This window comes from Bos taurus, chromosome 18 (assembly GCF_002263795.3).
Source record: "Bos taurus isolate L1 Dominette 01449 registration number 42190680 breed Hereford chromosome 18, ARS-UCD2.0, whole genome shotgun sequence".
Classification (NCBI taxonomy): domain Eukaryota; kingdom Metazoa; phylum Chordata; class Mammalia; order Artiodactyla; family Bovidae; genus Bos; species Bos taurus.
This window is the reverse complement of record NC_037345.1, coordinates 46577055-46645771: the sequence shown is the minus strand read 5'-3', so window position 1 is coordinate 46645771 and position 68717 is coordinate 46577055. Positions and strand designations below refer to the sequence as shown.

The 68717-nt window shown below is 49.5% G+C and overlaps 4 protein-coding genes and 1 non-coding gene across 12 annotated transcripts; 2 read left to right on the top strand and 3 right to left on the bottom strand.

The window, feature by feature from the left end:
- Nucleotides 1-8632: 8632 nt before the first annotated feature.
- On the bottom strand, nt 8633-16242 carry LRFN3 (leucine rich repeat and fibronectin type III domain containing 3). Of its 4 annotated transcripts, none has more exons than XM_005219031.5 (4): nt 15100-16242; nt 14886-14987; nt 12191-13630; nt 8633-9266 (listed from the first exon to the last, which is right to left on the bottom strand). In XM_005219031.5, exons 2-4 carry the CDS (start codon nt 14978-14980, stop codon nt 8801-8803), a joined length of 2001 nt encoding a protein of 666 aa, XP_005219088.1. In that variant the 5' UTR covers nt 14981-14987; nt 15100-16242; the 3' UTR covers nt 8633-8800.
- A 16861-nt stretch (nt 16243-33103) lies between these two features.
- On the bottom strand, nt 33104-50366 carry LOC100296458 (ubiquinol-cytochrome-c reductase complex assembly factor 2). The gene is made up of 2 exons (XR_003030513.2): nt 50345-50366; nt 33104-33582 (listed from the first exon to the last, which is right to left on the bottom strand). It is a non-coding gene; the product is annotated as a ubiquinol-cytochrome-c reductase complex assembly factor 2 (transcript).
- Nucleotides 50367-51461: 1095 nt separating this feature from the next.
- On the top strand, nt 51462-54443 carry TYROBP (transmembrane immune signaling adaptor TYROBP). 2 transcript variants are annotated; one of them, XM_005218906.5, is made up of 5 exons: nt 51462-51678; nt 52058-52084; nt 52246-52380; nt 52538-52581; nt 54208-54443. In XM_005218906.5, the coding sequence occupies exons 1-5, from the start codon at nt 51474-51476 to the stop codon at nt 54271-54273; spliced, it is 477 nt and encodes a 158-aa protein (XP_005218963.2). In that variant the 5' UTR covers nt 51462-51473; the 3' UTR covers nt 54274-54443.
- A 118-nt stretch (nt 54444-54561) lies between these two features.
- Nucleotides 54562-57269, bottom strand: HCST (hematopoietic cell signal transducer). 2 transcript variants are annotated; one of them, XM_059876995.1, is made up of 5 exons: nt 57051-57269; nt 55899-55994; nt 55485-55508; nt 54939-55070; nt 54562-54711 (listed from the first exon to the last, which is right to left on the bottom strand). In XM_059876995.1, the coding sequence occupies exons 2-5, from the start codon at nt 55939-55941 to the stop codon at nt 54671-54673; spliced, it is 240 nt and encodes a 79-aa protein (XP_059732978.1). In that variant the 5' UTR covers nt 55942-55994; nt 57051-57269; the 3' UTR covers nt 54562-54670.
- An 84-nt stretch (nt 57270-57353) lies between these two features.
- Nucleotides 57354-65658, top strand: NFKBID (NFKB inhibitor delta). Of its 3 annotated transcripts, NM_001193019.2 has the most exons (12): nt 57367-57458; nt 58857-58957; nt 59137-59197; nt 59566-59783; nt 60036-60226; nt 60308-60413; nt 60532-60678; nt 60793-60844; nt 60937-61085; nt 63720-63836; nt 64129-64293; nt 65005-65656. In NM_001193019.2, the coding sequence occupies exons 4-12, from the start codon at nt 59778-59780 to the stop codon at nt 65056-65058; spliced, it is 987 nt and encodes a 328-aa protein (NP_001179948.1). In that variant the 5' UTR covers nt 57367-57458; nt 58857-58957; nt 59137-59197; nt 59566-59777; the 3' UTR covers nt 65059-65656. The 3 variants fall into 3 exon arrangements, with proteins under 3 accessions (XP_024834246.1, XP_059732872.1, NP_001179948.1); XM_024978478.2 differs by lacking the exon at nt 59566-59783 and having other exon boundaries at nt 57354-57458; nt 65005-65658; XM_059876889.1 differs by lacking the exon at nt 59566-59783 and having other exon boundaries at nt 57354-57458; nt 58857-59197; nt 65005-65658.
- The last annotated feature ends 3059 nt before the right edge of the window (nt 65659-68717 follow it).

Below are 68717 nucleotides of genomic sequence, written 5' to 3'. Positions count from 1 at the left end.
GCAATAGAGCCAGCGCCGGATCCAGGGAGGCGTGCCCACCCGGGGTCACCACTGTCACTCCCATTGGCCTGGACGGCTCTAGGTGCACCTCGCCACCCACTGCCCTCCGAGGGCCCCGCAGCTACACAGCGCAGCACAGGGGCGCCCACAGTGTCCACCCCCTGCGCCCTCACCAGCACTGTGGTCAGGGGCCCCTTGGCCGGTGGCGACAGGTACAGCCGGTAAATTGGACTTCTCAGCAACAGTCCTCCAAGAAATCCTGATGTAGTTACATCCCCGGAAACCCACACATGCAGTCACAGGGCCGGAGGGATCTGGGAGGGGACAGGAAGGAGTCGGTATAATCTGGTGGATTTCGAGGCCAAGTACATAATGTTCTAATCCTGTCGCCATCTAATCCCTGGCCATGTGAGGGTGGGCAAGGTATTTCACTTCTTTGGGTCTCAGCTGCCTCATATGTAAGAGACGGTGTTAGCCCAGGGGTAGGGAAGATTACATGAGATAATGTAAGTAAAGGGCACAGAACAATGTCTGGTACATAAACATTAACTTAGAATAAAGTTGCTTCCCCTAGGCAGTCATCCCAGAAAGGCCCGACTGGTCCCCTTCTCACAAGCAGTTTGGCCAAATCCCTTGCTACAAACCCTGCCCAAACAGTCCTTCGCCCCAGTTGGCCACAGCCCTGCCCCAAGAAACTCCACTGTGGCCAATCCTCTGTCACAGAACTTGCCAGGCAGCCCAGGAGCTGGCACTGCCAGTCTCCTCCTGCTGATCCAGACTAACTCACCCGCCTTCTGTGTCTCCTATGGGTCACTCACCCCACAGGAAGCTCAGGGCGCCACAGCACAGTGGGGCAGGTGAGAGGGTGCCCGTGGCTGGAGAGGGAGTGGGTGGATCTCAGTTAGTCAGTGCAGTCTCTCTGCCAGTCTGCCCTCCAGGCCTCCTATTGCAGGAGCAGAGGGGACGCAAGAGGGATCCTAGAGAAGAATGCAGGCCTCAGAACCCAGGGAATAAGGTAAGATGGGGGCTTACCTGCAAGGAGCTGGAATGAGGCCAGGCACATTATGGGGGCATTTATGGTTCCAAATGCCTGGGCTTCCCTGGTGACTCAGATGGTAAAGAATCTGCCTGCAGTGCAGGAGACTCAGGTTCAGTCCCTGGATTGGGAAGATCCCCTGGAGGAGGAAATGGCAACCTGCTCCAGTATTCTTGCCTGGAGAATTCCATGGACAGAGGAACTTGTGGGCTATGGTCCATGGGGTCTCAAAGAGTCAGACACGACCGAGCAACTAACACACACATGCTTGGGCCTGGCCCTCAGCACTCTCCCTGGGTCAGCACACTGAGGTCCCCATTAGCACTGGCTCCAGCCTGACCTGTTGCCATTGATAGTAATGAGGCCTCATTATGTGGGCAGGGTCAAGGAAAAGGGGCAGATGGAGAGAGGGGAGGGGAAAGGACAGGGAGGGGAGAGGGGGGAGACAGAGCTGAGCAGAGACACTGAAAGAGGGAGAGGAAAACATGCAAGAAAATTGCAGTGAGATGGAGACATGGGTGTGGGGAGAGAGACAAGCAGAGTCAGAGAGGTAGAGAGAGCTGAGTGGTGGAGAGATATGAAGACCCAAAGAGAGACAAGAAAGATATTCCTTCAGAGGGCCCTCAAGTGTTTGGAGGGGTGAAGTCTCCAAGTTTAAGACAGAAAATTAGAAATCAGGGGATCGAAGTGGGTAAGACTGGAATACCATGGTTGGGCCTTCCTTGGTGGTCCAGTGGTTAAGACTCTGTGCTTACACTGCAGGGGGCGTGGGTTCAACCCCTGGTCATGGGACTAGCATGCAGTGTGGCCAAAGAAAAAAGAGAGAGAGAGAGAGAATATCATGGTTCCTAAGAAAACAGGGTCAGGTCTCCTGAGCCTGCTGAGGAGTGAGGAAGGAGAGGCTTCAGGCTTGAACTTTTGGGATCCTGGAAGGAGGGCGCTGGACACCTGGATTCTGCAGAAGAAGGGGCATGGAGACTGGATTTCCTGAGTCTGAGGGAGGAGGACCGGGGACCTGAACCCCTGGGGAAGGTGGAGGCTGGGCTCCAGGTCGTGGAAGTGACTGGAACAGGGGGGAGAGGGCAACACATGCCCCATGGAGAGGTCTGCAGGATCTGATGGTCGAGCACCCAAGGGAAGACAATGGCTTCCAGTCGCTCCCATCCTCCTAGAACGTCCTGAACCAGAGAATAGTGGAGCATCACCATCCATGGAGGGTCTGGGAGGAAGTACAAGGCTGGGGCTCTAGACAGGGAGAAGCAAGGGACCTTGGATATAGTTTCCAGCCCCTCTGTTCTCCCAGGTCCCAGGAATGTGCACCCCTAGCCTCTTTCCGCCCAGAACCCTTGCTTTGGGTGGGAGGAGGAGGAGGAGAATTCAAGAAGGAACTGACTTTCAGTAGCTTCATTTCTCACCTGCTTAAGATCCTCTTCATCACAAGCAGAGGAGGTGAGGGGGGCTCCACCAAGGGCCCAGGGAACAAAGTGAGGAGGAGAGGTGTGGGAGTGTAAAGGTGAGAGTCTTCCAGGGAGCAGTGACTTCCTTCCAGACTGAGGTGGGGAACGTACATGCTAGAGATGGAGCTGGACCTGGGAACAGGGGAGGGGGCAAGGCCTGTGTTGCCAGGCTGTGGAACTGGGACTCTGTCCTGGGGCCCCTGGAGAGCCATGGAAGGTTCTATGCAGAGGAGGGTGCATGGGTGCTCAGTTGCTCAGTCGTGTCTGACTCTTTGCGACCACATGGACTGTAGCCCACCAGGCTCCTCTGTCCGTGGGGATTCTCCAGGCCAGAATACTGGAGAGGGACTGGAGTGGGTTGCCATTTCCTCCTCCAGGGGAATCTTCCTTATCCAGGGATCGAACCAGTGTCTCCTACATTGGCAGGTGGATTCTTTACCACTGAGCCACTTGGGAAGCCCAGAGGAGGGTCGGGTTTGGCTTTAGGAAGATTCCCTGGAGCAGAGGGTGAGACTGAGGCCAGAAGCCCAGGGGGAGGAGGTGCAGGGACCCACGTGGGTGAGGCCAGAGTTAGAACAGAATGGGGCCAGAGAACGGAGGAAGGCGGGGGGCGCTGCTGAGGAGGCTGCATGGGGGGGTTGCCCTGAGACAGGACTCAGGAAGAGGGGCAGCTTTGGGAAGAAGCTGAGGCCAGGGTGGGACCCAGTGGGTGTGAGGGGCCCCGGGGCGATGTTCAGGAAGCCAAGGAAAGCCAGGCCCAGGGTTCAGGGGAGGGGCCAGGGCCGGGACAGAGGTGTGGAGGTCCTCAGCGGAGAAGGAAAACGGAAGCTTTGGGGTGTGCTGGGGGTGATGCCCCAGAAAGAGGTGAGTGGAGAAGCAGGAGGGTGGTGAGAACCACAGCATTCAGGGCTGTGGATGAAGAGGAAGTTCCCAAAGAACTGATGTTTTATCCAGAGTCAAGTGTACCCCAGGGATTCTATAGAGAGTTGAAGCCAGAATATACCCAGAATAAAGTCCTCTGAAGTGTCACGTTTTATACTCTAAAATCCATCAATTTTGCATTCACCTCCATCAGTCTACCCATGTGAGTTCTCATATAAAAAGATTTTCAAATACTTACCAGGAACACCCTTGAACCTACCCTTGTGTACTCCCCTCCCACCCTCAACAGTGAAAATGGGTTCAGCTTCTCTGGGTTCAGCTGTGGAATCTCCCTGATCAGTCTCCCAGTACACTGGAGTGTCAGTCACCCATGCATTAAGGCTCTTCATAAGCCTGCCCACAGCGGTCAGACAGTCCCAAGCCCTCCTAAGGCAAATGAGCTCCCGATCCCGACCTTGTTCTTTGCTCTGTGCCCCCAGCCACCCTCCTTACCATGGATCTTTCTAAAGTCCATACCAGCCCTGCCCCTCCCATGGCTCCAGTGCCTCTGGTGTGCAGTCAGACTCCCTCAGCCTGGCAGCAGGCATCCACCCACTTCTTAAGTTTCCCTATCACCCTCCCCCTTCTCCCACTCTGTGCTCCAGCTACAGGGAACTTTGGCCAGCTTTCCAAGTGCCCATCCTCTTTCTTTCCTGCTTCTCTTTTGCATACAGTGTTCTTCCTTCTTGGGAGACCTCTCTTCTCCCAGCTTTCTCTGTATATCCTTCAAGTGTGTGGGGTGGGGGTGGGGTCCCAGTGCAAAACGAAAATGTGGAGTCCTTTGTTCAAAAGTCATTAAGAATTTCACGATTGTGACAGTGGGGCATCAGCCAGCATGGGGTTCTTTTAAACAAGGGGCACTGGGCATCCATGCAGATCACACTACCATGAAGCTGGCTCTGCCTTTGGGGAATCTTGGAATCTCCCCACCTCCCATCCCAGGCTCAGTTAGGAGCCCCTTCTGGGCTCCCAGAGTCCCTTTGGCTTAAACAGGTCCTAATCATTCTTGCCTGTGCTTCTCCCATCCCAGCCTTGACTCCCATTGTTTGGTGAGTATTTATTTGCTCCACTGGACTTGAACTCTATGAGGGAAGGGTCTGGGGCTGTTGGTTACCACTCTGTTCCCAGTATCACTGTGCATGAAAAAATGAAAGTGTTAGTCGCCCAGTCATGTCTGACTCTTTGTCACACCATGGACTGTAGCCTGCCAGGCTCCTCTGTCCATAGAATTTTCCAGGCAAGAATACTGGAGTGGGTAGCCATTCCCTAATCCAGGGGAAATCTTCCTGACCCAGGGATTGAACCTGGGTCTCCTGCACTGCAGGCAGATTCTTTACCATCTGAGCCACCAGGGAGGCCCTTATCATTCTGCACAGGTCAGAGCAACACTGAGCATTGATACCTATCCTTGCTTTTGTGAGGTGTGATCAGGGAGGAACCATGCCCAAGTTCAGTCTAGGAAAGAAACATCCCCTTTTGGAGGACCCTTCATCCGATTCTCCCACATACGTGTCCAGATAGTGTTGTGAAGTCTTGGCATTAGCTGAAGCCTCTCATGGGATCACAATTATTCCAGACACTCAGGAATCCTGGGTTAGCTACACCCAGGATCTGGCAGGAGGCAGACAGGGGACAGAGTCCTGGTATCAGAACTACAGTGTCTTCAGGGAAATCCTCCAGAAGCCTGGAGATTGGTGCCAGGAAAGCTGGTCTCAAAAATGTGCAGGGGATCCTCCAAGCCAGATGGGGGATGGACAGTGGAAAGAGTAGCACTTCCTGAGCTCAGGAAACTGGTGGACTCAGCTAGGCAAGTTGGACAAGCTAAATTTTAACTTTCAGCTACAGACACATATGAGCATTTGTCCAGAGTTGGATTGTTTCTGCATGGGGTTGGGGGATGGTCCACGTATCTTGTTGGGGAGGCAGGAGGTGACCACGCTAGAGGAACCAGCCTGCCCCCGTGTGCCTCCTCCCACCTCTCTACTTCTGCCTCTGTGGGTGTGCATCTGTCTCTGGGACTGAATTTCCTGGGTCCACGTCCCCCTCTCCCCTGCCCCACAAGCCACAGCCTCAGTCTTAGCACTTGAACCTCGAAGAGGTCCTTAATTCCTGTAGAGAAGTCACCTTCCTCATCTAAGGGATGGATCCCAGGTATCAGAGACCGAGGCCCCACAACTCTCCTTCCCCAGTCACTGCAATCTTGCCTGAGAACGGGGCAGCTGGACAGTGGTCCCCACTTCTGTGTAGGGGATGGAGGCCTTGGGTGAGGTATTTCAGATCTCTCAATCCACTCATTTCAGCTCCCAACCTCGTCCGGCCACTTTTTCTGCCTGCACCATTGCGGTAGCCTCCTCCTTAGTCTCCGAGTCACCTTTGTCGTGAACATGCAAACAGAATCCCCACTGGAGCTTCCTAGACATCAGGGAGGACTCTTCTCACGGCTCAAAACCCTCCAATGACTTCTCATGCCACTGAGAATAAAATCCAGGATCCTCCCAGTTGCCCACAGGGTCCTTCGTCATCTGCCCCCTTTTGGCTCTTCAGCCTAAACACAGGATCACTTTCTTTTTCCTCCTCTCCAACCCACGCCAGCCCTGCAGCCTCCCGCAGCGCTGTTTCATCTGTATGGAATACCCTTTCCACCCACTGGGTAGTTAGCTTGAGCATCTCAGCAGGTGTTACTTCCTCCAGGAAGCCTCCCTGAACTCTCTTCCTGGGTCAAGTCCCCTGGTTATAGGCTCTCATAGTTCCAAGGGTCTCTCCTGTGTGACCCACCTTGTCACCAGACACGCTCTCCACTTGCTTATTTGATGCTTGTTTCCCTCACCAAATGGTGAGATATGGGAGGGCAGGACGGGCCTATATTTGTTCAGTATCGAATCCCTTTTTGTTGCTGTTGTTTAGTTGCTAAGTCATGCCCGACTCTTTGTGACCCCATGGACTGTAGCCCTACCAGGCTCCTCTGTCCATGGGTTCTCCAGGCAAGACTATTGGAGTGGGTTGCCATTTCCTCCTCTAGAGGATCTTCTGGACCTAAGTATCGAACCTGTGTCTCCTGCATTGGCAGGGGGATTCTTTACTGCTGAGCCACCAGGGAAGCCCTAGTACTTTGCATTCAGGGGGCACTCATTAATTGTTCAGTTTTAAAAGGAAGGTTGCAGGAGGGCACACTCTGGCTCCCCCTTATGGCAGCGAGTGGTATTCTGTAGCAGGCACTAGGTATCCGTCCCATCCTCCCACTCTCTAGGTCCCTTTCCCCAAACACCTCACTCTCCCTGATGGCTTCACCTGACCTCAGCCACTGAGGGTAACAAACAACAAGAGGAAGGACCTCGTGATGGTGCTGGAGGACTTGGGGGATCGGGTCAGGTCCTCGGGACTCAGGCTGTTCCCTTGGTCAATGGAGGATCATTTCCAAGACCTACGCCCAACCAAGAAAGGTGTGCCAGGATCTAGGATGTTATTCCATGAGGACAAGTCATGTGCACCAGGTCATGAGCATGGCCAATCCAGTCTTGGGCTCTCTTCATCAAATCCCTCACACAGCAGGGAAGAAAGACAGGACCCGAGTTCCCTCCATATCTTGCCTCAGGAGGTGGTACCAGCGGTGATCTGAGGTCAGGGAGAGCTGGTCCTCCTACTGCTGATTCATTCCTGGGTCTCCAGAGACACTTCCAAGACCCGGGGTTTGGTCCTGCAAACCTCCAGGCCTGGTATCCAAGGGGAGGCCTAGGGCAGATCTAGACTGAATGAGGACAAACCCTGGAGAGACATAGGGGCAGAAAGGCCCCAGTCAACCTGAACTGGGCTCAAGGCCCACAGGATCACAGGGTCTACACTCCATGTCTATAGTTTCTTACCTCCTACTGTCAAATCAGCTGGCTTTGGCAGCTGCCCAGCGAGTCCCCAAACACGGCTCTCGCCGAGGTCACCACAGCCTTGAGATAATTAAACACAAGAGTCCTTGGCTCTGATTTGGCTGGTTTGCTTCAGTCTGTCCCTCCACCTACTGCTGTTCAGGCTTTGTTTTTCAGTCCAGGTATTTGTTTTCCTGTCCCTTAAATATGGAGAGTCTGATGACCTCAGAGTCTGATGACCCATCCCCGCTGACAGAGCCCCCATTTCTGTCCCTAGCTCTGGTCTCAGACTAGGGGTCTGGCAGCCTCCTGGCTGCCACCCCTTGATGGCATGCCCACATCCTGGGCCCCCCACCCCCATATTTAACAAGTCCCAGTGGCATCGGTGGGATAGTGGTGAGCGTGGCTGCCTTCCATATCCACCAAGTCCCACACTGGCCTCAGTATCCTCCTCAAACCTGCCCCTCCTCCCTGGTCCTGTATCAGGGCAATCCACTGTCCCTCCCCCGGTCAGAGCCCTGGGCCTTCTCCTGGACACTTCTGTCCCCCACAGCCCTTCAGCTCCATAACCAATCTACTCAGCTTCCTGTTGTTCTCACCCACGCTCTGCTGCTTTCCCCCAGGCTGCCCCGGTCCAGCTTTGTCCTCACCCACCCATGTTCCTGCCCTGGTTTTCCCCAGGCTCCCAGCCTCAGTCTTCATTTCTGATCCACCGTCCTGACAGCTAGAAGGATCTTCCTAAAACCCAAACCTGACCCTCTCCCTCCCTTGCATAGACTCCTCCATGACTCCCCAATACTATCGGGCCAGAGTCTGAGCTCCTCAGCCTGGGGGTCCTGAACCCTGCCCACGCCTCCTGCCTCACTTCTACTGCAGTGCCCCCAGTGCCCTGCATGTTCTAAGCCCTTGCTTGTGTTGGCCCTCTGCCCAGAATACCTTTCCTTCTGCTCTTTGCCCGATTATCTCCTTCAGATGTCATTCTCAGCTCACGTCTCCTTCATGAGGCCCTCCCTGACCACACCCTAGGCTGAGTCAGACACTTTTTTGGGGTTCCTGCTATCTCCTAGGCTTCCCTCCTCACCACGTCTCTCATCGCTATGAGCTATCACTGTCTGAGGGGCAGGGCTGGGGGCTGCCTGGGTCACCATGGCGTCACCCAGCACAGGGCAGACCCAGAGAGGACATTCAGGGAATGTCTGCAGAGTGAAGGGATGACCTGTCTTCAGGCTCATCCAGGGACCTCAGACAGAAAGGGGCCGGGAGAGGGCGGTTCTCTCCCCAGGGGAGGCGTCCCATTCCAGACCCCTGAATGAACCCCCACCCCAACAGACAGAGACAAGGGCAAGGGCCCAGGCCCAAGCTTAGAAAAATAGGACTTTCTTGTTGTGCCCGGTGCCCCCGACACCCTCCCCGTCAGAGTTTTAAAAACCGTGAGCAATTTGGTGAGTCCGAGGCCAGGTCCCACGGGGTGTCTGGGTCCTGCCACCCCGGCGGGGGGGCCCTTCTGGGCCGTAGAGGTGGGCGCGAAGCTAGGGTCCCATGGGTTCGTGGCTGGGCCCCCACGGCTCACAGTCCAGCTGGACCACGGTGTGGGCCCTGGGTGCAGAGGGCTCAGGGGCCGGCGGGGCCGGCATGGGGCCCAGGGCGCCGTTGGTTTGGGAGCACACGCTGCTGACAGGCGCGGAAGCCTTGGTCTTGCCGGGGGGTTGGCCGCCGTGCACCTTGTAGCGCATGAGCAGCACGAAGATGAAGACCAGGACGGAGGCCACGATGACACCCCCCAGCGCGATGATCATGGTGCCGCCCAGGAAGGGCGCATGTGGGGCCCCGCAGGGCCGCAGCGCCGGCTCGGTGGAGAAACGGTTGCAGCCCACCGGCCGTGTGGCGGTCAGCCCCGTGGCGCTGTCCTCGTACACGGCGAGCACGCACAGATCGTAGGTGCGGCCTGACGCCAGGTCCGTCAACAGGAAGGAGCTGCTCTCGGCCGGGATCATTCTGGAGGGACAGGCAGGTGGGGGTCAAGTCAATGGCTGCCTAGCACCCACCCTGCACCCTGCCCCAACCCTCCAGTCTGGAAGATCCCCTCCACCCGCTACCCGAGGCCACTGCCTCATTTCATCCTAGGCCCTGAGGTCCCTGTAACCACTGCCTGAATTCCCTCTGGTTTGATACCCTTCAGTCACCTGACATCCCTCCATTCTGTTAAGCCAGTTTTACCCCAGTGGACCTTCTCATTTTCCTGCTGCTCAAATGTCCCTTTGATCTCCCTCTGGCCTCAGTGCCTACATTCTCACCAGTGCCCGCTTCCCCTCCACTCTGCTGCCCAGTTTGCCGTGAGCCCCACTGCCTCCCAAGTGTGGTTTCATTTTATATCCTGGTTCCCCTCCTGCACTGCCACCCTTCCAGCATTTTTTCCAAGCCTGCAGCCCAAGTTCCCTCTAGGCTTACTGCCCAGTTTTGTTCCACTCCCCTGCCTGACTTCACTCTGGTCTCCCCCACCCAGCTCATCGCCTGAATTCCCCAAGATCTCTCACCCTATTTCCGGCCAGCCCAGCACCGAGTTCCCTCCAGCCAGACATCTCTTCAACTCTGTTCCCAGTTTTGTTCTTTTTTTTTTTTTAATTTTTATGTGGATCATTTTAAAAGTCTTTACTGAATTCATTACAATACTGTTTCTTTGTTTTGTTTTTTTTGGCCCGGAGGCATGTGGGATCTCAGATCGCAGACCAGGAATCTAACTTGCACCCCTTGCTTGGGAAGGTGAAGTCTTAACCACTGGACTGCCAGGGAAGAGGCTGCCTGGTATTCCTCTAACCTGATGCCCATTTCCTTCTACCATCCCCCTGCCTCATCCAATTTCCCTCTAATCCCACCTCCACATCTCCCTCTAGGCCCTCACCTCATTTCTCTCTGTCCCTCTGACTTTCCTCCATGTGGGGCTTGGTTGCACTTTCCCAACTGCCTGACTTTCCTCTAGTGGAAAGCTAGAATTCTCTCTAATCTAACCGCCTGAATCCCCCATTGTGTTGATGCCCGATTTCCTTCTAACCTGCCAATGAAGGTCCCCTGGGCCTCACTGCCGTATTATTACTGCTGTAGCCGTAGCCTGCTTGCCAGAGAGCCCTGTCATCTGACTCTGTTTTCATTAAACTGATGCGCCTCAGTCATCGCTGCTGAGTTCTTTTCCTCCCTGTTGCCTTATTTCGTTCCAGTTCTGTCTCCTGATTCTCTTTTATCTCTCTGGCCTGGTTTCAATTTATCCTTATCTTTTCCATTTCCTTTTATCTTTAGTACCCAATTTCACTATATTTCCTTTTGTAGCAGGGCGCACTGTTGGAGATTTAACTTGTTTTATAATCCCTGTTTTACTCTTCAGTGGCTTTAATGAGGGAACTCTGTCTCTAGGAGGGTGACGATCTGGGAGAGCATTTGTCCCATCCTCCTCACCTCGCCCAGCAAGGTGGATGGGACTTGTGTGATTTTCAGGTGTGGGCCCTCTGTGGAATCGACTGAGGATGGCTGTCTTTGAAATGGAATGGAGAAAAGCTGGTTGGATTTCCAGGACTGACTGAGAAAGAAATCAAGTGATTACCTTTGGAGGTTTTGGCTTGTGGGGAGGCAAAGGGAACCCAGATACTGGGTTTACAAGGCATGGACCCCAGACCTTGGGAGGCCCATTCCTCCGCAGCCGGGTGTCAGGGGCAGTACCCCTGGGCCAGCCTGATAGTGAGGAGAGGGAGCCATCCCCAGCCATCCATGCAAAGCTGGACTTGGGTGAGACGTGTCAGTTGCACCTGGGTTACAGCCACCATCAGTGACCACATGTGGCCACAGTGGATGTTCCAACCTTGCCTGGATGACTGTCATGGTAACCCACTCTTGCAGTGTGTAAGCCCAGGTTTTGTTTGCAGCAAGAGAAGGGAGAAGGGAGTAGGGAGTCCCCAGCAATGGCAGACTGAGCAGTCCTGTTCACCTAGCAGTGGTGGAGCTTGAGCTAGCTTGAATATGATTCGGAAAAAAAAAACCCAAAAGCTGAGATATCACCATGTTAGAACTCCAAACACATGGAGCAGGGCACATTGTACAAACCCAAAGCCTAATCTCTCTATAACCTCCTCCCCCATTTTCCTTTTAACCTCTGGTCTGAGTTCCTTTGCAGGCTTTCCAGGTGGTTCAGTGGGTAAAGAATCCACCTGCAAGGAGATGTGGGTTCGATCCCTGGGTCGAGAAGATCCCTTGCAGGAGGGCATGGAAATCTATTCCAGTATTCTTTCCTGGAAAATCCCATGGGCAGAGGAGCCTGGCGGGCTACAGTCCATAGGGTTGCAAAGAGTCAGAGACTGAAGTGATTGAGCATGCACTGAGTTCCTTTGCAGCTGGGCTGCCTCACTCCATTTTCTCCACGATCCCTGGGCCCTCCTGCTTGATCTCTTTTTCTTCCTGCAGCCTGACTTGAATCTAGCTGTCATCTGGAAATACTTAGTTCTCTTTACAACTTAAATCTGCTCGTATCCCTTCAATCTTGCCTCCCCGGCTGCCCAGTTAAACTTCTATTTTTTTTTTTTTTTCTGGCCACGCCTTGCAGCATGCAGGATCTATCTTAGTTCCCCAACCAGGGATTGAACCCATGCTCCATGCAGTGGAAGCGCAGCATCCTAACCACTGGGCAACCAGGGAAGTCCGATTATGTTTTATTCTTGCTGCCGGATTTCCTTTTTCTGTGTGTTACTGTTTACTTTTGCTATCTTCTTTCTTTTTTACCACTGCTGTCACATTCCTTTTGCCTTCTCTGCCTTATTTCCTTTGTAACCCTGCAGCTTCACTTCCAGTGCTGCAGCCTGGGGTATCAGTAGGTGTTCCTCCAGCCCTCCCTCCACCTCGCTCCCCCACCTGAACTGCCCGCCGCCTGGACCCTGCACCTGTACACGAGGATGTCGTCGGCTGAGCTGTTGTACTGGATCTGGTACATGCGGATGCCCGGGATAGGCCGCTGATCTGGCCACTGGATGAGAGCCGCTGTGGCACCATGCTCCGTCACCTGGACACCACGGTCAGTAGGGGGCCCAGCCTCAGCCGCCTTGGCAGAGGCAGAGGCAGAAGCAGCAGAGGGCGGGGTGAGGGCATCAGGCTCCCCGTCCCGCGGGGGGTCACAGCTGGTGCTGTTGGCTAGCTGAGGGGGCGGTGGGGGACCCACGGTCAGCTCAACAGCGGCCGTGGCCTCGCCAGCTGCGTTGGCTGCGATGCACGTGAAGATGCCGCCATCTCCCGGCTCGGTGACCAGCAGCTCCAGTGTCCCGTTGGGGAAGGCGCGCGCCCGGCTGGAGTTGCCCAGCAGCCGGCCCTGGGGTGACACCCACCGCACGCGGGGCTCGGGGTCCCCCACCGCCCGGCAGCGCAGGGCGGCTGGCCGACCAGCAGGCACAGCCAGGGGCGGTGAGCGGTGGGTCACCACGGGGGGCTCGCACACAAACTCCTCCTCACCCACTGCCCAGAAGTAGCGGCCACCCAGGGCCGGCGGGGAGGCGCAGGCCTCCAGGTCATCCTCCCGCGCCAGCCGCCGCAGCCACACCAGCTCACAGTTGCAGTGCAGGGGGTTGCCGCCGAAGGCCAGCACCAAGGCGGAAGCAGGTGAGCCGCGGGGCCGGGCCAGCAGCGGCAGGCGGGAGAAGAGCGGGTCCGGCGGGATGGTGGTCAGGCGGTTGGAGGTCATGTCCAGCCGTGCCAGCTTGTGCAGGCGGGAAAAGGCGCCGGCGGGCACGGAAGCCAGCAGGTTGTGGTCGAGGCCCAGCGTATTGACGTTGCCCAGGCGGCCCAGCGCCTCCCAGGGCAGCTGCTCCAGGTTGTTGTAGGAGAGGTCGAGGTCCTCCAGTGTCTCGGCGCAGTCGTCCAGGGCCCCGGCCGCCAGGGCCGCCAGCTGGTTGTTGCTCAGGATGAGGTGGCGCAGGTTGACCAGGCCGCGCAGCTGCCCCTCGCCCAGCGAGGTCAGCCGGTTGCCATCCAGGTGCAGCGCGCGCAGGGCGCGCAGGTCTGAGAAGGCGCCGGCGGCCACGTGGCGGATGGTGTTGCGGGACAAGCTCAGGTGCAGCAGGCCTGTCATGTTGGCCAGGTCCCGGCGCCGCACAGTCGCGATGAAGTTGTCCGCCAGGCGCAGCTCGGCCGCCCGACGGTCCAGCGAGGGTGGCACGAAAAGGAGGCCTGCCCCCGGGCACAGCACGCTTAGGGGCAGGGACTGTGTCTGGCAGCGGCAGCGCCGGGGACACGGGCTGGGTGAGGCTGGCTGGGGTGGAGATGAGGCAGGGGCCAGCGGCAGCAGGCAGAGGAGCAGCGGGAGGACGGCCATCGCGGGCAGGGGCGGCCTGCTGGGAAGAGGAGGGGTTGTTAGGGCAGGCTGAGGCCAGAAGTGGGGTGCTGGAGGGGGTCGGGGTGGTCTGGGACCAGAAGAGAGGGTCATAGTGGGCTGAGAGCAGAGAACTTGATCAACGATGGTCACAGAGGAGTGGTCAGACAGACCAGAAGCCAGAGAAGATGGTTAAAGACTCAGAGAGGTGTGTCACGAGGGAAGAGAGGGAAAAGAAATGAACAAAGAAAGTCAGAGGGAAGAGAGGTGATTAGAAATGAGACAGGCAGAGAACAGGAGCGGTGATCAGGGTGGCGAGACGTGGCAAAAGAGAGAAGAGGTGGTCAAGGCAGTGGGAATGATTAGGAGTAGCCAGACAGGACCAGACAAGAGAGGTTGTTAGAGATGGTCATGAAGATGAGGAGTGGCCAAAAAGAGGGGAAGTTGCAGGGGTGGCCAGATCCAGGAGAGATGGTCAAAGATGGTCTGAAAGGGTCAAAAGGCAGAGAGGCGGTCAGAGAGGAGGAGGGGACAGACATGTCAGAGACAGATGGAGACGGGACAGCTGGTGAGACTGATGGGTGTGGGGAGAGGGCACCAGAGACAGGAAAGGCAGTCAGAGATGTTAGAAATGATCAGAGAGCATCAATGAGCAAGAGAGATTGAGAGAAGAGAGGTGGTCAGTGACGGCCAGGATGGTTGGAGACTGGCAGTTGGAGTCAGGAGTAGGTAGAGGACAAGAGAGACAGTAAAAGATGGTTAGACAGAGGAAAAGGTGGATAGAGGAAGTCAGAGAGGAGAGACAGAAGATAGAGAGAGATGGTGAAAGATGGTCAGAGACAGTCACGGGTCAAGGCTTAGAGTCAGGGGTAGACACAGGTAAGAGAGCTGCTGAAAGATGATTAGAGAGAGGTACTACAGACAGAGATGTCAAGGGTGGTCATTGAGTGAAACAGTAGACAGAGGTGGCTGGAGAGAGATGCTGTGGACAGGGGTGTTAAAGGCAATGATTAAAGACAGCAGTGGCAGACAGAGATGGTCAGAGAGGAGTGGGGGCCAGGAGGTAGCCAGGGAGAAGAGCCAGCGGACTTAAGTGTCAAAGATGATCAGAGAGAGAAGAGGTGAATAGAGATAATCAGTGAGAGGAAGAGATGGAGAAAGGAGACTGGAGAGCGGAGTGGTGGACACAAGAGGCAGCTGGAGATGATCAAATAAGACAGATGGTAGAAGAAGCTGGAGAGCCTGAGCCGGGTGTGGGGAGGGGGGCAGTCACAGACCTGGAGATGCCATCAGCTGGGGATGAGGAGGTCAGAGAGGGGCAGGGCTGGCCAAATGTCCACAGTGTTCGAGGTAGACTCTTGTGAAGGGACATCTGTTCCCTGGGGAAATTCCAAGGGTGCCCAGGGGGGACATGGTCCTCCTTACCTCCACCCCCAGCGATGAAGTTCCTCCCAAGTCCCTCCCCACCACAGGGTCTCCCAGTAGCCTTACCTGAGCTGGAAGCCGCCCCAGGGAGCAAGAATCCTCAAGCTCCGAGGGGTCAGGGGTCAGGGCTCTGGAGGGGGTGCCTGGTCATGCCTTCCCTTCTCCCAAAGCCTCTGTCTGTTGTGTCTCTGCTCAGATTTATGGCCAAAGAATCTCCAGACCTTGATACTTAGGGTCTTAGATCTCCAAATATTGGGCCTCTTAAGGGCTCAATTTTAGGGACCCAGGCCCCAATTTGGGTTGCCCGGAGTCACCGTCTCCCAGCTCCAGTCTTGGGATGCTAAACAGACAGATGGATAGTCTAAGATCTGAGTCCCAAGCCCAATCTTGGGATTTGATGCTAGAGTTCTGGGTTTAGATATTGGGGCGCTGAGTCAAGATTCACCCCAAATTTCAGCATTCAGCTTAGCAGCAAGGATTTCAGGCCCAAACTCAGGTAGGCCCTTTGCAATGCCAGGGTTCAGATCTTGGACTCTGAGGCCTAAATTTCAGGGTTCGAGTCTCAAATAGTAGGCTCCAGGGTGTAGAAATGAGAATCCAGTCCCAGATTTGAATGTCCCAGGCATAGAACTCAGAGCTCAGCTCCAAATTTGGGGATTCAGATGCCAAATCTCGAGGTTCAGGCTCCAAATATTGGGGTACATATTCCAATTCTTGGGGTTCCAGCTCCAAATCTTGGGGTCCCAGGGACTGATGTTGCAATTTCAGCCCCAAATACTGCTGTTCAGGCTCCAGGTCTTGGGGTCCCAGCCCCAAATCAGGCTCCAGGGCTCAGGTTTCCAGATTTCTGGATCCAATCTCGGGGTGCAGGCTCCCCAATTTCGGGGCGCGGGTCCTGGTTGTGGGGCGGCGGCGGCTCCACTCGCTTCGCGGGATGCAGCGGGGGCTGGTCCAGAGGGAGGGGGGCGGCTGCGGTGGGGGGGGGAGCGGCCAGGCAGCCCCGGGGGCCGGGGTGGGGCGAGGCCTGGGCGCGGACAGACGGACAGACAGGGACACACGGGGTGGGGGCACCGCAGCAAAGGCCGGGACGCAGGGGGGAGGGGCCGCGCTCAGAGACCCCTCCCCCGCCGGGGCCGGGGCGGGGGCCGGGCGGGGGCCGGGCAGGCGGGCCGGGTCCGGGCGCTCCCGCGGCCTCCTCGCCGGGAACCCAGGGCCGTGCGCGCGCCCGCGCTTAAAGGCGCAGTCCCCGCGCGCGCCCGCGCTTAAAGGTGTAGGCAGGTCCCCTCTCTCAAAGGCGCGCCCCTAGCCCCACCTTTCATGGAGTCGTCCTGGCTTTCCTTGGGAGAGAGAATCCTTGGATAAAGAGTCGGGAAGACAGAGAGGGACATAGAGACTGAAACCGAGAGACATACAGAGATAGAGAAAGACAGAGACAGAAAGATAGGCAGGCTTAGACTGAGGGACAGAGAGGAGCAGAATCAGAGAGGCAGAAACAGAGAGATAGGAAAAGACACACATATTCAAGGAGAGATGGAGATACAGAGACCCAGAAAGAGAAAAAAGAGACGAGGGACAGTACAAGTTAGAGATAGACAAAGAGACATAGAGATCGTCAAAGAGGCAGAGACTGAAGGAGAGACAGCGGCAGACTGAGCTGGGCAACTCAGCTGTGAGGATGTGTGTGTGTGTGTGTGTGTGTGTGTGTGTGTGTGTATCTGTGTGTGTCCAGCTCTCACTCGCAGCCTTGAATGTGATTCTCTATCCCAGAGACCTCTGCCCCCCAAGCCTGTCCCCTTCTGCCTTCCTGTCTCAGCATCACCTCTCTGGGATGTCCTTTAGGTGGAACTTCCTTGCTTGGGCCCTGCCTGTATCAAGCCTGATCTTTCAGGCCAGTGTGGAGACTCTGCTCTGTCCCGAGGCTCTTTGCATTGGCTGCAAGGGGAAAACTTGTCTCTGGAAATAGAGCTAGATGTCAAGTCACACTGGCCAGATATCCCATGGAGGAAGGAGAAGATAGGAATTGGAACAGAGGCAGGGGGCTGGCTGGGTTGACCCAGAAAAGTATATCCACTGCCTCCCCCTCCTCAACTCAGGTCCACTGCCCCGCAGAATATCCTACTAGAATCGTACTAACACATGACTCACCAGGAGTGGTGTCTGCCTGTGCTGATGCTCGCGGAGGATAGTGGAGGAGAGGATGAGGGTGGGGGGATCCCACGTGTTTCCTGGCAGATGGTGTTGCGGGAAGAGGGATGTGGGCCGTGGTCTACAAGCCTGGCCTCGGAACTTGGTTATAGCAACCTGGGGGACCTAATCTTTTGGGAGCCCTGGTCCAAGGAGGACACACCCTTGGCTCATGGTCATCACCCTACCCTGGGGGAACCTGATCACAAACCCTTCCCCCTACCCCAGAATCCCCCATCTGAGTGGAGGAGTAAAGTAACCCTGTTGGGGGCGGGGGCATGAATGCACATCCACCCTGGCATCACTAGCTCTGCTGAAGGTTTCAGAACAGACTTTTGGCTCCTTCCACTTGTGTGTATTGAAAAATTGCAGCTAAAATTAACTCAGCTCTAGGGCCCGCCTTTCCCGATCATTAGCAAAGTTCATCAGTGCTCCTGGCCCAGTACAACAGATACTGGTTTCTCAGACACTCAGGAAAAGGATGAGAAGTTTCAGAGATGCTACAGCAGTGGCAGAGGTGGGGGAGACAGAGGAAAATACCTGGAAAGTGAAACTGATCTTCCTGACCCAGGGATCAAACCAAGGTCCCTTCCATTGCAGGCGGATTCTTTACCAACTGAGCCACAAGGGAAGCCTGAAAATACCAGGAGACAATCCCAAACAGACTGGGATTAGAATTCAGTGCAACTGGCTGATTTTGGGTGTGGCCCCAGGAAATGCGCAAGTGGGGAGGGAAAGAGTGAGGCAGAGGAGAGACCAAGTTAATAGAAGGTGCGGATGAGGAGTAGGTTACCCTTTTGGGCAACTGGGGCTTGATTCTGCTGGGGAACATTAAGGAATCTTTTAGACACATCAGAAGTGTTGTTCCTTCCCTTCCTTCCCTAATGCAGAGTTCAGAGAGCCTGGGGCATTTATCCACAGTCTTGCCTTCTTTGGCGATGACTGTTCGTTCCTTGGTAAGAGGGGATGGTATTGAGAGCCATCTGAGATCAGAGGGGGCTGCCTTGCATGATCTAGATCCAAGGTCCTCATACTTCAGCCTTATCAGAATCACCTAGAGGATGTGTTAACCAGAGATCTTCAGGTCCCAGTTGCAGAGTTTCTGATTTGCGTTTCTACCTTCTAGGCTAATGGTAATGCTTCTGGCTCAGGGACCACACTCAGAGAACCACTGGGCTAAACCAGGAACATCTGCAATGTGTGTGGTCTTGGCCACCACACTGTGCCAAAACCTGGTGGATTGAGGGGACATAGCAGTGCCATATGTTGGGGAACATAGTGCCAAAGAAGCTAACATGTTTAGAGACATAAAGAGAGACCTGGCAACAGAGAAAGACAGAGGCAAAGGTGCTGGTTCAACATTTACTTTGGATTTCTGGGCATGGTTGTGCACTAGATGGCACTGCAGTAAAAGTGTTACCAAGACAGTGTCAGGTCCTGCTTCACTGAGCTCACATTCTAAAAGCGAGAAAGACAGCCGGGGGTGGTCGGGGCTGGTATAGGAGAAGCTTGGGCTAGAAAGATTGGAACTAGACAGAGCGGTCAGAATATGATAGAAGCACAGGGAAAAATAATAAGGGTTTTGATGACAAAGTACAGGGCCAGATGGAGGATTCTGATGGAGGGTTCTGATGGAGGAAACAGAGGGTGTGCACCTCAGAGGCAGAGTCCAGCCTTTTCCTCCACCTTCCCACCCTCCAGGAGTCAGGAGGACTTCCTGGAGGAGGAGACCTTTATACTGCAATTGAAGGATAAGTAACAAATGAAGCAGGTGGGCAAAGGGACCCCTATGCTGTTTGAATGCCCTTATGCCATAGCATGTGCAGGCTGGGGGGAGTCAGTTTCTGAATAGTTCCATGCGTGTGTCTGCATGTGCCGTAATCCCTCATTAGCTCCTGGAAGGAGATCCTGGTGGGATGGTTGTTTGGGGGACTCCGCTTAATTGTTGCATTTACTTAATTGCAACATCTGGAGAAGGGGACTGAAGCATCGGAAACAGCCACAGCAGGAAGAATGAGGTTAAACTGCCTGAGAGCTGAGGGAGCCTTGGGAGGAAGGGAACTGCTCATATCCACACACACAGTCTATCCAAAAATACACATCCATACTCACAATGCACATCACATCCTCAGAGGCTCACCAGAACACACAAGGATACAGAAGGCACACGGAACACACATCACGTCCAAATAGAGAGACTTATACAAGTTGGGCTTCTCCAGTGGCTCAGCTGGTTAAAAAAAAAAAAACAGACAAAAAAAAAAAAATCCCATTTGCCAATGCAAGAGACACAAGAGCCACGGGTTTGATCACTGGGTTGGGAAGATCCCCTGGAGAAGGAAGTGGCAACCTGCTCCAGTATTCTTGCCTGGAAAATTCCATGGACAGAGGAGCCTGGCAGGCTACAATCCTTGGAGTCACAAAGAGTCGGACACGAATGGGGACGCGTGTATGCAGGGGGGTTGGGGGGGCACACAAATACATACTTAGACACACTTCCAAAACACACACGCAGACTCACATTCAGACATGTGAGAAGTCACATGTGCAAAAACACACTTGGCACACAGATTCTCTCTTGTACATGTGTGTGAGCCACATTCCCACACATAGACACAAGGAATATTCTGAGAGTCACATCAGACATCTACACAGGATGGACACAAGACGTGCACATACATGTACATTCAATCAACAGATTCAGTCTGTCTGCAAAAAAAGGGTGGCTTTTTAAATAAACCCAGACCCCTTCCAAGTCAGGGGGTTGTTAGAGCAAGAAGGGATGGAGGTGGTATATCTCCTTATCCTCAACTAGTACCTACCAACTCCTCATACAACCCAAGTCCAACCAATGGGGATTCATTGAAATTAGCTCAGCTTTGTAATTAGCACATGAATCAGCGCTGAGGACTAGGGGCTCACTTTAAAAAGATCATGTCTGAATGTGCACCCCCAAATGGAGAGGGGCCAGGAGATGAGTACATCTTCTCCACCCACCTCCTGTACATACACACTAACCACCCTAAATCAGACTGATGGGTTCCAGGCAAGCACTGACTTCTACATGGTAACCATGAGACTCTGTATTGAGGTTCTGCTGAACTATGGTAGAAGACAGAATACAACTTTCAGGGACTGTTTTAATGACTTCCAGCTATCAACATGAAAAAGACTTCTGTAAAAACATGGGGGAAAGTTTACATTTGTGCAAAGAATTGAGGGAAATATGTTGAAAACTTTTAACCAGCAAACGTAGAGACTCAGGGCCATTGTAGAGATCTGTTCTGTGAAATCCTGAAAACCACAGTTAGGGATTTGAGACTCACTTTACAGAATGACAGGAGGGCTCAAGCTTTACTGATATCTGGGGACCAGAAAGGAAGGAGCAGTGTATTAGTGAATGTAATGCCAACTGCTGTAACAAATAACCCCCTGAATTTCAGTGACTTCATACAATAGTTTATTTCTTGCCAGAGGTGTCTAGCCAGCTATCCTCCAGTCAGTCAGTCAGTTAGTTCAGTTGCTCAGTCGTGTCCAACTATTTGTGACCCCATGGACTGCAGCACACCAGGCCACCCTGTCCATCACCAACTCCCGGAGTTTACTCAGACTCTTGTCTATTGAATCAGTGATGCCATCCAACCACCTCATCCTCTCTCATCCCCTTCTCCTCCAGCCTTCATCTGTTGATAAACAAACCAGTTGTTTATCTTGCACCTCTGTTATTTCCTGGGGCTCAGAATTATCTGCTTTCACCAGGTGGTACTAGTGGTAAAGAACCCGCGTGCCAATGCAGAAGACGTGGGTTCCATCCCTGGGTCAGAAAGATCCTCTGGAGAAGGAAATGGCAACCTATTCTAGTATTTTTGCCTGGAGAATCCCATGGACAGAGGAGCCTGGTGGCTATAGTCCATGGGGTCTCAAAGAGTCGGACAGCACTGAAGTGACTGAGCATGCATGCACACACCTGATGAATGGGAGGAGACAGGGTGGAGAAGGTGGTTTCTTTAAGTTTCTTTAAAAACCTTGGTCCAGAAATGACCTTCTACGAACTTCCCTCTTGCCCATATTTTATTGGAGAGATGCAAGTGGAGCCGGGAACATATTTCCAGGCTGGATAGCTCTTCCCCCACCCAGTCACAGTTATACAAAGAGTATGGATTTAATAGACCCAACATCAACCACAGCCAGATCCACAACTTCAGGGGGCTGTGGAATCTTCTTCCATCCACTACAACGAATCCTGCTCCAGAGGATGTTCCCAGCCCCACCCTGACTACCCTCCCACCCACCTACCCTGGTCCTCTGCCTTTGGGGTGGGTGACCACAAATTTGACTCTTTTAAGAGTGAAGAGAATCTGGCTTGATTTGATAAATGTTTAGATCACTGCAGAAGGATAATGGTGAGAATCTGACGCTCTTTCTCTAAGCATTTATTGAGCTGTTACTGTGTGCCAGGCACGATGCTGGAAACATGCCCATGAATGAGACACAGTTAAGGCTTTGGAATTGCATCTCCTCTTTCTCAGGCAGAAAGAGAACAGATGATTTCTGAACCTGTGCTTGTCACTGTGATATTTCACTATGAACAACATGGGAGAGAGGGGAGGGCAAGGAAATCATCAAGTCTGTCTGCCTGTTGGTGATAGAGGGGGTGGCGTTCAGGGAAAGGATGGGGGCAACATTTGAGGCGGGAGGTCACCTGGATCAAAAGGTGTGGGGAGGGCTTTCTAGGTGTGAATAGAATCTCTGTGTGCAGACTCGTGGGCTAATCAGAGACCTGTAATTCCAGCTTCTAACACAAACCATTGCTGATTCAAGTGCTAATCAGAAATCTTATCCCTGTGAAAGCAAACCTGTGCTGATTCATGTGCTAATTATAAATCTAAGCTGATTTGTAAACTCTGTCCTGGAGCAGGATCTAAATCACAAACGGGCAAGAACTCCTGCTGACAATCATCAGCTCAAAGAGATCTGCGTTGCTAATGGCCATCTAGAGTTAATTCGTGTGCTAATTACAATCTTGGGATAGTTTAATAGAATGATCGAGGGTGTCAAATTCATAGCGAAGAAGAGCACAGACTCTGAAGCCTGACAGTCTGGGTTCCAATTCCATTCCTGTAAAGAGGGGGGTGATAGAACACCAAATGTCTTTTGGGAGGATTAAACGAGTTAATACAAGTAAAGCACTGGGAGCAATGCCTGGCACCTAAGTGCTTACTCTTGTAAGTACTAGCTATAACAATAATAATATACAGGCAACAGTTATTCTGATTTCATTTAATTCTTCATAGCAGGCCTCACCTCCAATCTCTTCACCATCTTCCTAAGCCCAGGTCTGAGGGCCTCACCCTCTGGAAAGGCTTCCCAGGGACCTGGGAGTCCCCAGTCCCGCCCCCGCCCCTATCCCTTTCAGCACCCTTCCTAGGTCTGGACGTCACCGCTCAATCGCCGCTTGAGGGCAGCAACACACCGTTCAGCCGCTGCGCGCGGTGCATTGTGAGGCGCGTAGTCTTTGGGCTGATTAAGCGGTAGCTTGGGCCTTGCATGCGAACTGCATTTCCCGGAAGGCGATGCGACACACTATGCCTCCCCTTGCTTAAACCTGTAGGCGGAGATCTCGCCCTCCTCAGAGAGCGAGCCTCTAGAGCGGCGCGGGGCAATCATGGGGTGTAGGGACAGCCGGCGCCTAGAGGAGGGATTGCTGCGCAGGCGCGGGCAGCCTTCGTCTCCTACTGGGGGCATTAGGAAGCGGGTGACCCTATAGCCACAGACGCCGGAGCTGAAGTTGAAGCAGCTGTGGAGGCTTGTTGTTCAGTCGCTAAGTCGTGTCCGACTCTTTGCGACCCCATGGACTGCAGCACGCCAGGCTTCCTACGTAGTCCCTGACTCGTGGAAGAGCTTAATACCACCCGCCTCCACCCCCACCCTCACCCCGTTGTGTGCCCTGTAGCCTGCTCACCCGCCTTCCTACTCTCCTGCATTTCCACTGTCCCTAGTATTTTCTTGGCGCTCCAGTCTTAAGAGGAAAAAATAAAATCCTTTCCCTTCTTTTATCTTTTCTTCACAGGCACACATCCCCTTAAAACACACAAACCCCTTGTAATGTTCAACCAAGCACAAAAATAGAATAGTATAATGATCCTCCAGCTACCCATCACCTTTCTTCAATAATTATCAACGTATGATCTTATTTTATTTTTTCCGCTTCCCTCCCCAGGCGAATTCATTTAAAGCAAATCCCAGACATATGATTTCATCCATAAACACTCCTGTATGTATCTCTAAAATAGAAGGTTCTTTAAAAACATAATACTTTTATAACACCTAAAAATGAATAGTAATTCCATAATATTATCTAATATCCAACCCATCTCCAAATTTTCCTGATCATCTTATGTCTTCTAACTGTTGGCTTGTTCAAATCAGACTCCAAACAAGGTAGTGTATTCCATTTTGTTGACACCTCTTTAAGGCTTATTCTCATCTGTTTCACAGTCTGATCTGGCAGGTTGCGCTTCTTGGTGTCCTTTAATATGTTCTGTCCCACGTATGCCATGTAAACTGGTAAATCTAGAGGCTGGGTCAGATTCAGATTCAATTTAAGAGTAAGTAGATTGCTGGGAGAAATATCAATAACCTCAGATATGAAGATGACACCACCCTTATGGCAGAAAGTGAAGAGGAACTCAAAAGCCTCTTGATGAAAGTGAAAGTGGAGAGTGAAAAAGTTGGCTTAAAGCTCAACATTCAGAAAACGAAGATCATGGCATCTGGTCCCATCACCTCATGGGAAATAGATGGGGAAACAGTGGAAACAGTGTCAGACTTAATTTTTGGGGGCTCCAAAATCACTGCAGATGGTGACTGCAGCCATGAAATTAAAAGACGCTTACTCCTGGAAGGAAAGTTATGATCAATCTAGACAGCATATTCAAAAGCAGAGACATTACTTTGCCAACACAGGTCCGTCTAGTCAAGGCTATGGTTTTTCCTGTGGTCATGTATGGATGTGAGAGTTGGACTGTGAAGAAAGCTGAGCGCCGAAGAATTGATGCTTTTAAACTGTGGTGTTGGAGAAGACTCTTGAGAGTCCCTTGGACTGCAAGGAGATCCAACCAGTCCATTCTGAAGGAGATCAGCCCTGGGATTTCTTTGGAGGGAATGATGCTGAAGCTCAAAGTCCAGTACTTTGGCTACCTCATGGGAAGAGTTGACTCATTGGAAAAGACTCTGATGCTGGGAGGGATTGGGGGCAGGAGGAGAAGGGGACCACAGAGGATGAAATGGCTGGATGGCATCACTGACTCGATGGACGTGAGTCTGAGTGAACTCCAGGAGTTGATGATGGACAGGGAGGCCTGGCATGCTGCGATTCATGGGGTCGCAAAGAGTCGGACACAACTGAGTGACTGAACTGAACTGAACTGAACTGTACGTCATGGCTTCCCTGGTGGCTCAGATGGTAAAGAATCCACCTGCAATGCAGGAAACCTGGGTTCGATCCCTGGGTTGGGAAGATCCCATGGAGAAGGAAATGGCAACCCGCTCCAGTATTCTTGCCCAGATAATTTTATGGACAGAAGAACCTGGCAGGCTACAGTCCACCAGGTTGCAAAGAGTCCGACACAACTGAGCCACCAAGCTCAACTCCACTTCATGGATGATGTCCCCTTCTTCCATCAGTTAGCATGTGATAATGCCCAGTTGCTTCTTTTTTGTGTGTGATGTTAATACTCACTGTTGGGGCTGAGTGTTGGCACCCTAATCCATCCGTTATAAAAGCACAGCCAAACGTCAGGAAGGAAGTGTGTCCATGCTCTCCCTTCCAGCTCTCTCCGGCTCTTTCACAAATGTGGTCTATTGCTAAAGCTCTTTCTGGTTGCTAAACTCAGGAAGCAATCCTCTATCCTCAACTCGCTGGTCCTGTAATAACAGGCCTGTCCTGTGCTGCTCAATAGGGTAGCCACTGGCCACACAAGTGGCTATTGAGAGCTTGTGCCTGCGAGCATGCGGGACACACAATAAGTCACTATAGTTGTGTTCAACTCTTTGTGACCCGCCAGGTTCCTCTGCCCATGGGATTCTCCAGGCTAGAATATTGGGGTGGGTTACCATACTCTCCTCCAGGGGCTCTTTTTGACCTAGGGCTCGAACCCATGTCTTTTATGCGTCTCTGATGCAGGTTCTTTACTGCTAGAGCCACCTGGGAAGCCCTTTTGAGAGCTTAACTAGTCCTAATTGAGATGTGTGCTGTAAGTATAAATTACACACTGGGATTTCAAAGAGTACCAAAAAAAAAAACCCAAAGAATTTAATGATGAGAAACCCATCCTCTTCAACAGAGTAGGCCCTGCTCACAACAAGTAGAGAAAGCCTATGTGCAGCACTGAAGACCTGGTGCAACCAAAATAAATAAGTAAATAATTTTTTTAAAAAAGAATGTAAAATATCTCAAGACTTTAAAAAATATGGATAATATTGAAATGATAGTCTTTGGTATATAGTAACAATAAAATACATGTGTGAGCTACCTTATTAAAATTACTTTCACCTGTTGCTTTTTACCTTTTAAATGTGGCTACTAGAAATGTTAAAATCACATATGTGGCTATGAGTTATATTTCTAGCAGAAGGTGTTGTTCCAGAACAGTGGTTTTCAACGTGTGATCTCTGGACCAGCAGCGTCAGCATCAACATCATATGACAACATGTTAGAAATGCAAATTCTATGTTGCTCTGGGGTTACTGAACCCAAGTCTCCGGGGACTGGGGCCCAGCAGTCTGCATTTGATTAAGTCCTCCAGATCATTCCTGTCTGAAAACTCCCCTCCCGGTTCGTGTGACACAGAACTCTCCCAAGCCCACCCACTTCTCACCCCTTCACTGTTAACACCTTGGTCTGAGCATCTCTTGGTCCTACCTGGACCCCTGTTGCTGCTGCTGCTGCTAAGTCACTTCACTAGTGTCCGACTCTGTGTGACCCCATAGACGGCAGCCCACCAGGCTCCCCCATCCCTGGCATTCTCCAGGCAAGAACACTGGAGTGGGTTGCCATTTCCTTCTCCAATGCATGAAAGTGAAAAGTGAAAGTGAAAGTGAAATCGTGCCCGACTCTCAGCAACCCCATGGACTGTAGCCCACCAGGCTCCTCCATCCATGGGATTTTCCAGGCAAGAGTACTGGAGTGGGGTGCCATTGCCTTCTCCAGTCGCTTGCAAATTGGTTTCCCAGCATCTAATCTTGTGCCCTACTTGTAGCCCTCACACTCCGTTTTGGGCCTCCTCAAAAACATAAATCAGATCACATTACTTCCTTTCTTAAAAACTTCCAATGGCTTCGTATTGCACTTTACAGTAAAATCCAAACCCCTTCCTGTGGCTCCTGCAGCCTCCCCATCTTCATATAGTCCCCCGACTCCACCTTCCCTCTTTCTGCCCCAGCCTTGCCATCCTTCTTGCTATTGCTCACACACTCCCAGCTCCTCCCTGCCTCAGGGAATTTGTGACAGCCATTCCCCCTTCTAAGAATGTGGTTCTTTGTAGGACTGGCTCGCTCTTTTCCTTTGGGCTTCAGCTTAGATGCCCCCACCTCAGTTGTCACTAAAACCAAGCCTATATCCATAATCACACAATGTCACCCACCTTTCATTCTCTGCATGGTAGATACATAACACACACTGTTCTTGTCATTTGTCTGTCTCTCCCACTATCAGGTATGCCTACAAGGGCAGGAACTCATGTCTCTAGCTCACCACTTTGACCCCAGCTCCTCCCACAGAGCCTGCACACAATAGGGGCTTTTAAAAAGTCTGTTCATTGACCCAGCATGTGAACTGCTGCAGCTGCTCCTCTTCAGTCTCTCTCGCTGCCTCCATCCACTCTGAAGTCAGAGGACCATTGTCATCCATGGTGTTTGAACTCTCGGAACCTTCCCCATGACCTCCTCATTTCTGGCTTCTGCCACATGGGGATATCTGACAACACAGAACCCACTTTCTGATTTGGGATTGGCAGGTTGGAGCTGCTATGCCTGTGAGGGCTTGATGAGAATACAGAAACCACTCCAGTGTTAGAACAGAGGGATGTTAACACATCGGGGTGGTTATGCAGTGGATAGAGGAGCTGAGGAGCCAACAAGAGCCAGTGAAGCCAGTGGAAATTAACAGCAGTGGGAAGCCACCACTGCTCCAGGCTGGAGGAATAAAGCGAAGAGGTGGGGTCACCAGGGCCTGGAGACAAAGTCACCTGATGGAAGTTGGAAACCCAGTGGGATTGTCTAGCTAGCTGGAGTGGTGGAGGGGGCAGAGCCACAGGGAGAGAGGCAGGCTTACCAGGCAGGGGGAGGATTGCCCTGGCCTCTTCCTCCTCTCTTCCAGGCTCCTGCCACAAGGAACCACCAGGTTCCTTGGTGGAACCCAAGGTAAATCCAGTTGAAGGGGAGATGAACTGTGGCCTGGGATGCAGCAACAGGACGAGGAACAGGTCGGGGCAAATACAGCCCAAAGCAGCACAGCATGGCTTCCTCTGTGCACCAAAAAGCCCAGCTGGTCATCCCACACTAGGCCTCGCATTGTTGTGTTCAGTCGCTAAGTCGTATCCGACTCTTTGCAACCCCATGGACTGCAGCATGTCAGGCTTCCTGGTCCTTCACTGTCTCCTGAAGTTTGCTCAAACTCATGTCCATTGAGTCGGTGATGCCATCCAACCATCTCCTCCTCTGTCACCCCCTTCTCCTCCTGCCCTTGATCTTTCCCAGCATCAAGGTCTTTTCCAATGAGCTGGCTCTTCGCAGCTTACTGAATTACATCATGTGTCTGGCTGCTGTAGGATTAGGATTTTTTTTTTTAATGTTTATGTATTTGACTCTGCCAGGTCTTAATTGCAGCATGTGAGGCCTAGTGCCCTGACCAGGGGTTGAACCCTGGCCCTCTGCACGGGGAGCATGGACTCTTAGCTACTGGACCACCAGGGAAGTCCCTAGGGTTTGGGTTGAGTTTGCAACCTCAATGTTTCAGATATCTATTGCTGCATTACAAATTATCCCTAAATTAAGCAGCTAAAGACAAGCATTTTCTTTTTCCTTTAACTTTAAGGACCAGAAAGTCACAAAGGTTTCAGTGGGGTTGTTTTCATATGGTGTCCGTCCTGTGGTTGGAGTCACATGTTGACTGGGGTGGTCATTTGAAAACTCAACTGTCCAAGGTGGCTCACTAACAATGTTGCTGATTGTCACTTGAGAACTCAGTGGACTGTTGTTCAGAGAGGCTGCACACGCCACTCCAGCATCATGATCTTACTTGGGGACAGGATTCTTCCAGAGTGTGTGTTCCAAAAGACCCAGGCAGAAACTGTATTTTTTTTTAATGACTTGGCATAAAAAAATCACACAGCATCACTTCTGCAGTCAAGACCCACCCAGATTCAAAATGAAGCTACATAGATCCCACCTTTTGATGTAAGGAATTGATGGCCACATCTTGCTCCAAAGAATGTTATTTGAGGCACTGATATGAGTTCTTTTCTGTCCTGACTCTAGACAGTCTCCTGAGATGAACATCTCTGTTATATTCTGGGGGCTTTGATGACTAACTACATGGCTATGTTTTCAAGCCTTATATGCAGCCCAGCCCATCTCTTGATTCATAGAATGGTTCCTAACTGGACATTCCTCCTCCCATTTGTTGTTTCAGTTCAGTTGAGTCACTCAGTCAAGTCCAACTCTTTGCAATCCCATGGACCACAGCACACCAGGCTTCCCTATCCAGCTTCCCTATCCATCACCAACTCCCAGAGCTTACTCAAACTTGGGTTCATCGAGTCGGTGATGCCACACAATCATCTCATCATCTGTCACCACCTTCTCCATCAGCCTTCAATCTTTCCCAGCATCAGGGTCTTTTCTAAGGAGTCAGTTCTTCACATCAGGTGGCCAAAGTATTGGTGTTTCAGCTTCAGCATCAGTCCTTCCAATGAATATTCAGGACTGATTTCCTTTAGGATGGACTCATTGGATCTCCTCACTGTCCGAGGGACTCTCAAGAATATTCTCCAACACCACAGTTCAAAAGCATCAATTCTTCTGCGCTCAGCTTTCTTTAAAGTCCAACTCTCACATCCATACATGACTACTGGAAAAACCATAGCTTTGACTAGACGGACCCTTGTTGGCAAAGTAATGTCTCTGCTTTTTAATAGGCTGTCTAGGTTGGTCATAACTTTTCTTCCAAGGAGCAAGTGTCTTTTAATTTCATGGCTGCAGTCACCATCTCCAGTGATTTTGGAGCCCCCCAAAATAGTCTGTCACTGTTTCCATTGTTTCCCCATCTATTTGCCATGAAGTGATGGGACCGGATGCCATGATCTTAGTTTTCTGAACATTGAATTTTTTAAGTCAACTTTTTCCTCTCCTCTTTCACTTTTATCAAGAGACCCTTTAGTTCTTCTTTGCTTTCTGCCATAAGGGTGGTGTCATCTGCATATCTGAGGTTATTGATATTTCTCCCGGCAATCTTGATTCCAGCTTGTGCTTCATCCAGCCCAGAATTTCTCATGATGTACTCTGCATATAAGTTAAATAAGCAGGGTGACAATATACAGCCTTGACGTACTCCTTTCCTGATTTGGAACCAGTCTATTGTTCCATGTCCAGTTCCAACTATTGGTTCTTGACCTGCATATAGATTTCTCAGGAGGCAGATCAGGTGGTCTGGTATTCCCATCTCTTGAAGAGTTTTCCACAGTTTGGTATGATCCACACAGTCAAAGGTTTTGGCATAGTCAATAAAGCAGAAGTAGATGTTTTTCTGAAACTCTCTTGCTATTTTTATGATCCAGCAGATGTTGGCAATTTGATCTCTGGTTCTTCTGCCTTTTCTAAATCCAGCTTGAACATCTGGAAGTTCACAGTTCATGTATTGTTGAAGCCTGACTTGGAGAATTTTGAGCATTACTTTACTAGCGTGTGAGATGAGTGCAATTGTGTGGTAGTTTGAGCCTTCTTTGGCATTGGGATTAAATCCTTTGGGATTGGAATGAAAACTGACCTTTTCCAGTCCTGTGGCCACTGCCGAGTTTTCCATATTTGCTGGCATATTGAGTGCAGCACTTTCACAGCATTGTCTTTTAGGATTTGAAATAGCTCAACTGGAATTCCATCACCTCCACTAGCTTTGTTCGTAGCGATGTTTCCTAAGGCCCACTTGACTTCACATTCCAGGATGTCTGGCTCTAGGTGAGTGATCACACCATTGTGGTTATCTGGCTCATGAAGATCTTTTTTGTATAGTACTTCTGTGTATTCTTGCCATCACTTCTTAATATCTTCTGCTTCTGTTAGGTCCATACCATTTCTGTCCTTTATTGTGCTCATCTTTGCATGAAATGTTCTCTTGGTATTTCTAATTTTCTTGATGAGATCTCTAGCCTTTCCCATCCCATTGTTTTCCTCTATTTCTTTGCACTGATCACTGAGGAAGGCTTTCTTATCTCTCCTTGCTATTCTTTGGAACTCTGCTTTCAAATGGGTATATCTTTCCTTTTCTCCTTTGCCTTTCACGTCTTTTCTTTTCTCAGCTATTTGTAAGGCCTCCTTGAACAACTATTTTGCATTTTGCATTTCTTTTTCTTGATCCCTGCCTCCTGTACAATGTCACAAACCTCCGTCCATAGTTCTTTAGGCACTCTGTCTATCAGATCTAATCCCTTGAATCTATTTGTCATTTCCACTCTATAATCATAAGGGATTTGATTTAGGTCATACCTGAATGGCCTAGTGGTTTTCCCTACTTTCTTCAATTTCAATCTGAATTTGGCAATAAGGAGTTCATGATCTGAACCACAGTCAGCTCCCGGTCTTGTTTTTGCTGACTGTATAGAACTTCTCCATCTTTGGCTGCAAAGGATATAGTCAATCTGATTTTCGTATTGACCATCTGGTGATGTCCGTGTGTAGACTCTTCTCTTGTGTTGTTGGAAGAAGGTGTTTGCTATGACCAGTGCATTCTTTTGGCAAAACTGTATTAGCCTTTGCCCTGCTTTATTCTGTACTTCAAGGCCAAATTTGCCTGTTACTCCAGGTATCTCTTGACTTCCTACTTTTGCAAGATGGACAGGTCATGGTGAAGAGTTCTGACAAAACGTGGTGCACTGGAGAAGGGAATGGCAAACCACTTCAGCATTCTTGCCTTGAGTACTGCATGAGCAGAATGAAAAGGCAAAAAGATAGGACACTGAAAGATGAACTCCCCAGATTCATAGGTGCCCAATATGCTACTGGAAATCAGTGGAGAACTAACTCCAGAAAGATTGAAGAGACGGAGCCAAAGCAAAAACAATGCCCAGCTGTGGATGTGACTGGTGATGGAAGTCAAGTCCGATGCTGTAAACAGCAATATTGCATAGGAACCTGAAATGTTAGGTCCACGAATCAAGGCAAATTGGAAATAGTCAAACAGGAAATGGCTAGATTTAACATTGACATTTTAGGAATCAGCGAACTAAAATGGACTGGAATGGGTTAGTTTAACTCAGGTGACCATTATAACTACTACTGTGGGCAAGAATCCCTTAGAAGAAATGGAGTAGCCATCATAGTAAACAAGAGTCCGAAAAGGAGCACTTGGATGCAATCTCAAAAACGACAGAATGATCTCTTCTTTTCCAAGGCAAACCATTCAATATCACAGCAATCCAAGTTTATGCCCCAACCAGCAATGCTGAAGAAGCTGAAGTTAAATGGTTCTATGAAAACCTACAAGACCTTCTAGAACTAACACCCAGAAAAGATGTCCTTTTCATTATAGGGGACTGGAATGCAAAAGTAGGAAGTCAAGAGATACGTGGAGGTATTGTTTAAATACCTCAAAATAGCTAAACGCAGGTAATTCGGATACCCAGTTGCTGGTTGGGAATCACTATTCTTCAAGATGAGTGCTAAAAACTTCCCTGGTGGTCCAGTGGTTAAGAATCAGGGGATGCAGTTTTGATTCCTGGTCAGGGAACTAAGATCGCACATGTCACAGGGCAACTAAGACCTCATGCAGCCAAACATATAATAAACAAATAAATATTTACAGAGATGAATGTTAGATTTCTTACAGTGATACCCAGGGCCTCCATCATCTCCCGTTATATAGGTTCTGATTTGGCCCCAGCCTCATCTCTCTGCCTTTAGACTTTAGGGATTCACCAAGACAGTCTCTAAGTGGTTCATCCCCTGTGTACCCCAGGTCTCCTCACTTTTAAGGCACATCCCTGGGGTTATGTCCAATGGAGCCCACTCCCTCTCTCCGACTGGGAGAGGTACCCGCCTCAGGGCCCAGTAATGGCCTGGGCCCCCACATTCACTGCATTTCAGGAGCCTGTGTCTGTGAGGCCTGCCAACAGCACCTGCTTCCAGCCTGGCCCTTGTGAATGGTCAATAAGGAGCCATTTACTGAATAGTGGAAGGCAGTTTGATACTAAGGTTCCCAAAGAGCTACACCTCCCTATTCATACTCATGTAATCCTCTCTCCTCGAATCTGCCTTGGATGTGTGCCTCGCTAGAAGTCACCGCCCCCCGCAGCCAGTTCTGGCCTAAACCTTAAGATTGGGAGCTTCTGCTTTTGTGTGCTCAGGAGCTCTGAGCTCCACACTGGGGAGACCACATGGAAAGGCCACGTGGAGACCTAAGGAAGCCAGGTGAGAGTGAGAATAGATGTCCCTGATGTATGACCCCAGTGCAGTTGTTCGAGTTATCCCTTAGCCATTTGAGCTTTTCCCAAAGCACCAGGCTCACAAGCGAAGAAGCCCCTTGGATTCTTTTCCCTTGGGTGTCCTAGCCAGAGCTGACATCCTGTGGAGCAGAGACAACTATCTCTGCTGCGTCCTTTTCGAATTCTTGAAACGCAGGACAGTGAGCAAATAAAGTTGCTGTTCTTTTTTTTAATGGGAAAAATCAGGGTGTTTTATTGATAATGGTAACATACATGACTTCATGGTTAGGTAGGCAGGGCTATAAGGCCTGAGCCTAGGCTTTGTGCTTCTCATTGGGCTTCTTGGGGACAAACTTCTGCCGTTTCTTCCACATGCCTTTATTCATCTCCTTAAACTCGTCCAACATATCTGTGGACAGGATCAGTTTGTACTCTTCCAAGGACAGGCCACTGAAGCTTGTGTGTCTGAGGTGAGGGTACTTGTGTTTGCAGTAGTTTGAATGGAGCCAGGCTAAGCTCTTGTACACCTGACTGCAGGCCTCAGGCTCTGCAGTCTGGGTGTTCTCTCCCTCCTGAAAGGCTTGTGCTATGCACTGCCACAAGTAAGTGCCCAACTTCCTGTCTGTTTGGTCTCGTCCCAGCCATTCCTCACAGAGCTTAAGAAAGCGCCCTTAGTGGCTGGCTGCCGATTTAGGCCCGCCTGACTCTGCCCCTGAGGGAAGAGTTGGCCCTCCATTGTGGTTTTAAGCCATTAGTTGTGAGGAATTTCATTATGCAGCAGTGGCTACCTGATATAAGCTGATTAAACTGTTTCCTACTCCTCCTTGGGCCTCACAGAGGAACGGGCAGAATGTTATCACCAACATAAACACACTCAGTGCCCAGATCAGGACCAGCATATTGTATACATTCATTTATTTGCTCACTCACTCATTCATTCATTCACTCATTTATTCTTTCACTAGATATTTATGGAGATCCTGCCATATGCCAAGGTACTGTGGATACACTGGTGACAAGATAGACAAAATCATGGAACTCATATAATATGAACTGTGATGTCAGTGTAAGAGCAATCATCCTGGGTAATATACCAGAATGACTGGCTAAAGACAGTAAAGAAAGCAAGACTATTATTGAACAGAAGCATAATGTCACACCAGTTGGGTTTATGTCTCAGCCATTTGGGGGAAAATATCAATTTGGAGCCTCATCTTGCATGATAAATGAAAATAAATTCCAGATGGACTAGAGTAAAATGTGGGAAGAAAATTACACAATAAAAATCTTGAAGATGAAATAAATATTTAATAACCTCTGGGTTGGGAAAGACTTTCTGAACTTTAAGAGAGCAAATCACAGGGACTTCCCTGGCGGTCCTGTGGTTAAGACTCCATGCTCCTACTGCAGGAGGCGTGAGTTTGATCCCTGGAGATCCCGCATGCCTACCACTGGGTGTGGCTGAGAAAAAATCCTGTTTAAAAAAGAGAGAGAGAATAAATTATAAAGGAAAAGATTGACAGATTTGACTGTATACAAAGTTGAGTATCCCATATGTTTGAAAAGGGCATGACTAGGGACTTCCCTGGCATTCCAAAGGTAAAGCCTCCTTGCTCCCTAATGCAGTGGGTGCTGGTTCAATCCCTGGTTGGGGAACTAAGACCCCACATACCGACTAAAAACAAACAAAAATTATTATTTTAAAAAAGGCATGACTAAAATTGAAGTGAACTAGTAGAGAAAAATATTTGCAACAGGTATAACAGAAAAGTGATAAACCTATTAATAAATTAACGTGGAATTAACAGGAAAAGCCAGTACCCAAAAGAAAGATGGGCAATTAATATGAAAGGACAATTCAAAGAAGAAACATAAAGAGCCAAAAAAGATAAAAGCCAAGTTTATCCCTGGTAATATTCAAATAATTTGCCCTTTGAAATACTGAGAGGCAGCCCGTTGCCTGTCAAATCAGCAATGATGTTTGAAATGTGGTTCCCTTTGGTGAGGAGAGTTCAGGGAAATGGGAGACCCTGTTCACATTCACCACAATCGGGGTGTGAAGGGGAGTGATTTTTATAGAGAAGGATTGGGCCCCAAGTCTAAAACTTGAAAATGCTCATATCTAAAAAAAAAAAATGAAAATGCTCATATCTGTTAATTCATCATTTACACTACTGGAAAGAATCTGGCAAGTGGAAAAGGATTTCACCCCAAGGATTTTTATGGCATCATTAAAAATTTTTTTTAATTTATTTATATATTTATTTTTGGCTGTGCTTGATCGTTGACTTCTTGCGGTGGCTTCTCTTGTTGCGGAACATGGGTTCTAGGGTGCATGGGCTTGAGTCATTGTGGTGCAGGGGGCTCAGTTCCCCTGTGGCATGTGGGATCTTAGTTCCCAGACCAGAAATTGAACCTGCATTCGCTGTGTTGCAAGGTGGATTCTTAACCACTGGACCACCAGGGAAGTCTCTATGGCACCATTTTTTAATAAAGCAAAACAAACAAAACCAAATTGGGAATAATTTAACTATGACCTACTAGCATTTGACAAAGGTTCATGGGATATTAATTGGTATTTGAGAATAAAAGCCTCCTTAATAAAATGAATGTGGGAAATGCTGACTTGAATGAAGCTAAGTGAGATGCAGGAGCTTTAATTAACATGCTAGTGTCCATGATAACTGTAATAAGAAGGGCCCTCCTAGGTATTTTTTGCTAAACAAATTTATGTATCCCTCTATTTTCAGTTTTTCAGCAACTGTTGTCAACTATCAAGTCATTTCTTCCACCTCATTCTATTGGCCACCTCATGGCCCAAGACTTACTCAGATCAAGGGGTGGGGAAATAGATTCCTCCCTTTGATGGAAGTGGCTGTGAAATCAGATGGCAAAGGGCAAGGAGACAGGAAGGGGTGAAAAACTGGAGCCATTTTTGCAGTCTACCAGAGCCCTTTCTTCACGTGTATGAGGAAAGGTAAATTACTAGCAGTTAAAAAATTTATTTACTTATTTATTTGAGTGTACAAGGTCTTAGTTTCGGCATGTGGAATATGGTTCCCTGACCAGGAATCAAACCTGGGCCGCTTGCATTGGGAGCCCAGAGTCTTAGCCACTGGACCACCAGGGAAGTCCCAAATTAATAGCAGTTGTTACTCGAAGAAGTAAGTCTTCTTCCCCAAGTCTCAGTGGCTTGATACAACCTTCCCCCCCCCCCCCCCGCCACAGGATAGCATGATGCAGTCAGTGGGGTAGAGCTACCCCATCTGGCAGCTCTGGGCTCCTTTAGCTCCCTTGCTCCCACCCCTCATCCTCTCCATCAGTGAATGTTGAAAGAGAGGAGGGGCATACGTGGGAGGTCTTGGGGATCACACCTGGAGGTCGGACACACATCTGCACACTAGCTCTTTGGTTCACATAACCAATTGCAAGGGAGGATGTAGTCCAGTCCCAAAGGGGCAACGGAGAGTGGTGTTAGTGAGCAATTAGTCTCTACAACATGTTTGGGAACATGCTGTATCTGAAAGTAGAGAAGGGTTATTGTGTTGATTTATTTGTTTTCTTGTATATCACTTGTCTTCCTTCTCTAGGTTGTAAGCTCCAGGAAGGCAGTTTTGTTCACCATTTCACCAACTAGGGGCCCAGTAAGCACTCAACAAATACATGTGGAATAAATGAATGAATGGATGAGTGAATGAAAAATTCAACACTTTCACAGGATACAATATTATGAACCAATTAAAACTGATGTGTCTGAGATTCCGGAAACACGAAAAATTGTTTACATGTGAACATTTAGGTAGGGTCTAGGTTAGGTACCACAGATCCCCTGGAGGAGGAAATGGCAACCCATTCCAGTAGGTTTGCTTGAAGAATTCCATGGACAGAGGATCCTGGAGGGCTACAGTCCAGGGGGTTGCAAAGAGTCTGACATGACTGAGGGACTCACACTTTCACTTTCAGGTTAGGTACGATACGAATCCATAACAGAATACAATAAAACAGTAGCTTAAACAAAGGAGAACTTTATTTCTCTCTAACCAATAGAAGTATCAATAACCTCAGATATGCAGATGACACCACCCTTATGGCAGAAAGTGAAGAACTAAAGAGCCTCTTGATGAAAGTGAAAGAGGAGAGTGAAAAAGTTGGCTTAAAGCTCAATATTCAGAAAACTAAGATCATGGCATCCGGTCCCATCTCTTCATGGCAAATAGATGGGGAAACAGTGGCTGACTTTATTTTTTCTGGCTCCAAAATCACTGGAGATGGTGACTGCAGCCATGAAATCAAAAGATGCATACTCCTTGGAAGAAAAGTTATGACCAACCTAGAAAGCATATTAAAAAGCAGAGACATTACTTTGCCAACAAAGGTCCGTCTAGTCAAAGCTATGGTTTTTCCAGTAGTAAAGTATGGGTGTGAGAGTTGGACTATAAAGAAAGCTGAGCACTGAAGAATTGATGCTTTTGAACTGTGGTGTTGGAGAAGACTCTTGAGAGTCCCTTGGACTGCAAGGAGGTCCAACCAGTCCATTCTAAAGGAGATCAGTCCTGAGTGTTCATTGGAAGGACTGATGTTGAACCTGAAACTCCAATACTTTGGCCACCTGATGTGAAGAGCTGACTCACTTGAAAAGACCCTGATGCTGGGAAAGATTGAAGGAAGGAGGAGAAGGGGACAACAGAGGATGAGATGGTTGGATGGCAACACCAACTCGATGGACAAGAGTTTGGGTAAACTTTGGAAGTTGGTGATGGACAGGGAGGCCTGCCGTGCTGTGGTCCACGGGGTTGCAAAGAGTTGGACACGACTGAGCGACTGAATGGAACTGAACTGAACCAATAGACCAAGCATAAACAGTCCAAGGCTTCATGGTGTCAGTATGGAGGCTTCATGGCATCAGAGAGCCAAGCTGCTTTGACCAATGGCTCTCCTGTTCCTAGGGGAGTGCCCTGGCCTGAGTGGTCCTAGGTTGCTCCCACCACATCCATATTCTATGTTCTTCATGTGGGACGGGGAAAAGGAAAATGGAGACTCATCCTATGGTTCTTCTTGAGCATAGATGAATTGAGAAATAAAATCTTAGCTTTGGTGTCTACTTTATTCTGAAGGTCATCTCTTTGCTCTTTTCCCAGGGCAAAGAGCAGATGTGTACAGTGAGGTCAGGTCCCGAATGACCAGTCAAAGAGAATATAGCTCCTTGTTGGGAGGGATTGGGGGCAGGAGGAGAATGGGACGACAGAGGATGAGATGGCTGGATGGCATCACTGACTCGATGGACGTGAGTCTGAGTGAACTCCAGGAGTTGGTGATGGACAGGGAGGCCTGGCATGCTGTGATTCATGGGGTCGCAAAGAATCGGACACGACTGAGCGACTGATTTGATCTGATCTGATCAGGTAAATACAAGCTGTTTGCAAAGATGGGCAGCATGCAGATTTGCACATATGATATGGTCAGAAATATATAAAAATATATTCAGTAAAATGACAGGAAGGAAATACAACAAAATACCGTAATGAGATTGTCTCTCAGATGTAGGTGAAGTGTTTTTTTTCATTTTTATTATTGTATCTTGCTGTATTTTTCAAAAGTTTCATAATGAGCAAGCATTAAGATCTTTTAAATTTTATTTATTGTGACATATCAAACACCTATCAAAAAAAAAGCCCACAAAACCCCCCAAACAAAAAGCAAAAGCACAGGATAATGAATCATTGAGTGAACACTCATGCATACACATCCACAGTGGGGAAAAAAAAAGATGTCATTGATGCATTCTAGAAAATGTTTTGTCCTATTTTATTCATAAAACTTCCTCCTTTCTGACAGGTTACCACCATTTAGACTTGATGGAATCCTTTCTTTGGTTTTCTTAGTAGTCTTGCTACCTACGTGTGCTTCTTAAACACTATAGTCTAATCTGGACTCTTTTAAAACTCTATGTAAATGGGAACCATATTGCATATACTCTTTCATATATGCTTTTTCCTTTCACTCAACATTCTGTTTGTGAGATAAATCCATGTTGTGACAAGTACTAGTACCTACTGTGTTTATTCTACGCAGTCAAGATATTTATTCTCGTTATCACATAATGTCCCATGGTGTGAATCTACTACAAAGTACGTATCCATCTTCCTCTGATGAACATTTGTGTTGATTCCCTTGAAGGGCTTTGCAAGTAGGACAGCTATGAAGAGCTTTGCACAGGCTTCCTGGTGTCCATCCACCAGTCTCTTTAGGATATAGATAGAGAGGCAGAAGTTCTGAGTCACTGGGAATAACAATGCCAAATTGTTCCCAAAGTGGTTAAACCACTGCCACTCACTCCTTCTGCAGTGCATGGGAGTTTTGGTTGCTCCCTATCTTTTAGCACCCACACGTGGTATTGTCAGATTTTGCCATTTTTGTCATTTCCAGATATAGAGGGGAAGGTGTCCTTTTTTGGCCTCACCGCATGGTATGTGGGATCTTAGCTCCCCCGCCAGGGATCAAACCTTTGTCCCCTGCTTTGAAAGCGTGGAGTCTTAACCTCCGGACCAGTCAGAAAGTTCTGAGGGGTAGGTGTTTTAATTCACATTTCCCACTGAACTTCAGAACCTATTGATACCTTTACTGCCATATGGATTTCCTCCTATGTAAAGGGTCTGCTTAAGAGTTCTGCTCACTTTTCTTTTGGGGTTGGCTGTTTGTTTTTGAAGGAGTTACTTCTATATCCCCTACTCAAATCCTTAGTCTACATCATATGTTGGAAATATCTTCTCCCACTCTGACCATTTGGTAATGGTATCTTTTTAATGGAAAATCTCAAAACATACACCAAAGTGGAGAGAACAGTGTAATGAATTCCCATAGGCTTATTAGCAGCTTCAACAATTGTCAGTGTATTTGTTGTTTAGTCGCTGAGTGATGTCTCACTTTTCTGTGACCCCATGAACTGTAGCCTGCCAGGCTCCTCTGTCCATGGGATTACCCAGACAAGAATGCTGGAGTGAGCTGCCATTTCCTTCTCCCAGGGATCTTTCCGATCCAGGGATCGAACTTACGCCTCTGTATTGGCAGGCAGATTCTTTTCAACTGAGCCACCAGAGAAGCCTGTCAGTATATAGCCAATCTCATTTCCTCTCTACCTGCACTTCTTCCCCCTTGGGTTATTTTATGCAAATTCTAAAAGTCTTATTATTTTATCAAAGAAAATTTAGTAAGTATCTCTAAGCAATAAAGACCTTTTAAAATATAAATATATAACCATATCACTCTAAGACATCTTTTGATGAATACAAATTATTAACATTGATTAGCCAAATGTAACAATCTTGTCTTTTGTAGTTAGTGCTTTTTGAGTCTTGATTAAGAAATCTTAGCACAATTATGTAAAGTTTAAAAATAAAATAAAATTTAAAAAAAATTAAAAAAAAAAAGAAATCTTAGCAGATGTTAGCTATTATATATGGAATGGATAAACAACAAGGTCCTACTGTATAGCATGGGGAACTGTATTCAATATCTTGTGTTAAACCACAATGGAAAAGAAGATTTTAAAAGTATGTATATAATATGTCTATGTATAACTGAATCACTTAACTGTGCAGCAGAAATTAACACATTTTAAAACAACTATACTTCAATTTTTAAAAATTAAAAAAGGAGAAATCTTTTCTCTTCCTTGCAGTTATGCTACATTATCTTTTAAAACTTTTTCATTTTATTTTTCAATTTGGGTCTGTGATCTACCTAAAGTTGATTATTGTGCTTAGTATGAGGTAGGAGTCTAATGTAATTTTCATCCAATTAGATAGCAAACTCAGTATATTTATTGAAAAGATCGTCTTTTTCTCTTTTTTTTGCAGTAAAAACCTCTATCACAAGTCAGGGGGCCATATGTACATAGGTATACTTCTAGAATCTCTACTCTAGTTCACCAATCATTGAATTAATTTCCATTGCTTTACAAGTCTTTTTAAAAATATTTATTTTTATTTATTCATTTGATTGCACTGAGTCTCAGTTGCAGCAGTGGAATCTTTAGTTGTAGCATTTGGGATCTTGTTCCCTGGCCAAGGATCAAACCCTAGCCCCTGCATTGGGAGCATGGAGTCTTAGCCACTGGACCACCAGAGAAGTCTGGCTTTATAAAAAGTTTTGATATCAGCTAGGGTGGAAACTATCTCCTTGTTTTTTCACCAAGAGTATCTTTGTTATAATTGGCTCTTTGATTTTAGTATAAAATTTAGAATCCACCTGCAAGTTGCACAGAAAAAAGCTTTTAAAATCTAGATTATGAATGGATAGAACATATAGGTAAATTCAAGGGAAACTGCTATCCAAATCCAATAACATGGTATATCAAACCATTATCTAGATTTTTTAAAAAGTCTTTTACAAAGTTCCCTTATATAGGCTTTTCATACCGTTTGTTAGATTTATTACCAGTCACTTGATCCTTTACGCTAATATAGATGGCTACTTTTCTCCACCTTTGTTTGGTTTATGACTGGTATGTGGCAATAAAATTGATTTTTATACATTGATTTTATATCCAGTTACCTAGCTAAGTTCTGTTATGAATTTTAATAAATTAGTCTGTAGAGTCTTCTGAACATTCTTTAGCCAGAATCACATAATCTATTAATAATGATGCCAATAATTTTTTATTTATTTTCCTGCTTTACTTCAGAGTTAAGGTTTCCAGGACAAAGTTGAAAAGAAGCAATAACAACAGGCATCTTTCTTTGTCTTATTCCACACTTAGAAGGAAAACTTTTAATATTTAACCATTAAATATTTAAATGCATGTGTGCTAAGTCACTTCAGTCATGTCTGACTCTTTGTGACCCTACGGACTATAGCCCGCCATGCTCCTCTGTCCATGGGATTCTCCAGGCAAGAATACTGGAGTGGGTTACCATGCCCTCAGCCAGAGGATCTTCCCAACCCAGGGATCAAACCCACATCTCAAACCTGCGTCTCTTAAGTCTCTTGCATTGGCAGGCAGGTTCTTTACCACTGGTGCCACCTGGGAAGCCCCAATATTTTAATACTTAACCATAAATGATGCTTGCTGTAGGTTTTTGGTAGTGCTCTTCATCAGAAGATTTTTTGAAATATTTATTTGGCTGCACCCGGTCTTGGTTGTGACACCTGGGCTCATCTGCCTTGGTTTTGTCATGTAGGATCTTTAGCTGCAGCATACGAACTCTTAGTTGTGGCACGTAGGATCTAGTTTCCTGACCAGGAATTGAATCCAGGCCCTGGGCATTGGGAGTGCAGAGTCTTAGCCACTGGACCACCAGGGAAGTCCCTCCTGGTTCATTCTTACCTTGATGACCTCAGGTCTCAGCTTAAAAGGAAGAGCTGAGGTTCAGACTGTCCAGTCTGGGTGGATCTGGGCCTTTACTTTTGCTCAAACCATCTTTTGCATGGAAGAAGGCATTTGTCCCAAAGGCATTTGAGTTTTGAACTCCGCTCTTGTTTTATTCAGAGTTTTCAATACTATTTCCTTACCCTCTTATTGGTGTGTGTGCTCAATTATGTCCAACTCTTTGAGACCCCATGGACTGTAACCCGCCAGGCTCCTCTGTCCATGGGATTTCCCAGGCAAGAATACTGGAGTGAGTTGCCATCTCCTTCTCCAGGGGGTCTTCCCAACATAAGCGTCAAACCCGCATCTCTCATGTCTCCTGTATTGGCAGATGGATTCTTTACCACTGAACCTCCTGGGAAGCCCTCCCTCTAACTAGTGTTTTGCTGCTTTTAATAATTTTCCCCCCATAGATTTCATCCTGCATTTTTATCTGTTCTCCAATGGAGATGGTTTTTGGTTTATTTAGAACACCATTCCTGGCAGAAAAAGTCCTATTATTTTTTCTTCTGCAAAATTGAATTTGTTATGCTTTCTGAAATTAAAATATCTTTTCCCCCAATTATATATACTAAAAAATCCCCTGTAAAAAAAAAAAGACAACCAAGTTTTTAAAAATAAGAAAATCTAAATGATCTAAATCCCATTGCCCAGAGATACCACTGTTGACATTTACTTGACTACACATTCATACTTCTTTCTATTCAGATATGCACAGTTTTACATATATCATTTTATATAAACGGCATCATGTTATACACACTGTTGTTTTCACGTAGTTCCTTTACATTCAACCCTATTTTGTGTTTACCCTTCCCCATCTCCTATCCTGACCGAGGTCACCAGTGTTGCCAACGTTAACAGCCTGAGTGTATCCTAAGGTAGTTTTCCCCACTGTCACTCAAATATGCAAACATATATATACATATATATTTATAAGGGATTCATTTTAATCACTGCACTCGTACCACCAATAGAATCACTTCTCTGCATCTAGCTTTTCTCAGTTAAAATCCCTTCAAATCAGCTTGTAGAGTTCTAATTCATTCGTAATGACTGCATTGATGATATGGGTGAACCACAATTGGTAAATCCATCAAGCATTACCTTAATTATATTTAAAAGACCTTCATTTTATGAATGAAAACTCAGCCACTGTGGTCTAAGATGCATGCCGACTGCCAGCGTCAGGGCCACACTCCAGCCAAGAGGAAGGGCAGAGACAGGGAGAGTCTCACTTTTACCTTTAGAAACACAACCTGACGTTGCCTGCTTTGTTTCTTGCCTCATTCTATCCTCCAGAAGACAGTTATGAGGCCTCACCTGGCTCCAAAGAGACTGAGAAACATAGTCTTGGCCAGGGGACCAGATGTCTGATTCCAAATGCTATTCCAGTAGAAGGGGAAAAGAACAATATCTGCTGATGAGGCATTCAACCTTGCTTCCCTGGTGGCTCAGTAGTAAAGAATCCGCCTGCCGATGCAGGAGACTCAAATTCGATCCCTGGTCGGGAAGATCCCCTGGAGGAGGGAATGGTAACTCATTCCAGTATTCTTGCCTGGGAAATCCCATGGACAGCAGAGCCTGGTGGGGCTACAGTCCAAGGGGTCTCAAAGAGTCAGACACAACTGAGCAACCAAGCATGAATGCACATAGAACTAATATAGGGTAAAATTCATCCTTTTTAGTGTACTGTTCTATGGGTTTGACAAATACACTGTTACTTTTCAGTTGCTAAGTTGTGTCCAACTCACAGAGAGTCAGACACCACTGAAGCAATTTAGCACGCATCCCAAACAGGATTCCATTGTATGGATATACCACAGGTTGTCCATTCATCTGCTGAAGAACACTTGGGTTGTTTCTAGTTTGGACATTATGACTAAAGCCACTATTCATATGGCAAACTGCTTTTTATGTGAATTTAAGTTTTCATTTCTCTTCGGTAAATACCTAGGAATGGTATTGTTGGATCATACAGTAAGAATATGTTTAACTTTATAAGAAACAACTGAACTGTTATCTAAAGTATCTGTACTATTTTGCACTCCTGTCAACAATGCATGAGAGTTCCAACTGTTCACATCCTTGGCAGCTCTAGATATTGTCCATTTATTGCTGTTGTTTGCCATTCTAATAGATGTGGAGTAGTATCTCACTGTGGTTTTTCTTTTTGTTTTAACCAAAGAATCAAACTATTATCCTACCTAGGAAGGATAAGGCAGGCTGGATGGATTGGTTCCCCTGGTATTTTGGACAATTCTCATGCCTTCTATCCCAGACGTCCAGAGCCCTCTGAACATCATCTCAGTTTTTTTTTTTTTTTGGCTGTCTTCTACTTTTTAGGAATTTCTTACCTTATGAATTCAACCTCCTCAGAAATTCATTTTCCCACTTTTCCTTGCAGCTGTGGTACGGGTGTGTGTCCATTCAGATTCATCCAAAATTCCATCATTTCCTTCCCTCTGATATTTGGGTGCTCGGCTTTCCTCTTTGATCACGTGTGCACTAATCTCCAAATCTTCACAAACTTCACCCTGTGAACTCAGCTAGTTCAAGCAGGGCATTTGAAACTACAGAGTTGGTTGTAGTTGCAAGGTTCCCTGCCCTCTAGGGCTTCCTAGGTGGCTCTTGTGGTAAAGAACTCTCCTGCCAATGCCAGAGACATAAGAGACGCTGGTTTGATTCCTGGGTAGGGAAGATTCCCTGGAGGAGGGCATGGCAACCCACTCCAGTATTCTCACCTGGAGAATCCCATGGACCGGGGAGCCTGGCAGGCTACAGTCTGTGGGGTCACAGAATCGGACACAAGTGAAGGGACTTAATGCACACACACGCACAAGGTCCCCCAAAGTACCAGGGCTGTTTCCATTGTCTGCTTTGTAACAGACCATCCCAACATGTAGTGGCTTAAAACAACATTGTTTCTCATGATTCTATACTGTGAGCTGATGGGATGATTCTTCTGCTTCATGTGGTATTGCCTGGGGGTCACTCAAGGGGCTCTGCATTTAGCTGGTGGCTGGAAGGGCACAGAAGATCCAAGATGACTGGATCTTTTGGAGCCCTGGGCACTTCCTGTCTGCCGGGTGCCTTGGGTCTTATCCTTGTGGCCTTTCTCTCCTCATGATATCTCATCCTCTAGGGCCTCTTTGTATGACTTCACTCTCCAGGAAGGGAGCTTGGACTTCCTTACAGCATGGCAGCTGGATTCCAGGAGAGTAAGAGCAAAAGCGGTAAGGTTTCCTACAGCCCAGGCTCAGAACTGGCACAGCAGCACTTTCACTGTGATCTAAATCCAAGCAAGTCATGAATTTGGCTCAGATTCAAGGGGAAGGGAAATGGGCTCTGTAACTTAAATATATATATATGTTTGTCTTAGTTGTGGCCCAAAGGATCTTTCAGCTGTGTCATGTGGGATGTAGTTCCCTGGCCAGTGATCAAACCTGGGCCCCCTGTGTTGGGAGCATGGAGACTTAGTCACTAGACCACCATGGTAGGGTTTTTTTTTAATTTATTTATTTTTAATTGAATAATAATTGCCTTACAATATTATGTTGATTTCTGCCATACATCAACATGAATCAGCCATAGGTGTATATATATCCCCTCTCTCTTGAAACTTCCTGCTGCCTCCCTCCCCATCCCACCCTTCTAGATTGTCACAGAACCCTGGTTTGAGTTCGCCACCAGGGAAGTTTTTAAAAATGTATTTGTTGAGATGGCTAGAGCGGAGACTTTTGCTCAGTTTGCAGCTCTGCACCTCGGCCCTCCCAGGATTGCTCACTGGACACGCTGTGTCCTCTGGGATTTCCCTGTGACCAGGACACCTCAGTTTCCTTCCCGAGGCTTGCAGCTGAGGAGCTCTTAGTTGCTCCAGGCCACCCATGATCTTGGTTCTCCGACCGTGCAAGGAACCCAACATTCTGTGATTTAGAAGGTGGAGTCTTAACCGCTGGACCACCAAGACAGTCCCTGCGTCAATATTGTTGAATTTCAAGACAAGAATCATTAGTCATGTATGGATGTGAGGATTGGACTGTAAAGAAAGCTGACTGCCAAAGAATTGATGATTTTGAACTGTGGTGTTGAAGAAGACTCTTGAGAGTTCCTTGGACTGCAAGGATATCCAACCAGGCCATCCTAAAGGAAATTGGTCCTAAATATTCATTGGAAGGACTGATGCTGAAGCTGAAACTCCAATACTTTGGCCATCTAATGCGAAGAACTGACTTATTTGAAAAGACCCTGATTCTGGGAAAGATTGAAGGTGGGAGGAGAAGGGTTCAATAAAGGATGAGATGGTTGAATGGCATCACCAGTCGATGGCCATGAGTTTGAGCAGGCTTGGGGAATTGATTATGGACAAGGAAGCCTGGTGTTCTGCAGTCCTTGGGGTACCAGAGAGTCAGACATGACTGAGAAACTAAAGTGAACTGAAACGAGCTGTGAGCAACCCAGTATCAGGTCTTATGATGAGAGTTATTAAGTTACATATGCACATGTCTGAGATGTAGGAGACTGTGTACTGGGTGACCTATGCTGCTTAACATCTATAAATCTTCCTTATAATCATAAAGATGTGGCTGCAAGATCATTCATTCACACTGGGGTTCCCCAGAGTTCATGTTTCACAGCTCAGGGCTTCACACAATCTTCTTTGTCTACAAAACATGTCACTGTGGGGTCTAGACCAGTGTGTGCATTTAGATACTTAAGTCCAAACCCTTATGTAAGCCCTAGCCTTTGCCACTTGGCAGGATGGACCGTTTTGTGATCCTATTTTTTTAAAATAAAGTTTTATTGAAATTAAAAAAAAAATGTATTTGTTTTTGGCCATGCCACATGGCATGTGAGATCTTAGTTCCCTGACCAGGGATCAAACCTGTGCCCCTCACTATCCCTGCAATGGAAGTGTGTGGAGTCCCAACCACTGGACCACCAGAGAAGTTTGCCCTCTGTAATTCTTGATGAGAGGGATAGTATGTGCATATTGAGATGAAGAAAATCTTGGTGACTGTTTTTGGAGACTACCTACCATGGGTGGCTTAAATGAGGTAGAAGTTTCTCCCTCTCATGAGTCCAGAGCTCCTCCAATGTGATGGGTACCGAGGTTCCTTCTATCCTGTTGCTCTTTTGTCCTTATTATGTTGCCCTTGTCCACTTGTTTTAATGTGATCACTCCATCATTGAAATTCCAGCAAATGAGAAAGTTGAAGAAGGATGGAGTCTACCCTTCCATGAAAGCCATGGCCTATACATTGCTCATTCACTTCCAACATGGCCCATCAGCCAGAGTGAAGTCATATGGCCTTTTAAATGCAAATGAAGCCAGGAGATACAGTCTTTAGTCTAGTGGCCAGAGGCCCAGAGGAAAATTCTGCATGGGGGACAGCAGGTATAAAGGCCCTGAGGTGAGAATGAGCTTGACTTACTGGAGAAACAGCAAGAAGGCCAGTGTAGCTCCAGTAGGGGAAGTAAGGGGAAGAGAGGAAAGAGGGGAGGACAGAGAGATGGACAGGTCTTTATATAAACTTATGTTTTCTTTTTTTAATTAAAAAAATTTAATTATTTATTTTGGCTGCACTGGGTGCTCGCCGAGGCACGTGGGCCCTTAGTTGGGACGTGCAGGGTTCTTTAGTTGACGCTTGTAGGCTTAGTTGTGGGTTCCCGGACCAGGGATTGAACGCGGGTGCCCCATCCCTACCAGCCTGGTTGCACTGAGAGTGCTGAGTGCTATCTGCTGGACCACCAGGCAAGTCCCTGAATATGTGTTTGCAGTTCTCTGCAGTAAACGCCTTCCTTTGTGGAATTGCTGGATGGTGTGCTGCGATTCATGGGGTCGCAAAGAGTCGGACACGACTGAGCGACTGATCTGATCTGATCTGATCTGATGTGTAGGTGACTATTTAAAATTTTTAAATATATGTATTTATTTTGGGGGCAGTGTCAGGTCTTAGTTACAACACTCAGGATATTCCATTGTGGTGTTGCAGCAGCTTAGGCATGCAAGGCATGTGGAATTCTAGGTCCCCAATCAGGGATTGAACACATGCCCCTTGCACTGCAGGGCAGATTCGTAACCACCGGACCTCCATAGAAGTCCCTGTGACTATTTAAATTTATAAGAAACTACCAAGCTCTTTTCCAAGGTGGTGGTTCTATTCCACATTTCCAACTGCTCCTCATGTCTGCTGACACTTGACAGGGTCTGTCTTTTTAATTTTCGTCACTCTAGTGGGCGTGTAGTGGTGTTTCACTGTGGTTTTAGCTTGTATTTCCCTCATGACTAATGATGTTGAACGCTTTTTCACGTGTTATTCGGCTAGTCACATCTCTTCTTTGGTGACGTGTCTGTTCAAATCCTTCAGCCATTTAAAAAATAAGTGATTTGCCTCACTTTTCAGAAAGCTTCCCTTGGCTGCTGGGGGGAGGGTGGACGCTGGTGGGGGTGGGGAGAGTGGAAGCAGGGAGTCGGGGAAGGGACTGTAGCTTCCACAGAGGCGAGCTTGTCACAGACTCAACCCATGGCTTGTTTTCTGGGAAAGTCAACAACCCCAACACTTGGGCTGCTGCCAAGAGAGTCTGAGACACTTTACAGATCTCGTGGGGTTCGGGGCAGCCCTGCTTCCTGGAGTTGGGCACTGTGGGGAGGGGTCTGCCCTCCATCTCTGTCTCTTCCTTTCCCCAGTGGGATGGAGACCCTGGGCTGGAGACCAACTGGCATATTAGGGTCTGTTCCAGTACAGCTATGCTTGTGCTTAGTCACTCAGTTGTGTCCAACTCTTTGCGACCCCATGGGCTGTATGGACTGCAGCCCACCAGGCTCTTCCGTTCATGGAATTCTCCAGGCAAGAACACTGGAGTGGGCTGCCATTTCCATTTCTGGGGAGTACAGCTGTACCTGTGGTTAAAATATTGGAATGCTTCACATTGCCACCACCTCAGCCCATTCCCTTGGAACACCTCGGACTTCCCCACATCTCAGCAGCCAAAGGGGGACCCCAAGACTCCGACCCAGCCCTGCAGCCACATCTGATTGGATGGTGCCTGGGTTGTGGGGCTGTTAGACTGGGGACAGCCTGGGCCTGGCTGGAATTGGAAGAATCAGATCAGGAGGCTGAGACTAAGAGGTAGAAGGAGGATTTTTTTCTGAAGGGGAGCCCAGAACTGGAGACATGAATTGTTCAGTCACTATGGTGTGTCCGACTCTTTTGTGACTCCATGGACTATAGCCCGCCAGTCTCCTCTGTCCTTGGGGTTCTCTAGGCAAGAATATTGGAGTGGGTTGCCATTTGCTTCTCCAGGAGATCTTCCTGTCCCAAGGATTGAACCCATGTCTGCAGATTCTTTACCACTGAGTCACCTGGGAAGCCTTGAATTGCTAGTAACAATAACAACAATGATATTGATAATGATTAACATTCACTGAGCATTTACTGTGTGCTAGGCAGGCCTGATTCTCACGGACCTCACAAAATCCTCACAAGAAACTGGACCACTGCTGCCGCATCCTGGCCCCCTGCTCCCACCCCTGCCCCCAATAGTCAGGTCCCCACGCCCAGCCAGAGGAAGACTGTTGACTCCTGAGTCAGATCAGGGCCCTCCTGGCTCAGAACTTCCTCTGGTCCCTGATTGCCCCTGGCTCACTGCACTTCAGCCACGTTGAGACGCCTGAGCAGGCAGGCTCTGCTCACTCCAGACCTGGTGGTGGTAGTGGCGTGTTGATTCTTCTGTGACAGGACTCGGCCAGGCCTGGGCAGTGGCAGTGTTTAATAGCCAGTGCCGCCTGGGGCTCGGCTGTGACCCTCTTCCGGACTCCAAATACTCACCCCCGACTCCAACAGGTCACTCAGACTCTGTCCCATGACTGGCATTCAGTTTCCCCTTTTTCTGTCCTGAGCCCAGGCCCGGGGAGCTGTGGGTGTGCTGCCTGGACGGGGCTTCCTGCCGCTGGCCCATCCCCCTATAGCCCCTAACCTCAGGTTCCTCCTTCCCTAGCTGTGGCTCCTCTCCTGTTGGGGCTAAAAGTCCTTGTCATCTCCTGGGTGGCCTCCCTCAGTACGGGCTTCCAGCCACTTCCTCATTTGGCGGGGGCAGCCCAGCCTGGCTGAGTGTCACCTCTTGCCCCCACCTGCCTCACCCCAAAGCCCTAGGCCTGTGTCTGTGCTGTGTGGATCTGTGTGACTGCCTAGTCTTCTCCCTCTTTCTCTGCCTGGTCACCACTTTCTCCTTCCCTCGCCTCCATCTTGGCTCTTTTCTCTTTTTCTTTAAGGGCCAGATATCTGTCTTTGGGTCCTGGGTTCTATGTCCACCTTTATTTGCTGTGTCTCTTTGGGTGAGTGTCTTTATCCTTCTCTAAAATGGAATAAAAGCATCTACCTCCTCAGAAGGGTGTGCTGTGTTTCATTGTTTAGTCATGTCCGACTCTTCCGGACCCCATGGACTGTAGCCCACCAGTCACCTCTGTCCATGGGGATTCTCCAGGCAAGAATACTGGAGTGGGTAGCCTATCCCTCCTCCAGGGGATCTTCCCAACCCAGGGATAGAACCCAGGTCTCCCACACTCCAGGTGGATTCTTTACCATCTGAGCCACCAGGGAAACCCAAGAATACTAGAGTGGGTTGCCTATCCCTTCTCCAGGTGATCTTCTAACCCAGGAATCAAACCAGGGTCTCCTGAATTACAGGTGGATTCTTTACCAACTGAGCTACCAGGGAAGCCACCTCAGAATGGTGTGCTTGGGTTTAAATGCATTAACACTTGGACAGGGTGCCTGTGCATTACTAAAACCCATATCCTGGTGGTCTCTTTTAATATCCTATGAACATTACAAGGTTCTGATTGTCACGTAAATATAACTGGTGCTTATAAAAAGCTGACACGGGTCAGACCCTGTTCTAGAGATACAAATTCATTAGACCCCACAACACCCTTCAAAGTAGGTACTATTTTACTCCTTGTTTTACAGGTGAGGAAACTGAGGCCCAGAGAGGTTGAGTGACTTGCTCAAGGTTGTCCAGCCAGGAAGAGGCAGAGATTAGCTCCAATCACAGTCAGCCAGAGCCCCTCCTGTGACAACGATGGCAGACCTCTGTCTGGGGGTGAAGGTTGAATGGACACATGCGCCCATTGCCCTTCATTCTAACCACTGGAGGCTGCAGCCTGGGGTGTCTGGGCCTGATTCTCTTTGATGATGTCTGCCTGTCTCTGTTCCTCCTCCCCCATTGTCCCCTCCTCCCTCCTGCCACCACCCACCTCAGACTTCCTCCTTTACTGGGTTGGACACTACGCCACATCCCACCCGCCTTGGACTGTGGTGTCCAGCAGCGTTGCCTGCATCATGGAGGGCCTTAGACCCTCCGACAGGCTCCTATCTCTCCTTCTGACTGTGGGTGGTGAGTTGGGGGCTTCTGCAGCTTCTGGGCTCAGCACAGGGCAGGGCATGGAGCTGGGCGGAAAGAGAGAATCGAAGTGGGGCGGGGGAGTGTTGGAACTGCAGCAGATCCCCAGCCCCCCAAACCCTATGAGTCTCTCCCAGAGCCTGCGCCCCTACCCACCCCAAGATTTAGCCTCGGGGAGAAGCAGAGGGAGGGGACTCTAAGAGTGTTGCGAAAGGACAAGTCGATGTAGAAGGAACACAGTCCAGAGGCCTTGAGGACAGCCCCCAGGTCCCTCTCGTGCCCGCCGGGGATCAGGAGACACCCTCCCCAGCTTCTATGCCTACTCCGCAGTCACAGACTCGTGTCTCAGTTTACCTTCTTTTCCTCTCCTCAGGTCTCAGCCTCGTCCTGGCCCAGAGTGGTAGGTCTAGACCCTGCAATCCCCCGCCCTACCTCCCAAAGATCACTCCGCCTCTGGACCCTTCCCCAGTCTCTCCACACATCCCCTCCGATGACTGACACCTCCTCCCAATTCCCACTCCCGGTGGTCTCCCCTGACTCCTGTACCACATCCATTCCCAGAATGCAACTGCTCCTCGGTGAGCCCGGGCGTGCTGGCAGGGATCGTGTTGGGGGACCTGATGCTGACCCTCCTCATCGCTCTGGCTGTGTACTACCTGGGTCGGCTGGTCCCTCGGGGGCGAGGGGCTACGGAGGGTGAGTGGGGCTGGCTGGGGATGGCCTGGGACCCTCTGAGGACTTGCCTGGCAAGGGAAGGGTAGGCTCCCAAGTCACAACCACCCAAAGGGAGGTCATGGAGGGACTGACTTTGGAACAAGAAAATAGTCCCAATTCTCACCCCACCCCCAAGCAGTGACCCGGAAACAGCACATCCCGGAGACAGAGTCGCCTTATCAGGTAAGGAAACCAAGTTCTTCCTTCATCTCTCACTCCAGCCCTGTGGTTGTCTGTCCGAAATGGCCCTCCCGCAGTCCCCGCAGAACCCAGACCCTGAAGCCACTTTCTCAGGAGCTCCTCAAACATTGAAGATGAAGCGTCCAAAACTGCTTTCAGTGATCAGTCATGACCTTAGGCTCAGTTTAAAATGTACGGAGGGGAAATTCAGGGATGATTTGCCTCAGCCAGAAGGCAGGAAAAGCCCAGCCCAGGACATGCTGATTTCTCAGAGAAGTCCGAAGAGCAGAGGATGTAATTCAACCCAATTTGGTAACTTTAAAATGAGGAGTTTTAGAATTAATAGTGGGGGGCAGGGAGCAGATCTTGTCTCCTTTTGAGAAACTGACAAAAGCCAGAGAAAATCCTTTGAAAAATCCATACTAAAAATGTAAAACTGTGTATATAATCTATGGGCAGTGCAAGTATCCTTGAAACCCTCCTTAAGAGCTGTGATACAGGGACTTCCCTGGTGGTCCAATGGCTAAGACTCCACGCTCCCAATGCAGGGAGCTCAGGTTCAATCCCTGGTTAGGGAACTAGATCCCACAGGCCGCAACTAAGAACCATGATGCAAATGTCATCTTTCCATCTCCCACACCGTGTCAGTGTTATTCTTAACCCTTTACGGGGTCATGAGTTCCTCTGAGAATCTAATGGAAGACAAACAGACCCTCTCCAGAAAGATGAACTCCCAGACCAGGCATTTGTATGTGATTTTAGGGATTCTATCTGAGGCCGGCATCTTGGGGCCACAGACCCTTACCTCACCCCCACTGTGAACCCTGCTCTGTGAAGTCTGTTTTACTTGTCTGCAACCAGCTCTGGTTTGTCCCACTTGTGGCTTGAAAGTCTCTCTGTAAAGTATAAGAATCTCAAGTTTGGCTCCATGAGGACCAGAAGACTCAAGGGAATTCCCAGTTACTGGGAGGCAGTGACATTTTAGGGCAAAGCCCCAATTTATTATTCCTTTGGTGAAATTTGTTGAGGGCTTGTTTAGGCTAGATGCTGGCGAGCTTACATCCTAGCTGGAGAGACAGTCTTGAAGCAAACTAGCAAGATCACTTGGGGAGGCAGTGTGAAGAAAATAAAGCAGATTGATGTGACAATGACTGGGGTGTGAGGAGGAGAAACTAGAGATGAGGAAACCAAGAAATGCCTCTCAGGGAATTCCCTGGTGGTCCAGTGGTTAAGACTCTGTGCTTCCAATGCAGGGGGCCCAGGTTTGATCTCTGTTCCACATGCCATGTGGTCAAAGGAAAAAAGAAATGCCTCTCTGAGAAAATTCCATGAGCTGAGACTAGAAGGGGGGAGAAGGAACCTCCCATGGGAATATCTGGGGAACTGGTGTTCCAGGCAGAGAGAAGAGCACACCCAAAGGCCCCTTGCCTGGGGCGTAATGGTGAGGCACAGGGAAGAGGGGAACATTGAATGCCCTTGAATAAAATCCCAGATCTCTTTCATGGCTACAAAGTTGAAAAAGCTGCCAGGGGCCTTGCCAGCCCCTGGAAGAAAGCTAGATTTTCAGTTTATTTGGTCCATACCCTGGTGGCCCTTTCACTGATGGTCCACACCCTGTCCATCCCTTAGGAGCTCCAAGGCCAGAGGACAGATGTCTACAGCGACCTCAACACACAGAGGCCGTATTACAAATGAGTCCAAAGCAGGGCAGTCAACGACCTGAGGCCTGGATCCAGTCATTCCTGATGCATGCGCAGCACTCTACTCCTAATCCCATCAAGACACAGATCCACAGAGTGGCCTCCATGAGATGTCAGACCTCTCCCCACTACTGCCCCCAAATAAACATTGGAGGACACAAACAATGCTGAGTTATTCCAGATCCCTGGGCTGATGGGATAGGGATATATGGAGTCCTGGGGGATCAAGGACCCAGAAAACAGGTAAATGAGAAGGAGCCTTTGAGAAAGAATTAGAACAAGACGTATTTCAATGGCTTTATTCCAGCCCCAAAGCAGGGTGGATTTTCTTGTGCTGCCACCCACATGCAGGATGAGAGGGTCAGAAGTCAAAACTCGCAGTTACAGGGAAGTCAACCCCTGCCAGGCATGTTGATGTAGATTTTGTCATCTTCTGGGGGTGGGGGAGAGCAAACACGAGGCCTGACCACCCACCTCCCACCCACACTTCCACCCCCTTGGGGACCCCCAGCCTCAGGGGTTTTCTCAGGAGTTCCCCCAAGCACCGCCCCCAGGGTTTCCCCGGAACCTCGAGGGCTTGCCCAAGGGGGGCCCCACCCTGGGGACCCCCTCCCTGGGGACATCTTGTCCCTTTAGGCCCAGCCCTGTCCCTACTCTCACCTTGGGTGGGCCTGCTGCGTAGGCGCGCACACACAAACACCACCACCACAATTAGCAGTGACACAACAGCATCCGCAGCCACAAGGCCTGCCAGGAGTGGCAGAGAGAGGGGCCCACATCCGGAACAGGAACCTGAAGGGTGGGGACCAAGACAAGAAGACGGCTGAGGGGGGTTCCAGACACTCAAGGCTGGGCTTCAGGCATACGATACAAAGGAAATCCCTTTGGGGGTGGATGTCCCAGAATTCCTGGGGAAGGAGAGGGGCGATGGAGATTCAGAGAGAAGCTGGGGATGTCCTAGGGCTCCCAGGACTGTGCTTTGGGCACAGTGAGTACCCCTGAAGACAGGTTGGGGGGTTGGCTCATTGTTGGGCCTTCAGTTTGGTGATGAGGATGGTGAAGTGGGGACCCAGAGAGGGCTGCAGATCCTCTGGCGGCTCCAACTAGAGGATGAGAAGTGAGATTCCGGACTCACAGGCCACACTTTAGGAATGGAAGGAGGACCTGAAGTGATGCCGTGAAGGGGAGTGGGTGTTGATTTCTCACCTGGGGTCATCTGAGCTGTAGCCACTGTGAAAGGAGAGGGAAGGCACATCAGTGGGCAGAGGTGGTTCTCAAAACAGGGTGCAGGGAAAGGAGATGCCCTGAGAAATCACCTCCACTCCAGAGAGATCAAATGAGAAGAGGGGCCAAGTGGGAGGGGAGCGCCCAGAGACCCAGAGAGAGACAGGAAATCAGAAGTAGAGGCAGAGACCCAGCAATAGAAGGGGGTGGACAGGCAGCCATCCAAATTCAGCTTCCCTTCCCAAAGAAGCGGCCCAGAAGTTTATTTCTGGAAAGGAAAGGGCACTGAGAGAAGGACCCGCCCTCAGCACCCCTCCCTTCAGATGCCACCCCAAACTGTCCTGTTCACAAAACTCTAACACCACCCCCTCCAGCCCCCGTAACCACTGGCATCACCTGGGAGCAAAAGCAGGAACAGGATGTTGCCTGGCGGGACCATGGTGGGCTGGGGGCTGGAAGGGACCTCTCAAAGGGCTTAGGTCCAGAGAAGTCCTGAGGAACAATGGGGGAGTGGAGAGGCAGCAATAGTAGCGGATGTCACCCTGCTGGTGACAAGGCCACCTGCTTCCTGTGTGTCTGTGTGGGAGGGGGAGAGGTAATGGATCCCTCTGACTGCCTTCAGGGACAAACCAGGGGGAGGGTCAGAGAGACCAGTGAGGCTGCTACGACTGTCCAGGTGAGACGTGACAGGTAGACCAGGGTGTGGGCACTGGGGAGATTCTGGCAAGATTTTTAAAGTAGAGACGACAAAACTTGCTGATGGAGTGGATATGAGTGTGTATGAGAGAGAGGGATCCAGGATGACCGAAGATTCTGGTCTGAGCAACTAAGAAGGACAGAGAATCCTTTGACAGGATGGAGAAAGAGGGGAAGCAGGTTTAGATGAAAAAGTGCCCAGGTTTGGCAAACTGAGTTGGAAATGCCTGATAGAGCTCCCTGTGGAGAAGCTGAATGACCACAGCGGCCTCTTTTGAGTTCACGGGATGTCTGGTCTGGAGATGTAAATTTGGGGACTGATGGCTCATGGATGGTATTTAAAGCCATAAGACTGGATGAGATCATCAAGGAAGTGAGTAGAGACAGAGGAGCAACACTACCTCCCCCAGCACCAAGAAAGGGTGAAGAGGAGTAAACAGGCAGGAAAACGGAAGGAGCAGCAAGTGAGGGAGGAGAATTAGGAGAGCACAGTCTTGAACGCAGGGGAGAAATGTGATTTACATGGTCACCAAGATGGGAACTGAGAAACGAGCCTCCCACTGGAATGACAGTCTGCTCTAGGGCTGGGAATTCCTGCCTGCTTGGTTCACAGCTACACCACAGCACCCAGCAAAGTGCCTCCCTTGCAGTAATAAATTCTTTTTAACGACGAATGAACAAATGAGAACTGGCCTCTGAAAAAGAAGGTGATGTGGGGAAGAGGGGAAATTTGAGACCACCTATATCACTACCTATAGACCTTTCCTCCCGTGAGACCAAGGAGTCCAGAACCCCGGCCCCCTTCTCCCTGGACCTGGTATTACTGGCAGCGTCCTCCAACCCTCCACCAACCCAGGGCCTTGAAGTCAAGGCCTCCAACATCCACTTGGACAAAGATCCAGGAATTCGGGTCCCCAGTTCCCTCCTCCTTCAGGAGTCCGCCACCCCAGGAATCTTCTCCCTCAGACCAAAGATAGGGTTCCCAATTCCTCTTTCCCAGGAGACTTCGGAGTCGGGCCTTCAAATGAGCCCGCCCATTCAGACACCAGATTCGCTCGAGCGCACCGCGGGGACTCCCGGGCTTGTGGGAGGGGCCCTGCCCGGGACTGGGCGGGGCCAGAACCTCCGTTTAAAAACTCGCGGGGGGACCCGGCCCAAGATCGGGGACCCGGCGGCGGCTCCGCGGGGAAGCAGCGAGGCTGGCGCAGCGCCGAGGCCGGGGCCCTGGGGGCCCGCAATCAGCACCACGGAATCCCCGAGGTAACTGGGGGGCGGGGAGGTGAAGTACGCTCGGCCCCTAAGAGAGGGGCTGGGGAACGGACTCCTGAGGTTCTGAGGGACGGAGATGGACATCAAGAGTGAAGGGTCTAGCATCAAGCTGAGAGTGAGAACCCAACGTGTGCAGGGGGCAGAGGGTGCAGAGTCCTGGGTCGTGATGCCGGAGCGGCTGGGATTCTGGGTTCCGTGTCTGGAGAGCTAAAGGACTGGGGATCCGGAATCTTAGGTTCTGGGAGTGAAAGTGCTGGGAACCCCGAGCCCTGCCTGGGTCCTAGAAGGAGGGGCTGGCGACCCAGCCGCCATACTCTAGAAGAGGCTGGATTGAGTCCTTGGGGGCGTTTGAAATTGGCCAAGGTCTGGATACGCAAGGTCCGAGGCTTGGCTGCAGGGATGCTCTCGGCCCGTGACCCTGCTCCCACCCTGGGATTTCCCGAATCGCCACCCGGCCCGGGTCCCCGGGCTGAGCAGGAATTCCCCATGTGCGGGGATTCTACGAGCGCCACGCTTGGCCACGCATTGCGTTTCGGAGCCGGACACCTGGTGTATGGGGTAGAGAGGAAGCGGGAGGTGGAAGATTCCCTTGCGTGTGCGCCGTGACGTCAGCGCGTCGCGTCTGGGCTGTTTCCGAGTCCGCCCTCCCGCGCTTAACCCTTTTTCCGCCCGAGCCGGGTGAGGGCCGAGGGCCCAGGCTTCTGGGGTAGCGTGAACAAGGAGTCTGGAAACTGGGACTCCCAGGTCCTAGAGGGGAGTAGGCTGAGGCCCGGACTCGTGGGTCCTGGGGTAGCAGTTGAGAGTCTCCCAGATTCCTTTGGGGTGGGGTTTAGACTCCTGCGTCTGAAGAAGGGGGCAAGGTCCGAACTTTTGGATCCCTGAAGAGCCAAGGGGCTGTCGACTTCGTGGTTCCTCAGGGAGAGAGGCTGGGGACTCGGATATCTGGTTTCCCGAGGAAAAGTATCAGGGCAGCTTCTAGGGCAGAGAGATTTGGGAACCTGCATGTGCGTCTCTGTGAAGGGAAGCCCGGCATCCCCCCGAATTCCTCAGGACTGAGAGATCTGGGGGTGGGGTGCGGTGGGATTTTTCACGGAAGTGGCGGTCAGAGGGAGGGGGGCTGCAGAGGGCGCCCTCCACCCCCTTCCTTAGTTTCCACGACGCTGGTGGAAAGTTGGGTCAGAGGGGAAAGTGCGGAGCAAAAGGAAGGAAACGGCGGAGGCGGCTGCGGCGCTGCACCCGAAATCTTAGATTGGCTTTGGAGTTCTCAGGCGACAGCAGTGTGCCAGTTTTTTCCGCGCGGGAGGGCGAGGAGGATGTTCAGATCCACTCCCCCGCGCCCTTGGGTGACTTAAAGACCCCTGATAACTTCCCTCCCTCCTCACCCCTCAGTGAGCCGGAATGAGCGCAGCCATTGCCCGTCACAGACGGTGAAGAAGCTGCTAGAAGAACAGAGGCGCCGCCAGCAGCAGCCAGACGCCTGTGCGCTACCGGTGAGCCCCAGGACGCCCTATAAACTACAACTCCCATGAGGTCATGTCCTGGTGGGCAAGGGCCCTCAGGGCTGACGAGAGATGTAGTCCTGACTTAGATGCCTTGTAGGTGGGGAATGGGTACCGAGAAGTCTGCTGGATAAATTCCCCCTTGTTTCTTTTCGTTTCGGCCTCTGCAGGGACAGTTCCCACCTCCCTTGGCCCAGCCCCTGACTTCATCTGTGAATGAGGGTGAAGCTGGTAAGTCTGGAAACTCACTTGGTTCCCCCAGGGACTCAAACATCCCTGCTCTTAGAACTTTCCAGAACTTAGGTGTTAGGCCCTCATTCTTGCTGAGACCTGGTAGAAGTTTCATCTCCCAGATTCTCTGGAGCTCAGTAGTTTATGCACGTAGTCCTGGGGTCCAGGCTCCCAGCCTGGAGTCTAGGCCCTCATTCAGTGTTCAGGCATTTAGGCTCCCACAGTCCAAACCTCCAGCCCTTTGGTGCCCCAGAAGTACTAGCTTTCTGTATCCTGGGGACGCTGGGCCCTCATACAGCTCCTGTCTGGGCTGCTACTTCCCTGGCTCTGGTAACCAGGCCTGCCTCTCCTCCTCCTCTCACACACAGGCCATACTCACTTCCCAGCACACCAGGAGACTGTGGGTTCTGGACTTGGCAGCCTGGCACCCCCCACTGGCTTTGTAGACTGGGACCCCAACAAGCATGCTGCCTACACGGACAGCCTCTACTCTTATCCTGCTTCTGCTGCTGAAAGTTTTCTGACTCCTGACTTCTACTCACCCTCGGACCCAGGGCGGCCGTGTTCATTTCCCCTAGGGATGGAGGTGAGACTGACAATGGGAACTGGATGCTGAAGGGTCCCTGAGATGCCCAGTTGCCCTTATGCAGCACAGCATTCTGAGATGTCTGGGTCAGGAGCCCATTCCTCAGATGGGCAAAACCGAGGCCCAAAGGTCCAGGGTTACTGGCCGCAGATGGAACATCCAGCCACTGCCTAGCACTCTGTATGTATATGTGTGTGGTGGAAAGAGGGAATTCTCAGCTGACTGGCTCTCCCCACCCTCTGTACCCTTCAGGACCCCCTGGACACTCGGCTCTATGCAGACCCTTCCCTGCCACAGGCAGGATCCTGGAGGGCTTCTGGGCTCCCCTCAGGACCTCCACAGTTGCCTCCTGTGGTCACTGGACCATCCCTGGACACCGCCCGTGCTCACATGCTGGCTCTAGGGCCCCAAAAGCTGCTGGCGCAGGATGAGGAGGGAGACACGTGAGTACAGGGGAGTGGAGTCTGCGGGCTCCCTGCTCAGTTGGGGTGCTGTGCTCATTGCTGCCCCCGACCTGTCCCTAGGCTCCTGCACCTGTTTGCTGCGCGGGGGTTGCGCTGGGCAGCATACGCCGCAGCTGAGATGCTCCAAGCATACAGACATCTAGACATTCGTGAGCATAAGGGCAAGGTGAGGGCTGGAGGCGTGGTCTCCTGGATCTGAGGACAAAAGGGCTGAGGGCCTGGGTCCCTGGTTTTCAGAGGGTAGAGGATGGGGGGCCCAGACTGACCTTTCCTGACACCTGCAGACCCCTCTTCTGGTGGCTGCTGCTGCCAACCAACCCCTGATTGTGGAGGATCTACTGAACCTGGGAGCGGAACCCAACGCCACTGACCATCAAGGACGTTCTGTCTTACACGTGGCCGCTACGTATGGGCTCCCAAGAGTCCTCTCGGTATGTCCGTTTGGCAGATGGGATGAATGGGATGGGCTAGATTGCCTAGATCCTGAGTTTCAGGGCTACATGGCCTGGAGAGACTCTAAGCCAGCTCTCTGCCTTCTCCTCCAGGCTGTAATTAACTCAGGGGTTCGAGTTGACATAGAAGCCAGAGACTTTGAGGGTAAGTTGAATGGTGGGCAGGGTGTTGTGGCAGGTGGGGCTGGGTCAGGGGAGTGCTCCAGATATAGAGTCCTCACTGTCTCTGCTCTGCAGGCCTCACCCCACTCCACACAGCCATCCTGGCCCTCAATGTGGCTATGCACCCACCTGACCTATATCCCCCAGTACTGAGTACCCAGGCCCAGGACAGGCTGGCTTGCGTCAAGATGTTGCTGCACATGGGTGCGGATCACACCAGCCAGGTGAGCTGGGCAGTGGACAGCTAGCCCCCAGAGGGCATGTGAGATGGGAGCTCTTGAATGTCCAAGAAAGCTAAATAAATGCTGACTTGCCCCTTGTCAGTGGCGTGAACTTAAACATGTTACTTCACTTCTCTGTGTCCCAGTTGTCAACTGGGAATAATATTAATGATTTTAGCTTATATTTATCAAGTACTTAACAATTATTAAACACTGAGTTTCACCGATTAGCTAATTGAATCCTCACAAACATGCTTTGATGTGTGTGCTATTATTGCCTTGTCCATTTTAATGATAATGAAACTGAGGCTCAAGGACTCAAAAATCTTGTACCTTGTAAGTGTCAGAGAGGGAATCCAACCCCAGGTGGCCTGACCCTATAATCCAGCTCTTACTACATATATTCTCCTCCTTCCTGACAGTAGCTCCTTCAAAGGCTGGCTGAAAGAATTACACATCCACTCGTTGTTTTGGATTTTTTTTGTTTTAAAGAACTTTGAACACAGATAAAGTACAGAAAATTATATTGATATAATAAACTCCACCTACCCAACATAAATAACCAGCAACTCAAAGCTAGTCCTATTCCATTCACTTCTCCACTTCCCTGTATTATTTTTAAGTAAATCCAAGCTTATAGTTTTATGGGTAAAATTATACCCATAAATATTTGTCTTAAAAGATAAGGATTCTTTTTAACCTCAGTACCATTATTCCACCTTAAAAAAATTAACAGTCTCATAATATCAAATATCTTGTGTTCAAATTTTTGTTCGGCTCTAAAGTAACATATGGGCTTCTCAGGTGGCATAGCAGTAGAGAATCCGCCTGCCAAGCAGGAGACAAGGGTTCGATCCCTGGGTTGGAAAGATCCCCTCAAGAAGGAAATAGCAACCCACTCCAGTATTCTTGCCTGGAAAATCCCATGGACAAAGGAGCCTGGCAGGCTGTAGTCCATGGGATCACAAAGATTCTGACACAACTTAGTGACTGAGCATGCAAGCACAGTAACATACATTTATTTTTTTCATTAAAAAAACCAAAAAAACTATGATCCAAATAAAGCCCACACATTGCAATGATATGTCTTTTTTTTTTCCTTTTTAAAAAAATTTTTATTGAAGTATAGTTGATGTACAATGTTGTGTTAGTTTCAGGTATACAGCAAAGTGATTTATTTGTATAATATATGCATATTCTATTTCATATTCTTTTCCATTATGGTCTATTACACGATGTTAAGTCTAGTTCCCTGTGCTACACAGTAGGACCTTGTTTGTCTATTTTATATGTAGTAGTTTGTTTCTGCTGCTGCTGCTAAGTCGCTTCAGTCGTGTCCGACTCTGCGACCCCATAGACGGCAGCCCACCAGGCTGTCCCGTCCCTGGGATTCTCCAGGCAAGAACACTGGAGTGGGTTGCCATTTCCTTCTCCAATGCATGAAAGTGAAGTTGCTCAGTCATGTCCGACCCTTAGCAACCCCATGGACCGCAGCCCACCAGGCTCCTCCATCCATGGGATTTTGCAGGCAAGAGTACTCCTAATTTATCCTCCCCCACCCTGTTTCCCTTTAGTAAGTATGTTTTCTATGTCTAAACACATAGTTTTTCATGTTTATTATCATTAGGGATTCTTTGAAGGCACATAATAAAGTTTCATTGTGGAAAATGTCTTTATTTGCTTCAAAATATGAAGAGAGCTACTCAATATGGAAGTAGATATAGGCTTAGATAGTCCACTGATAAATGCTTCTCAGCTGTCATCCTTGTAGATAAAATAGTCCATGTGGGATGTGGGTGCATTTTATGGTGTTCAGTAGAATGTGGGCTGGCCAGGGCAGCTGCTAGTCCAGAGATCCAGAGAGCTCCTTTGGAGGACTAGAAAAGGAGTCTTTTTCTCAATGATACCTGAGCTGGAAAACTGTCTTAATGAATATACAGTTCAGTGGTGCTTATGATCTGAATGTGTGCTTGTGTTCGCTCAATTGCTCAGTTGTGTCCAACTCTTTACAAGCCCATGGACTGTAGCCCACAAGGCTCCTCTGTCCGTGGGATTTTCCCGGCAAGAATACTGGAGTGGGTTGCGATTTCCCCCTCCAGGGGATTTTCCCAACCCAGGGATCAAAACCATGTCTCTTGTGTCTCCTGCATTGGCAGGCAAAGTCTTTACCACGGCTCCATCATCTGAGTGGCACCCCCTTAAATCTGGTATTCTTGTAGAGTGCACAGTGCATACAACTGTATAATGCACATATGCTGCTGCTGCTGAGTCGCTTCAGTCGTATCCCACTCTGTGTGACCCCATAGACGGCAGCCCACCAGGCTCCGCTGTCCCTGGGATTCTCCAGGCAAGAACATTAGAGTGGGTTGCCATTTCCTTCTCCAATGCATGAAAGTGAAAAGTGAAAGTGAAGTTGTTCAGTCGTGTCCGACTCTTAGTGACCCTGTGGACTGCAGCCTACCAGGCTCCTCTGTCCGTGGGATTTTCCAGAGTACTGGAGTGGGGTGCCATTGCCTTCTCCGATGTACATATGGGTGCTTGCAAAAGAGGAACAGAGTCTCTAAAGGCTCTTGGGTTCCATGGTTGGAGGCCTGGGTATGAGGACTGGCCTGACCTCTGCCATTTCCCTCCCCACAGGAAATCAAGAGCAACAAGACTGTTCTGCACTTGGCTGTGCAGGCTGCCAACCCGACCCTGGTTCAGCTGCTACTGGCACTGCCACGGGGAGACCCGAGGGCCTTTGTCAACATGAAGGTAGGGGCCTGGGCTGGAATGTGCAGACTGGGTGAGATGTGAGAGACGGGCAGCTGGATGCTGGGGGTCCTGTGGGCTGTGGCTGTGGAGGGGACGATGTATAGCATGTGGACCTAGACCAGAGACACATGTTGGACATAGACAGAGGGCTGTGTGGAATGTGGTGTGGAGCAGGGCTCTGGGACGTGAGAGGGGACATGTGGGACGTGAACGTGGCAATATAGAGAGTGTTAGGTCGAGAGCCCAAGCCAGCTGAGTGCATCCTTAGCAGTCCTCCCCTCACTGTCTCCAGGCCCATGGGAACACCGCCCTCCACATGGCAGCCGCCCTGCCCCCTGGGCCGGCCCAGGAGGCCATTGTGCGGTGCCTGCTGGCAGCTGGAGCGGATCCAACACTGCGCAACCTGGAGAATGAGCAGCCTGTCCACCTGCTACGGCCTGGGCCGGGCCCCGAGGGGGTGAGCACTGAGCCAGCCCCTACTGCAGGGTGAACCTCTGACCCCATCCATTTCTGCCTTTAGAGGGTGATTTGTGGTCTCAGAAGGTGACCTTGACCCTTCTCCGACCCCGACTTCAAAATGTGACCTTGAGGGACTTCCCTGGCAGTCCAGTGGTTAAGACTTCCCACTACTACTGCAAGGGGATTGGGTTTGATTCCTGGTCTGGGAACTAAGGTCCCACATGCCATGCAGCACAGCCAAAACAAAAGTGATCTTGGACCTCAGTGTCTGCTCCCTTGCCTGATAAGGTGACTCCTCCTGATATCTATTTAAACCCCGACCTCAGAGTATGACCTCTACTTTTAACCCTGAATCCTGACCTTAAAGCATGACCTTTGATCCCCAGGATAACCTCTAGCCCCCTGACTTTTAGTCCTGACTTCAGAGTGGGACTTCTGACTCTCAAATGTGACTCTGACTCCTAGCTTCTCCCCTTGGACTCCCAGTCCTCAATGCTAATCACAAGGTGGGAACTCCCAGCCAGCAACACCTTTGCTCAGGAGCCTTGATTCATTGTGTGCACGAGGCTTCACCCCCATTCCCACACATTTGACCTTCAAACCCATCTGACTCGACTCACTTCTCTCTAACCTCCAACTTCACAGAGTGCGCCTGCCCCATCTCTCCCGCAGCCTCTCAAACTTCTTCCCCATCTTGTTTTGTCCACAGCTCCGGCAGCTATTGAAGAGGAGCCGAGTGGCACCCCCAGGCCTGTCCTCTTAGGACGCAAACCCAGAACCTGGACTGATTTTCCAGTCCCCACCGTCCTGTGGGACAACCAGCGTATGCTAATGTTGCAAATCCGTGATAATGTATGTAGACAATGTCCAGTCTTTGGGGTCTTACATTAAAACCCCAAAATGGCTGCTAGGGGTAAACAGTCCCCAATATTTGGGGCAGTATATGATACCCCTCTCCCACCCACAAGGAGCCCGCTTGATGATTTCTGTGAAATCGAGGCCCCTTGATTGTTTCTGTGAAACACCCTAGACCCCCCCCTTTCCCCAGCAGGATCTTTTGGGGTCCCCTCTGCTAACTCAGCTCTTTACATCTGGAACCCCAGATATAACTCCCTTACATGTTACTTGGAGTATCCCCCAAAATAGCTTCTGGTACCATCCCAGTAGAGCTCCAAGATGACCCAGTGAACTCCTCGGGACCCAGCCCCTTCAGGTCCCTGACATAGGAAGGACTCTCCTAAGTTAGGTTCCCCTAGGTCTTTTAAAGTCGGAACTCAACCAGGCCCCTGTCTCAGATGTCGGTATTTCCAGTGAATCCCCTCCCCTCTCTGAAGCTCCCGATTAAACTCAACCTGGATTGGAACCGTTACTGTCTAATCGCTCATCATGGGTGCAGGGAAGTGACTGAGGAGCTGTGTTTGGGTGAGTGTGTCTGGGTGGGGTGTTGTAGCAAACACCGTGGGGGGGCCAAGTCCACGTCCTGTCGCCCTCCCCGCTCAACGCCTGGTGGTCTGACCGCCAGGGCCAGCACGCGAGTCTTTGCCTGTGGGCCTTCTCAGACCACTGGTGCCCACTTTGCCTCTTCCCACTCCAGTAGCCCTCAACCAGTGACTGACTAAAGGGAGATGGTATGTAAATGCTCCAGGCCCACCGCATCAGTGGGGATGACTGTGTGTGTTCTACAAGGGCTCTCAAAGTTCCCTGACGGGATGAACCTCCAGTTCTCTACCCAGTGGTTCTGGCTTGCTAACATGCCCTTTCGTGGCAGCTTTTTCCTTTTCTGTGTCACTTCCTGCTTCCCCCACCAGTGTTTTTCACCCCTTCCAGGTAATCATGTCCTCAAATCCTTACCTCAGCCTCTGCTTCTGGAGAAACCTTAACTAAAGACAGAAGGCCTCCACAATGCCCTCTTCTCATATCTGCCCCACAGCCTCTGCTCTGGCCTCCATTCCAATCTCATCCCTTCAGAGAGCCCTCTGACCCACGTTAGCCCCCACTGCTTGGAGCCTCTCTCGGACAGCAAACCAAGCACACTCGAGGGTGTGGCCCCGTGTCTCTACCCTAAGACCTAAGGCTTAAAACAGCCACCGCTTTTGATGGCCATGATTTTGCAGTCTGGGCTGGGCTGGGCTGGGCAGTTCTGCTGTCTTGCTTTGGTCACTCATGTGGCTGCAGTCAGCTGGAGGCCTGCTTGGACTGGACAATGGCACTCATATGTCTGAGAGTTCGATCAAGATGGCTGAAACCCCTGAGAGTGAACCGAGCATCTCTCTCTGGTCCCTCCAGGAGGGTAGCAGGATCCCTTCACATGATAGCTCCAAGAGAACAAGCCTCTGCTTACATCATGCTTGCTGACACCACACTGCTCAAAGTCCGTCATGTGCCAAGCCCAGAATCTGTGGGGAGGAGGGTACTACCCACGGACAAGAAGACTGGGAGGTGGGGTCATTGGCGGTGCTAGCGCAAGTCTCCCACATGAGCTGCTTTGGACCAGCACGTGTGCGCCTCTGTGTGTACTCACATATTCGCAGCTGACCCGTGAAAAATTCATAGAAATATGTCACATTTCATCAATTCTAGGGAGAACTTAATAGGAATTCATCTTACAGTCAATTATGTGACCTAGTTTAATGTCAGCATATTTTTCCTTTGTGGTACACAAAATAATGGTATTATTTTTGATAGTATCTTAGATTCTGTTGACATATATGTATCCCAACGTGTTTCAAAACACACATTCACACACACACACACCACCAACGATAACATGTTTGTATGTGTTTGTGTGTGCTCTGTTGTGTCCGACTCTGCGAACCTATGGACTCTGGCCCACCAGGTTCCTCCATCCGTGGAATTTTCTAGGCAAGGATATGGAGTGGGTTGCCATTTTCTTCTCTAGGGAATCTTTCTGACCCAAGGATTGAACCCACCTCTTGAGTCTCCTGCATTGGCAGGCAGATTCTTTACCACTGAGCCACCTGGGAAGCCCAACATATCTCTAAGAAAACTGCTTTACTAGAAGAAGAATTAAATTGCTTTAAATGGGAAAATAAGAGTGGCTTAGGGATACAAGAGCAACAAATCAGCAATAGTAAAGTTATTTTTCCTGCTGGAATTTCAATAAAACTTTTTAAACTAATTACTCTTAAGTATATCCATTAAAATGCAAATATTCTTAAGGAATTATGCACTGAGCATATTGAGCAAAATGGCCTTTGATTTTCTATGCCACCTGCTCAGAGCTCCTTACCCATTGTTAGCCTGTTAATCACTGTTGGCTGTGAAAACAGAAAGGCAGGTTTTCCCCTGATAGTAGTGCTAGTTATAGATTTCTGACCTGATGTTAAAACCAGATCAGAATGATGTTTCTAACTGGGTTCTTTTTTTTTTTTTTTTTGACCGCACTATGAGGAATGTGGGATCTTAGTTCTTCAACCGGGGATTGAACCCGTGCCTGTTGAAGTGGAAGCACGGTGTCTTAACTACTGGGCCGCCAGGGAAGTCCCAGAAGCTGCTTCTTAATAAACTGTAACATTGTGTCCAGCTTGCATCATGTAGACATCTTTCTCCCAATACTTTTCACGTCTATATTTAATATACATGACCTATATTTATATGTATATATTATGTAGAGCTCACCACTGTGAGCTCATTGGTCCTTTGGGAAAAATAGAAATACTGTTCCCTCCCTTAGGTCTGTCAGAAAACTGCTATCCCGATATTGGGACACAACATATTACTGCCATCTGCTGGGAAGCTGTGGTAAAAATGCGATCTGCAATGTCTAGGAGATGAATGGTACCACTTGAAATTTTGCAGTGAGCAACCTGAACACCATATGGGACTACATGGATTATTAGCCAGGAGGTTAGCAAAATGGCCAAGAGTGTGGGCACTGGAGCCAGGTTTTCTGGCTTGAATTTCTAGCTCCAACGCTTCCTAGATGGCGACCTTGAAAATGTGATGAAATGTCTCTTTGCCTCCATTTCCTAATCTATGAATGAGGATAGCTCTAGTGCCTACTTCATGGGGTGATTAAGTGTGCCAGTGCATGTGAAGCCCTTGGATCAGTGCCTGCCACAGGGTGCTATGAGTTTGCTCCCATGTCATTTTAGAATTTATTCAACAAATACTTACAAAATGCTAGGCACAATTCCAGTGTCTCAACAAACATTACTCCTTTTAATCCTCATAACAACCCTCTTGAAACAAGTAATGTATAGAGGGATAGCTCTGGCATGTCACAAAATGGGATGCACTCGCAGACAACACTTGAGTCTTACTGGGACACGTGGTTGAATTTCCACACTCCAGGGGGATTCCTATCGCCTCCCCAAGAAGGGATGAAGACTCAGGAATGGGAAGTACAGTTCAAGATTCCCTGTCCCTCACTGAGCTCACAGGTCAGGGATGGATGTTGTA

Bases quoted from the DNA above. Each gene is read 5' to 3' on its own strand.
- LRFN3 (XM_005219031.5), bottom strand. From the start codon at position 14,980: ATGTCCCTTCACAAGAGTCTACCTCGAACACTGTGGACATTTGGCCAG. The intron at 13,631-14,885 runs GTCTGTGACTGC...TCCTCTTCCCAG, and splicing joins CCAGCTGATGGCATCTCCAG to CAGGCCGCCCCTGCCCGCGA. The intron at 9,267-12,190 runs GTGCAGGGTCCA...CTGTCCCTCCAG, and splicing joins GACGACATCCTCGTGTACAG to AATGATCCCGGCCGAGAGCA.
- HCST (XM_059876995.1), bottom strand. From the start codon at position 55,941: ATGGTCCCGCCAGGCAACATCCTGTTCCTGCTTTTGCTCCCAG. The intron at 55,509-55,898 runs GTGATGCCAGTG...CTCCTTTCACAG, and splicing joins GTTCCTGCTTTTGCTCCCAG to TGGCTACAGCTCAGATGACC. The intron at 54,712-54,938 runs GTGAGAGTAGGG...CCCCACCCCCAG, and splicing joins ACGCAGCAGGCCCACCCAAG to AAGATGACAAAATCTACATC.
- TYROBP (XM_005218906.5), top strand. From the start codon at position 51,474: ATGATGTCTGCCTGTCTCTGTTCCTCCTCCCCCATTGTCCCCTCCTCC. The intron at 52,381-52,537 runs GTGAGTGGGGCT...ACCCCCAAGCAG, and splicing joins GGGGCGAGGGGCTACGGAGG to TGACCCGGAAACAGCACATC. The intron at 52,582-54,207 runs GTAAGGAAACCA...TCCATCCCTTAG, and splicing joins AGACAGAGTCGCCTTATCAG to GAGCTCCAAGGCCAGAGGAC.
- NFKBID (XM_024978478.2), top strand. The intron at 60,227-60,307 runs GTGAGTACAGGG...ACCTGTCCCTAG, and splicing joins CAGGATGAGGAGGGAGACAC to GCTCCTGCACCTGTTTGCTG. The intron at 64,294-65,004 runs GTGAGCACTGAG...TTTTGTCCACAG, and splicing joins CTGGGCCGGGCCCCGAGGGG to CTCCGGCAGCTATTGAAGAG.